Here is a 60,000-nt window from a genome sequence, read left to right on the forward strand (position 1 = left end):
GGAGGAATCTACCACTATCCATTCTGGGCAGAATAGCAATAATCAAAATGAAAATAATTCCCAAAATAAATTACCTCTTTTCAGTGATTCCAATCCAACCCAACAGCACCTGGTTCAGCTCCCTCGACTCAATAATCACCAAGTTCTACTGGAAAAATAAGCCACCAAGGATCAAACTGACAACACTTCAAAAACCCAAAGCAACAGGCGGATTACATGCACCACACTTCTATCATTACTTTCTGTCAAATCAGTTACAGTACATATACAAGTGGACACACCCCAGTCACTCAGATTACACCTGGCTAGACATAGAAGAAACACTCTGTAAGGACATTCAGATTTCAGATATCCCTTTTCTCAGCCAATCAATCAAACGACATCCATGTTTCAAAGTAACAACCATAGCATCCACTCTGACAGCCTGGTGGAGATTCCACAAAATCACATGTTCAACTATCTCACTATCTAACTTCACCCCCATCTGGAATAACCCTGATTTTCTTAGCAAAAAAAAAAACACTTAATTTTCACTCCTGGGTGCAAAAGGGCATCACACATTTAAAACACATCTTCCATAATAACACCCTGGTATCATTCCCATACCTGGTCCAGGAGTTTGGCATCACGAGTAATCAGTTTCTGGAATATTCACAACTCAAATCCTCGATACAGTCAAAAATTAATTCTAGTACAGCAAATCTATGCCTTTCCCCTGCAATCTCAGAATTAATCAATATCCCCAACCCCAAAAAACTCCTTTCAAAGATTTATAAAATAATATCTCACTCCGACCAAACTATATCATTACCGTCAATAAAATGGGAACAAGATCTCTCCCTCACTCGTGATGCCAACTTCTGGACCCAGATCTGTAAAAACATTTATCTCATGACAAAAAATGCAAATCTACAACTCATACAATATAAGGTACTCCACAGAACTCACTACACTGGTCAAAAAATGCTGAAAACCTCCCCGACACTTATATTCACGCCTTCTGGCATTGCACACCCATCAGGCACTTCTGGGAAGGAATCACGGACTCACTATCCCACTTCATGGGTTGTCGCATCCCCATGTCCCCCTCACTCTGTCTTCTAGGAGACCTTTCAATAATCTCAATAGATAATAAAAACCATAAACCTCTCCTTGTGGCCCTAACTATCGCCAAGAAAACTATCCTCATGAACTGGAAATCAAGACACAACATACATCTGACACACTGGAAAAACCTACTCATTGACCATATCTCTCTGGAATACACATCTACTACCCCCGTCAGCACAACAGCACCACACTCACCCTGGTCCACCTTCCTCCATTTTCTACAAATGTAATTTCATATTTGATTACTCTTCTCCTCCTCGTTCCTTAACACTTTTCTTTGTCTGGTAGCCTATCACCTTTTGCTTGACATTAAAATAGATGAAGTCCTGAGAGTACATACACATGCACACATGCACACACACATAACACACCCATACACACTCACACACACCTGTACAAACACACGCAATGCCATACACACCGCTTAATTTTATAAAGAAACAGGGATGGGATAGACAGGCTATATAAAACAGAACTTTAACAGACTTAGGAACACAGCACAAAGTTGTCTGCCTCAGGTCCCTAGCGGGCTGGGCCCTCTCTGCTGTCGCCTGGGTGTTGGGTGTGGGGGTCCACCTACGGGTGCCCGGTTGCGTGCTCTCCCGTCCCCTCAGGGTCTCCCCTCTGTGCTGGCTTCACTCTCTGGTCGACCCCCAAGCTCCTTACCTCCCTGATACTTTTAATGCATCACACCCAACTTTTTTTTTTTAATGCATCACAAGTCAACCAGGGATGAATGTGGGTTCATGTGTGTGAATTGTGTGAGTATGTGTGTAGGCTTGTGTGTATGTGGATGTGCGTGCACATTCCTGTGCAGGCAGGTGTGTGCATGCATGTGTGCGTGTGAATGTATGCACATGTACATATATATCAGGGAGGGGGAGCATTCAGACCGGGAGGTGGTTCATTGGGGGGTGGGCCGGCCTGGTCGAAGGGCGACCACGTGCGGAGCCCTGGGGGTGGCCCCCGCACCCGCCTTGGTGGGCATGAGTGTGGCTTGGCCTGCTCCCACTTCAGTGGGGATCTGAGGCAAAATGCCAACACACACTTAACAAATTTTCAATACTCAAATTAAATAACAATAATACAGGTCAACATTAAATCATCCGCATAGCCTGTCTATCCCCCCCCCCGGCACACATACATACACACGCGTATGCACACACATACACACACACATACACACACACACGCACGCATATACACACACACACACACACACACACACACACAGACACGCACACACACACACACACGCACATAAGGTTCACACTGTCACCAACCCCTGTCATCTTTGTTCCTATTTGTATGTAATGTTCAGTCGTAATGTCTGTCTTGTATCTTGTATGTCGTTTGGTTCCTATTTGTTGTAATCTATGTAGTTTGCAAATAAAAATTATTATTTAAAAAAAATAAAAAATTTTTACATAAATTGATTGTGATGTTTTCTGAAACCATCATTTCTTCGAATGGCGAAAAGTCCTCAAAATGTCACCTATGGATCTCAAAAAGCACTTTTAAAACACAAGATTCAGTGAAATGCTTTAATAACTTAGTGGTTTATAAAGTTTCAGAAACAGATTTGAAATATAATTAATTAACTACATTATGCAATTATTAATTATAATTGCAAACAGTGCCGTGTGATGACGTCATCGAGCCGTGATCCGGTTCGGTTCTGCAGGTGTGAGTGTGGAATACAGAACCCTACGCAGTTGTGCTCTGAGAAGTCTCTGAATATGTCTTTGTCAAAGGAGAGCTCTGATTGGTCAATAGTTTCTGTCTGAGAGACAGATGAAGCAAGTCATGGTGAAGGAAACAGAAACCAATAAGAAACAGATTTTAACATGTTCCTAGCAGATGCTGCGTATGAGGCACAACCCATTCAAGTCGAATCCAAACAAAGTCTCCTCCATGTCTTCAAATCTGGCACAAAAGTCCTATTCTACATTAAAATGCATGAGTGTATTTCCTCACTGAGTTTTGCTCAGATGATGAGAGCTTGGGTCCTGCACAGACTCTTTCTCTGGGTTTGTCTTCCAGTGATGAGACAGAGGGCGACAGTGGGTCTCTTTGTGTCCTTGAGGTTCGCCGAGGGTGTTTTAAAGCAGAACATGTCTGCTTCAGTCTCACCTGAGCGTGAGAAGAATCTGGACTCATCTGAGAAGACTCTGGACTCGCCTGAGAAGACTCTGGACTCGCCTGAGAAGACTCTGGACTCATCTGAGAAGACTCTGGACTCATCTGAGAAGACTCTGGACTCTGGACCTGAGAAGACTCTGGACTCGCCTGAGAAGACTCTGGACTCATCTGAGAAGACTCTGGACTCATCTGAGAAGACTCTGGACTCATCTGAGAAGACTCTGGACTCATCTGAGAAGACTCTGGACTCATCTGAGAAGACTCTGGACTCATCTGAGAAGACTCTGGACTCGCCTGAGAAGACTCTGGACTCATCTGAGAAGACTCTGGACTCATCTGAGAAGACTCTGGACTCATCTGAGAAGACTCTGGACTCATCTGAGACTCTGGACTCGCTGACAAGACTCTCTGAGAAGACTCTGCTCATCTGAGAAGACTCTGGACTCGCCTGACAAGACGCTGGACTCATCTGAGAAGACTCTGGACTCGCCTGACAAGACGCTGGACTCATCTGAGAAGACTCTGGACTGACTTGGCGTCCCTTTTTGGAAGCATTGGATCTTCTGCAATAGAGTCTGGACCTGCTCAGTGCCCCAGGCTTTGTTGTTGAACACATGATGTCTCTGTCCTAACAGGATGCTGAGGACTCTCATTGTCCATAGAGATGAAGCCCTCCAGACTCCTCCCCTTTAAAAGACTCTCTTTTAAAACACAGATGGAAGTATATGAGGAATGTGTTTAAACCCCTGGCAACGAGGGCTGTTTTTATCTAAAACACTAATATGACCTCAGTTCAGACTGACTGTGTCTGAAGCCTTTGGAGAAAAAAGGCTGGGCTCTTTCTGAAGCTGAGGGGCTGTAGTTTTGGTCTCCTCCCATTATGAGAGTCTAATCTACTCCCATTATAAATAGGAAGAAACTAGATTATTTCCACTCTGTAGATTAGGATGTGTTGACGAAGAGCAAAGCAGGCACGTAGCCATCTAAGATGTTTTTGAGGGTAGGGTTAAAGCCCCACTGCGGAACATTTAATCACACTAGAACAGGGTTAAAGTTAGAGATAGGCCAATATATTGGTTGACCGATACATCTGGCCAATATTTGGACATTTTAGTGTTAGCCGGTTATCTACCTTAAATCTCCAGTTGTTTTCTTATGGGTTTGTGGTGAAAAAAGGATTGTGCATCTGGACGTCACGATCCATCCAGTGAGGATGGGCTGAGGACGTCACACATGTCACAGAGCAACAGGATGTTTCAACTTTTCTTTATTGTCATATATAATAGCAATACAATAACTGAGTTTCAGAGGACAACGCAGCTTTCAGTGGCTACAGAAGAAGTTCAAAAGCAGATCTCTGTTGTAATACTGCAAGCTGAACGCCGTGGGTCATGTCACTTAGGCCACCGTTTTATTCAGACTTTGTAAAGTGAGTTTGGTCTGGTCACTTCGGTCTAGTCACTAATGATCTGGTTCAACATTTGCCTTTTGGATGTTTCATGGTAAAGAATGATAATCAGTAATGAACTTTGTCTCCTGCTCCTGAATCTGAAAACTAACAATGTCCCACAATCCACCTGGTCTTGGAGCTGTGGAGGATCAAACATAAATGTCCTCCTCTATGTCACCAGGGTCAGATGGAGATTGGCTCTCGGACTTGGTTTCGGGGCTATTCAGGGTCCGAGTATGGTCCTGGGTCTGCCTGTCCAGATTTTTGCCTCTGAATACCGAGGCATACAGGTTTTCCTCCAAACATCGAGGACCTGCAACAACAACAAAGTCAAATGAAAACCTTAGAAAGCTGTGGGTGATCAAATATAAATGTTCTTCTCTGAGTCACCAGGGTCAGATGGAGATTGACTCTCGGACTTGGTTCTGGGGCTATTCTGGGTCTGGTCCTGGTTCTGGCTCTCCGGGTCTTTGGCTCTGAACATTGGGACATACAGATTTTCCTCCAAACATTGAGGATCTGCAAAGACGCCAATCTCAAATTAAAACTTCAGAAAACTAAACAAAAATAAAAGCATGTTTTTTTTTCATTATGGATGTTTTATTGCACTGAAAAACCTGCTTCCTTACTGTGAGCGAGCTATAATATTCTAGAGTCTAGCAAAAAATGTACCTTTATCTCTGCTCTGATTTTCTGTTTTATCTGTATCTTTGCTCTGATTGGCTTGTTCACCTTTATCTCTGCTCTGATTAGTCGCTGATGAAGCCCTCTTCCTCCTGATGAAGATGACGATGAGGAGGAGGATCAGGATCAGACTCACACCGAGTGGAGTCCAGCCTCGAGACCAAACCTGCTGTTTTTAAGGCATAAGATTAATATGGCAAGTTTGTGGAGACAGTTCTAAACAAATGATAAGGTTCAACATTTGTGGATCAGAAGTTTGAAGATTTCTTTAAAAACAGTGAATCTCCCGTAGAGTTGACGGCACCATCATCCTGGGAAAACTTTTCAATAAATGAATTTTATTCTTTAACATCCTTAAAAAGATGAAATGCTCTACTGCTACCTAATTTTACCACTGTAACATTATGTCTGCTTGATCATTCACTTAGGAGATTAGGAGACCCATTCTGCAAAATGTACTTTTCAGAGCTTTTAACCATGTTATAGTTGTTTCCTTCTCATTGACCCTCTGAAGTTGCATTTAGACTGCACGTTTGAGTAACCTTTATTTTCCTGTATTCAAGATGTCACTGTTCCGCCCTTTTCACCGCCATCGGTACACGCCCACTGTGACACACCCTGCGTTCAATTATCTTCCGACTCCCACTTGGACCTCGGATTTGACGTCACGTCCGAGCTTGAAGCATTCCGTGACACGGACGTGGTAAAGTTCAGCAGTGATACGAGCGACTGAAACTATCATTTAAACCACCAAAGTGTCCAAACATGAAAAAAAGTTCATATTTATACATCACAACCATTCAGAATCCTTGCTCGGTCTACTTTTTCCGCCACCGAGGTCTGAGTTACTAATTCAGAAGGATAATCGAACGCTGGGTGACGCATTTTGTTCTACACAGGTTTATTTTCTTAATCAATGACACACGTATGATTCAGCAGCGTCACGTTGTCATTTTGGTGCAAATGAAATGCTCGCTGTGTGATGTGCAGTTATCTGTTTTGTTGTGATGACGTTTACGCCGATGTCAGCTCCAGTTGGGCAATTCAGTTTTTAACACATAAGTCATCAGAATTCAGGAAGACGTTTGGAAACATGCGATGACAACTTCTGGTGTAGTTCCCAACACTGGACTCACGAACGACTGTGATAAAACCCATTGAAATAAATGTGATCAGCAGTAAAATGAAGACTGCATACGTATGGGTTGTTTGGAATCATCTTGAATTAGATGATTATGATAATCTTGATTAGCCGAACATAACAGAGTGACACAATGACATGGAGATGAAGAAAACTGGGCTTGGGAAGTTGTCATTGCATCTCTCCAAACATCTTCCTGGTTTGATCTTATTGTGATTTCATATTTGAAAATGATAATGATTCACGGGTGTTGTAGATTATTATTATAGAGCAGACACAAGCGCGTCTGCTTCAAAAAAAAAAGAGTTTACCTGTGACCCCTCCCCTCCTGTGTATATCCTCCCTCGGGGCTTGTGCCCATATACGGTCAGTCTGATGCTCTTCTTGCTGAGGCACTTGCCGGCGTAGAACACTTCCTGTTCGTACACTCCGCTGTCACTGATACGAACGTCTTTGAGTCGCAGAGTTCCGTCCTCCAGCAGATCACAGTGCATCTTGCACTCCCCTTTACGCTTCCGTGTCACCACAAAACCAGTCTTGTCCTTCTTCTTTAAAAAAACAAAACAAAAAACTAGTATTAACAGAAACAACAATGAGACAAAACAACAAGGGTATATACTGTATAATGTGCAGACGGGATTGTTGTCCAGTTCACAGTAACGGCAGGAGTGGAGAGTGGAGAGGTATAAATGTACATACATACACATAAACACAACACATAAACACATACACACACACACACACACACACACACACCCCACACACATACACACACACACCTACACATAAACACACACAAACACACACACACACACACATATATCCATACATACACACAGACATACACACATACATACACACACACACACAAACACACACACACACCTACACATAAACACATACACACACACACACACACACACAAACACACACAAACACACACACACCCCCACACACATACACACACACACCTACACATAAACACACACAAACACACACACACACATAGATCCATACATACACACAGACATACACACACACAAACACACACACACACCTACACATAAACACATAGACACATACATACACACAAACACACACACACACACCTACACATAAACACATACATATACCCAAACACACACACACACACACATACACACAGACATACACACATACATACACCCCCCCACACACATACACACACCTACACATAAACACATACACACACACACAGACAGATATATACATACATACACACACACAGACATACACACATACATACATACAGTATATACAAACATACATACACACATACACACATACATACACACATACATACAGTCCCTGACAAAAGTCTTGTCGCTTATTCATTTTGTAGAAACAAAAACTTATAATCTGACTTTAATTTAATCGATTGGTTTTAGAAATGTCTCATATGAAAGCTAAAACCCTCCCAAATTATGCTCAATATACTAAAATAAATTTGCTTCACTGAAGAAAGATTGATCATTTAATGAACACAGAAAGGTCAGATTTTGGCAAGACAAAAGTTTTGTCGCCTTGTCATATGATGCACCCAATCCTAGATTACAGCCTCACTTGTGATCAGTTACTGATCAATCAATTAGTGGGTGTGTATAAAAAGAAGCCCAGCACACCAGACCTTCACATCAACTGCAACTTGACCTCTGACAACATGCCTAAGATCCACCCTGAGACCAAAGCCTTAATTATCAAGAGGCTGAAGACCAGATCCACTGCTGAGGTGGTGACACCTTCAATGTGTCTCAGTGTCAAGTACAAAGAATAAGAAAAAGATCTGAAATGACTGGAGATGTTTTTGACAAGCCCAGGTCCAGCAGACCCCGCAAGACAACTGCTCGGGAGGACCGTTTGTTGATTCAAAAATCCAAGGCCAGCCCCTTTTCCACTGCAGCAGACTCCACCAGGCCTGGTCACCTCAAGTCCCTGTGTCAACCACAACAGTTTGTAGAATTCTGTCTCGAAATGGCCTCCATGGTCGAATCAGTGCACAGAAACCAGCACTAAACAAAAGGCAATTAAAAAAACCGTGTGGCATTTGCCAAGGCCCACAGCCTGTTAAAAGGATGGACACTGGAAAAGTGGCAGAAGGTGGATTTCTCAGATGAATCCTCGGTTGAATTACATCACAGCCGCCGCAAATATTGCAGGAGACCTACTGGAGCCACATGGATCCAAGATTCACCCAGAAAACAGTTAAGTTTGGTGGCGGAAAAATCATGGTCTGGGGTTCCATCCAGTCTGGGGGTGTGTGAGACATTTACAGGGTGGAAGGCAAATATCAATAACCTAAAATATCAAGAAGTATTAGTTCCTCTTACATTCCCAACCATAAAAGGGTCAAATTTTGCAGCAGGATGGTGCTTCATCACATACTTCTATCTCTACATCAAAGTTTCTCAAGGTGAAGAAGATCAAGGTGGTCCAGGACTGACCAGCCCAGTCACCAGACATGAACATCATTGAGCATGTCTGGGGTAGAATGAAAGAGGAAGCATGGAAGGAAAACCAAAGAATCTTGATGAACTCTGGGAGGCTGTAAGACGCTTTCTTTGCTATTCCTGATGACTTCATCAACAAATTGTATGAATCATTGTCAAACCGCATGGATGCAGTCCTTCAAGCTCATGGAAGTCAGACAAGATATTAAATATAGATCTCACAGCACCACTACTTCATTCAATGACGTTATGCAACATATTTTTGTATTTGAAGTCAATTATTTGTTCAATTTTCTGTAGGCGACAAAACGTTTGTCTTGCCAAAATCTGACCTTTCTGTGTTCATTAAATGATCAATCTTTCTTCAGTGAAGCAAATTTATTTTAGTTTATTGAGCATAATTTGGGAGGGTTTTAGCTTCATATGAGACATTTCTAAAACCAATCCATTAAATTAAAGTCAGATTATAAGCTTTTGTTTCTACAAAATGAATAAGAGACAAGACTTTTGTCAGGGACTATACATACATACACACACATACATACACATACATACACACACATACATACACACACACATACATACACACACACACATACATACATACATACATACACATACATACATACATACATACATACACACACATACATACATACACACACATACATACACACACATACATACATACATACACGCATACACACATACATACATACATACATACATACACACATACATATATACATAATACATAATTTTAATTGTTTTAATAGATTTTATGTTAGAAATAGCTTTCAGCGTTTGAAGATAATTTTTGATATCTAGTATAATGATTTTGAAAAGGTGTCTGGAACTGGAGAATTTGGATCTATATGATAAATAGGTTTTCTAAATATTCAATTTGATATTGTTTATGATGGAAATGGGTTATTATGCTTGAGCAGAACAAATGAATTCTGACAGATGTTTTTCTGGGATGTTTCTAAATTTGACCCGAGTTCCTTTGAGTATTACAGTACAGTAACAAAAGAGATGGGGGATGGTTTCTTACCTTAAAATCAGTCTCATTCATCCAGGTCCAACGCACGTCAGGAAGCTCCGCCCCCAGAACATCAGGCCCCACCCCCAGTACACCAAGCTCCGCCCCTGTCAGCTCCACCGTCCCGCCCACAGACACCGACACCTCTGATTGGAGCAGACAGAGGCGTGGTTAAAGTCACGAGTTTAGTGGGATTGTACCTAAATATTTATCATAGTCTCACATCAGCTTAAAGGGTCTGATTTTTTTCCATTTATCTGAGCAAAATGTGCCCCAGTACAGATATATTGTATAACTAGGGGTCAAAATAAGTCCACTGTGTAAGAAAACATTTCAGACATGATGTAAAGATAAATAAATTAAAAAAAGATAAATACATTAAAAAAACTGAAACCAGTGAATACCGTCTTCTGTTTTCAGGCAGTAACCAGTCCCAGCAGTCGATGCCCGAACAGACGCCCTGCTCCTCGGCCTTGGGGTTCTCTTAGGGGAGGTCCTAGATTCAAGTCCTAATCCAAGATTAGTCCTGATTTAAACCTGGTTTAAACCTGGTTCATTTCTGGTTTAAACCTGGTTTAGTCCTGGTTTAGTCTTGGTTTAATTCTAGTTCAGTCCACAGTTTAGTCCTGGTTTAGTCCCTGGTTTAGTCTGTGATTCAGTCCTGGTTTAGTCCTGGTTTAGACCTGGTTTAGTCCTGGTTCAGTCCTGGTTTAGTCCTGGTTTAATCCTGGTTCAGTCCTAGTTTAGTCCTCTTTTAGTCCTGGCTTAGTCCCCCTGGTTTAATCCTGGTTCAGTCCTGGTTTAGTCCTGGTTCAGTCCTGGTTCAGTCCTGGTTTAGACCTGGTTTAGTCCTGGTTTAATCCTGGTTTAAGCCTGGTTTAGTCCTGGTTCAGTCCTGGTTCAGTCCTAGTTTAGTCCTGGTTTAGTCCTGGTTCAGTCCTGGTTTAGTCCTGGTTCAGTCCTGGTTTAGACCTGGTTTAATCCTGGTTCAGTCCTAGTTTAGTCCTGGTTCAGTCCTGGTTTAATCCTGGTTTAAGCCTGGTTTAAGCCTGGTTTAGTCCTGGTTCAGTCCTAGTTTAGTCCTGGTTCAGTCCTGGTTCAGTCCTGGTTCAGACCTGGTTTAGTCCTGGTTCAGTCCTGGTTCAGTCCTGGTTCAGACCTGGTTTAGTCCTGGTTCAGTCCTGGTTCAGTCTGTATACGTTGTAAAAATTCGGCATCTTTGCTCTGTGTTTGTTTTTTGACGATCAGAAAGTTATTTTGTTAAAGTGCTGAAATTGTCGTGTCATGTTTTACTTTTTAAACACAGTAATATTATGATGTAACAAATGACTCTGAAATGACAGAAACAAGTCATAAATAAATAACACATTACAGTTTTGAAGCCACTCGCCCGACAGTGGTCTTTAGTAACTGCACATTCTCCGTACGGTGGTTTTAAGTGTGAACAAAGGTTCACAAAGTAAAATACAGACTGACAGGAAGCAGCGCTGAATTCTAAAAGAGTTCATTTGCAGAGAGTAAAACCACATTTCAGTCTGAAGCCACAATGGACAAAGGTGAGAAACATTCACGACGAATGTAGAAACATGTCTCAGATAAAACCACAAGGACATAACAGCACATTATGAAAACATTATAAGTATAAAAGAAGGTCAGTGTCATGTTTTAACGTTTTAATATGTATATTATTCGTTCATTCGTTTTTCAAAATAAAACCAAAAATAAAAAAATGAAAAAACAACTATCTTCTTCATTATTTGTCTCCAAAACCAAAATGAAAAAACTGTTTTCGATTTTGTGTTTAAATGAAAAATGGAAAGAACGGATAACGACCGTTTCCGTGATTTAAACTGTGATGCCGGACTAAACCAGGACTGAACCAGGACTAAACCAGGACTGAACCAGGACTAAACCAGGACTGAACCAGGACTGAGACAAGGACTGAGACAAGGACCAAACTGGGTCCAGACGGGTATCAAACAGAGCCCTGACCAGAACTGATACTGGGACTGAGACCGGGACCGAGACCAGGAAGGAGACCAGTTTAGTCATGTTTCAGTGCTGGTTTAGTCCTGGTTTAAACCTATTTTAGACCTGGTTCAGTCCTGGTTCAATCCCCCTGGTTCAGTCCTGGTTTATTCCTGGTTTGGTCCTCGTTCAGTCGTGGTTTAGATCTATTTTAGACCTGGTTCAGTCCTGGTTTACTCCTGGTTTAATCCTGGTTTAGTCCTGGTTTAATCCTGGTTCAGTCCTGGTTTAGTCCTAGTTCAGTCCTGGTCTAGTCCTGGTTTAGTCCTGGTTTAGTCCTGGTTCAGTCCTGGCTTAGTCCTGGTTCAGTCCTGGTTTAGTCCTGGTTTAGTCCTGGTTTAGTCCTGGTTCAGTCCTGGCTTAGTCCTGGTTCAGTCCTGGTTTAGTCCTGGTTCAGTCCTGGTCCTGGTTTAGTCCTGGTTCAGTCCTGGTTTAGTCCTGGTAGTCCTGGTTTAGTCCTGGTTCAGTCCTGGTTTAGTCCTGGTTTAGTCCTGGTTCAGTTCGGCATCACAGTTTAAGTTACATATCCGTTTTTTTCCGTTTTCATTTAAACACAAAATCGAAAAATGAAAAAAACAAATAATTATCTGTTTTTTTCCATTTTGGTTTTGGAGAGAAATAATGAAGAAAACTGTGTTGTTGTTTTTTTTGTTTTCTTACTTTTGGTTTTATGTTGAAAAGCGAACGATACACGGATTTGTTTTGTTTCATTCTCACATGTTTAACACACAAACCCTTCACATTTAGGCATAATTCTTCTCTCAAACACTCCACCTTCTGATGTCATGTGGTTATACAGGACAGGCTCCACTGTGTTTTTAAACTCCACACACTTTCTCTAGAATCATTTGGACTATTTCAGCCCTGGAATTACCGATCTCTACTGAACTAAAGGTAAAAGCAAAATAAAAGACCTTTAAGGACATTTTTCTGTCAGTTTAATAAAATAAAGGTGCTGTTGTGGATCTGACACTCAACCAGTGATTAGTCCTGGTTTAGTTCTGGTTAAGACCTGGTTTAGTTCTAGTTTAGACCTGGTTTAGTTCTGGTTTATTTCTGGTTAAGACCTGGTTTAGTTCTGGTTTAGACCTGGTTTAGTTCTGGTTTATTTCTGGTTAAGACCTGGTTTAGTTCTGGTTTAGACCTGGTTTAGTTCTGGTTTATTTCTGGTTAAGACCTGGTTTAGTTCTGGTTTAGACCTGGTTTAGTTCTGGTTTATTTCTGGTTAAGACCTGGTTTAGTTCTGGTTTAGACCTGGTTTAGTTCTGGTTTATTTCTGGTTAAGACCTGGTTTAGTTCTGGTTTAGACCTGGTTTAGTTCTGGTTTATTTCTGGTTAAGACCTGGTTTAGTTCTGGTTTAGACCTGGTTTAGTTCTGGTTTATTTCTGGTTAAGACCTGGTTTAGTTCTGGTTTAGATTTGGTTTAGTTCTGGTTCAGTCCTGGTTCACACCTGGTTTAGACCTGGTTTAGTTCTGGTTTAGTCCTGGTTTAGACCTGGTTCAGTTCTGGTTTAGACCTCATTCAATTCTTGTATACCCCTGGTTTAGACCTGCTTTAGTCCTGGTTCACAACTGGTTTAGACCTGTTTTAGGATAAGCAACTAGTCTTAGGTCGTGTATAACTAGAATTCACTCTACAATGACCCAGAACACAGGGACCAGATTACAGCTGATGGATGCAGAGATAGGTTCAGTTCATGTACAAAATATTCTATTTCTATCTATATGTCTAATCAATTAACTAAACAGGGCAAGGACTTATTGATCGGGATATGCTGACTCACGACTCATCACCCTGATCAGACCAGCGAGACGCTTTCGTAAGGGGAGTGAGATGAATCCGGGGGATCCTTGTCACAATCAGATAAGATTGTGCAGCGTGCCAAGAGGCCTGGCTGGACCGAGCACCAACAAAGAGGCACTAAGTCTAAACCACGGTCGCCTCCCACTATAGTTTGAGTATAAAAATCATTGTATAGGCGTAAATATTCAGTCTCTGCATGGAAATGTCAGCACAGACTCCTTGTACAAGGATGACTTTTCTAATATTGGAATAAGTAAATTATCTGGACTGTATTTCTGTTTCAAGTGTAATTTTCTGTCTAAGCAGAAACTAGTGAACACGCGAGGAAAAGGTTATTTTCCTCAACACCTGTTTTAGTCCTGGTTTAGTCCTAGTTCAGTCCTGGTTCAGTCCTAGTTTAGTTCTGATTGAACTGTGTGAATTTTTGTGAGACAAACACTGAGCTACTGTTGCCCATTAGTACGATTACTGCTACTACTACAATTACTACAACTAGTATTACAGAATACTACTACCACTTCTATGACTACTGCGAGAACTACAGTTGGGTCCGGTCAAGCAGAAGTAAACAGCAAGGCCAAAAATTCAAGTTAATGCATCTGATATAAAAATGTATTGAACAGATACATATGTACTCTAGTTTATGAAACTGTTGACCTTTTTTCTGTACCATTTTTGGTTCTAAAGTTCCATATGTTTTAAACAGACCATGTATGAAACATGAACAACAATTATTTCCCAAATTTCAAAGACCCAAAATCATGTAAATAAATGGATGTATTTCATCATATCTTGTGTTATTCCATCTTTGAACTGTTGATGAAGGTACATGATTTAAAAAAAAAAAAAAAAAAAGTATTTAAAATGATAAAAATTTGCTTGGAAGGACTGACATATTTTATAGAAATAGTTTCCTTTCATTTTGAAGTAATATTAAAGTATTCGGAAGAAAAAAGCTGACAAATTATACAAAACCATGCACCTCAAATAAGAAATAATAATAATAATAATAATGATAATAATACAAATATATATATATATATATATATATATATATATATATATATATATATATATATATATATATATATATATATATATATAATATATAATTATTATTATTATTTATTTTTTATTTTTTTCTTTCTGTATGCGTGTTTAGTTAAGTCTGTCTTATTGTGGATGTGCTGGGTATCCAATCCCTTAAATTTGACAAATTATAAAAAAAATAAATAAAAAAAAAAAAAATCCTGCACCTTCTGCTTGTTTGTACAATTTTCCCTCCGTTACTTTTCCCTCCGTTACCATGACTTTTCTTAATAAAAAATCTCATGAGTCAAAAAGTAAGAGGTTTTTCAACCTAATCTTGTACCATATGGTAGAAAACTATATGAAGCAAATATTCAAACCAGTTTGTTAAGGATATGGAAGTGAGAACCACTAGTTATCACTGTTTGGATTTACTGCCCAAAAAGTGCTGCATATTTCATTCCCTCCATTACCGACATGAGTTTTTTAATTTTTTGTCTTGAACTTGAAAGAATATCACAGGTTTAACTTGACCCTGTTGGAGTGTAACTCTTTCCTACATTCTGATACTTTACTTATTTCAATAGTCCCTCTAGTTTCTGAATAAGAGACATTTGAATGTCAAAAATCTGCCCGTTTCCCTCCGTTACTGTTTGACCGGACCCAGTTACTACTACTACTACTACTACTACTACTACTACTACTACTACTACTACTACTACTACTACTACTACTACTACTACTACTGTTACTACTGCTACTACTACTGTTACTACTGCTACTACTATTACTGCTTTTGATCCACAGCTCAGACACAGTGTCTCACAGATTAATAACAGAGCAAATAAAAAACACTAAACATTTAATATAAAGTCAATACTGACCTTCAGCCGCCACAGCCGCCACCGTCAGAATCAACACAAGCATTTTCTCTGTTGCTGTAAACCTGGTCTGGACCTGGTTTAGACCTGGTTTAGACCTGGTTTAGTCCTGGTTTAGTCCTGGTTCAGACCTCATACTGAGCAGACAGAGGCCTGTGTGAATTTCTGTGAGACAGAACTGAAAATCAGATGGACCACAGTGTCTCAATTCTTGTGTGTGTGTGTGCGCGCGCGCCCGTGTGTGTGTGTGTGTGTGTGTGTGTGTGTGGGTTTTGTTTGTATGTAGAACAGGCAGTTGTGGGCATATTGTGGTTGGGTGCAAGAGCATGTGGAACAGTTTTCTGATGACTGTTAATCACTTTCTGTTGTTTTTTTTTTTGTATGAAAAGCTCTTTATAAAAAAGTTTGATTGATTGTGATTTTTTCTGAAACCAGCAAGTCCTCAAAATGTCACCTATGAATCTCAACAGTGACCAAAAACCACTTTTAATGCACAACATTCAGTGAAATGCTTTAATAACTTAGTGGTTTATAAAGTGTCAGAAACAGATTTGAAATATAATTATAGGTCTTACGATCATTAGGCACCACGCAGCTGATTAGCCCTGAGCAAACATTCAAGCTTTTAGGCTGCTTTTATATGATGACGGCCTGAACAGAAGACGCAAAAGTGGCGTAACGTCTTCTCTTTTTATTTCGCATTTGGATGAACATTTTCAGAAGGAAATTTGCGTGCATACGGTGATGCAAAAGTGTGTGGAATTTGATTGGGTATGGTTGTACTTAAAGCAACAAGGGAATCTTTGGACAAAAAGTTTTCAAGTCACACATTTTCATCAGCTGCTCCTTCCACAAAGTCGTCCCACCATCGACTGGTTCTCCAGGTCTCGTCCATATCCGTCTGACTCTCCTGCGACAAACTGATGCATCCAGAATTTGAGGTAATTGCAGATCCTTCTCTATTCACTAATAGCTCTGCAGATTTTGTACATTTGTTGAGATGAAAACATGTTTGTTTCTGTGTACTGTATGTATGTGACGTAAACGCGTATGCGACCTGAGCAGATCTGACCACAGTTTGTCGCTTAAGTCGCCTATTGGACATTAAATGTAGAATATTTATTTTTCTTTTCAACATTCAATTGAACCAACAATATTGGAACAAAATAGTTAATAAAATAATTACAAAAAGATTAGAAATTATATAAAACATTTGAACATTTTTAATGAGATAGGTGGGCCTGTCTGAGTTTTTGTAGTGCAGCAGAAGATCAGGCACAGTGTTCAGTCTATTTCTGTTTCTGTGCTTTGTCTTTATTTTTGTGAGCACAGAAAATACAAATTCACACAAATATGTAGAAGTGAAAGGAATAAGCAGAGAAACACTGGCTTTACTGAGGACAGGATATTCTCTCACCCTGTCATGTGTCAGAACTGTATATTACAGACCTACATGCAGATCGTGACAAGGCGACCCCCAAAAAATCTGCAGCATTTTCTAAGATTTATTCCGGGTCAAGCTGGTAAAAACCACAGGCCCAACCAGGTGCACTCTGATCTGGCTGTACAACCCACTTTTATCCCCTAGGTGCCCCATGGAACCAAAAACAGAAAAGGGTCTAAGGTAAATAAGGCAAATTATACTAAACAAATAGGTTATAGGTTATTTTTTCAGACCAAGAGTTTGTTTTCATACCTGACAGTTTCGGTTGTTCACTACGGTCTTCCTCAGAGTCACGTGATGTTGATTTAAACAGTTTTTGGCGCTGTCTTCCTACCGGTGGAGGCAGGATGACAGCGCCATCTGCAGTCCAACTTCCTCAGGACAGAATCCCAGGTGTGTGAGAGTAAAAAAGCCCCTCGTCCCGGTTTATCGTCCCGTGGGCATGTTTCCGTATTTCGATAGCCTCTATAATCCAGCGACGATGTTTGTTTTCAGTGACGTTTGCTCCGTCCCAGTCCAGAATGTCGTTCTCTGAATGAATGAATGAACGTTTATTCAGACAATAATACATAGAACATAAATAAAAAACGTAAATACATAGATATAACACAAAAAGAAAATATTTCCATTCTATAATAACAGGCAAAATAAATATTACACCGAATTTTCCTTGTGTCCGAAAAGGGAGTGGGAGGAAGTAAATACTTATTTAACCCCACCCTTTCTCTCTCTCTCTCTCTCTCTCTCTCTCTCTCTCTCTTACATTGCGCAGAAATGGTCGATTTGAGTTGTTTCTGTTCTGCTTTGTGTTTTGTTGCTCGTGTTTCGCCTTCGCTGTTTCCTTCTCGCATTCTGTTCTACATTCTTTTTTTCATGTACTGAACGCACTCCCTGTTTCCCTGATGTGTCTTTTTTTTGTCGTTTATGACATAAAATTTATGCTCTGGTCCAATTTATTTATTTATTTATTTATTTATTTATTGTGCGGTTTCACTGGTGCGTTGATATTTTCTCTTTTTTTTTTTGTTATGCCTCTTATGTACAGTAATGTTACCACGCCTGTGCTTTTTTTTCAGTTTTATTTTTTAAATTAGCAAAAATAATATTAACGCAGCAAAAATGTATTATAAAAATTAATAAAACTAAATTAATAAACTAAGTGACATAACAAAAATTATAAGTTAATTTCAGAATAAACAAAATAAACAAAAAGCTCCTACGTTTACGATAAGAAAATACGTTTTTTTGTTTTTGTTTTTATCGCGTAGGTTTGTGACGTCAGATCACGTGACCGGAAGCAGCAGTGAAGTGGCGTTTGTTTGTGGCTAACGCTAGCGGCTAACAGCAGCAGGTCAGACTTTCCTCCTGTTTTTTCCCTTTTCGCGGAGTTTTAATGTTTATAAACCGCTCGGACTTTCTCTGGACCCGCTTTAGAGACGGAACCAGGAGCTGACAGAAGATCTGACCCAAAGCTGTGACTTTAAAGAGCGGGTTTAGCTGTTAGCGTCGGGCTAGCCTCATGTGTCACTGTCAAGTCTGCGAGTTTGTGTTACCAAACCAAAACTAAAACCAGGACTAAAACCGGGTCTGAACCAGGTCTGAACCAGGTCTGAACCAGGACTAACACCGGGTCTGAACCAGGACTTAAACCGGGTCTAAACCAGGTCTGAACTAGGTCTAAAACAAGACTAAAGCCGGGTATACATCTGGACTAAAACTGGATCTGAACTTGGTCTAAATCATAACAAAACTAGATCTAAAGTGAGTCTAATGCGGGACTAAAGCAGGACGAAAACAGGACTAAAGCTGGGTCTAAATTTGGATTAAAACTGGGTCTGAACCAGGTCTAAATCAGGACGAAAGCCGGGTCTAAACCAGGAATGAACCAGGACTAAAAAAACGGGTCTAAATATGGACTAAAGCTGGGTCTGAATCAGGTCTAAAGTGTAACAAAACTAGATCTAAAGTGGGTCTAATCCATGACTAAAGCAGGACGAAACCAGGTCTACACCAGGTCTAAACCGGGAATGAACCAGGACTAAAACAGGACTAAAACTGGGTCTAAATCTGGACTGAAACTGGCTCTGAATCAGGTCTAAAGCGTAACAAATCTAGATCTAAAGTGGTTCTAATTCGGAATTAAAGCAGGATGAAACCAGGTCTAAACCAGGACTAAAACCGGGTCTGAACCAGGTCTAAACCAGAAATGTACCAGGACTAAACCAGGACTAAATCAGGACTAATGAAGAGTCTAAATTTGGACTAAAACTGGGCCTGAACCAGGTCTAAATAACAAAACTAGATCTAAAGTGGGTCTAATCCAGAACTAAAACTGGGCCTAAACCAGAAAAGAACCTGGACTAAAACAGGACTAAAGATGGGTCTAAATTTGGATTAAAACTGGGACTGAACCAGGCCTAAAGCAGGACTCAAACGGGGTCTAAACCAGGAATGAACCTGGACTGAACAAGGACTAAACCAGGATTAAAGCCGGGTCTAAATCTGGACTAAAACTGGATTTAAACCAGGTCTCAACTGTAACAAAACTAGATGTAAAATCGGTCTAATCCGGGACTAAAGCAGGACAAAACCAGGTCTAAACCAGGACTAAAACTTGATCTAAACTAGTAATACACAGAAATCTAGAAAAAAAAACAACAACTGTGAATTTGACTTTTGGGAATTTTGTTATAAAAATCCCAGAGAAGGAGACTCAACTTTAAATGTTTTCAATGTGAATTTTATTTTTTAGCGACGATGGAGGGACAAAAGACGGAAACACAGGACGAAGAGGAGAATTTTTACGACTGCGAGGAGAGTCTGGAGACCGCAGGAGCCTTACACAGACTGAGCCTCAACCCCAAGGAGGAGAGGACAGAGGAAACCAACGAGGAGGCGAGCGAGGAGACGAACGAGGAGGCAAAAAATGAAAAGACGAGCGAGAGACTGAGGGAGGACATGGGAGTCGAGACGAATCCCGAAAACCAAACCGATGAACATTTGAACGAAAGACTAAAACCGAGTGCTTCCGGATGAAAGAGACGAAGGAGATGTTTTAGGAGCTACCGGAGGAGATGAGGAAAGGACACAAGGATGCGCCGAGGAGGGGCGGGGGTGGCAGGTGAAGAGGAGGGGCGGGGCGGCAGGTGAAGAGGAGGGGGCGGGGGCGGCAGGTGAAGAGGAGGGGCGGGGGCGGCAGGTGAAGAGGAGGGGGTGGAGTTTCCCTCTGAGCAGGTGCAGACGGACGAAGAATACTTAATGGAGCTAGAGAAACAGCTGAGCGATGAAGAGAAGGAGGTGAGACTACATTACCCACAATGCACCTGTGTCAGATTTTATTTTGAAGGCCTGTTTCTGTCTCTGTTTCAGGTTCGGCGGCAGCAAAGTCTCAGCCTCAAAGACAAAGGAAACCAGCTCTTCAAAGACCAGGGTCAGTGTGAAACGATACGCTCACACTATCTGCCGATACCCAATAAAATGTGTGATGTAGCTTTTATTTATCTCTAAAGTAATGACAGAACTAGTTTGTATTAAAACATCAAACAAACTTTCTGAGCCAGCTACGACCAGTAAATTGTTTTATTACATCTATTTATATGTTCAAAAATGATATCAGCAGAACCGATATTTTGGAGCTGATCCAGCCAATTTTCTGTATTTGTGCATGTACCATTGACCATTGACCATTGACCATTTCGTAAAGTGAAAATGTATTCCACATATATTGTATATTTTATATTTATCTGCTGCTGTGTTTATTTTTGCAGACTGGTGTTCAGCAGAGAGAGTTTATTCTGAAGCTCTGAGTCTGTGTCCTCTGAGCTTCAACTCTGACAGAGCAGTTCTCTACTCCAACAGAGGGGCCGCCAGAGTGCACCTGGTAATACTGCAATACTACTACTACTACTATTACTGCTACTACTATTACTGCTACTACTACTACTACTACTGCTACTACTACTACTGCTACTACTACTACTGCTACTACTACTACTGCTACTACTACTACTACTGCTACTACTACTGCTACTACTACTACTACTGCTACTACTACTACTGCTACTACTACTACTACTACTGCTACTACTACTACTACTACTACTACTACTACTACTACTACTGCTACTACTGCTACTGCTACTACTGCTACTACTACTACTACTACTACTACTACTACTACTACTACTACTACTACTACTACTACTACTACTGCTACTACTACTAGCTACTACTACTGCTACTACTACTGCTACTACTACTGCTACTACTACTACTACTACTACTACTACTGCTACTACTACTACTACTACTACTACTACTACTACTACTACTACTACTACTACTACTGCTACTACTACTACTACTACTACTGCTACTACTGCTACTACTACTACTACTACTACTACTACTACTACTACTACTACTACTACTACTACTACTACTACTACTACTGCTACTACTACTACTACTACTACTACTACTACTACTACTACTACTACTACTACTACTACTACTACTACTACTACTACTACTACTACTACTACTACTACTGCTACTACTACTACTACTACTACTACTACTACTACTACTACTACTACTACTACTACTACTACTACTACTACTACTACTACTACTACTACTACTACTACTACTACTACTACTACTACTACTACTGCTACTACTACTACTACTACTACTACTACTACTACTACTACTACTACTACTACTACTACTACTACTACTACTGCTACTTCTACTATTACTACTACTACTACTACTTCTACTATTACTACTACTACTGCTACTACTGCTACTACTACTGCTACTACCAGTACTTCTACTACTACTGCTACTATTATTACTACTACTACTACTACTACTGCTACGACTACAATACTACTACTACTACTACTACTACTGCTATGACTACAATACTACTACTACTACTACTACTACTACTACTACTACTACTACTACTACTACTACTACTACTACTACTGCTACGACTACAATACTACTACTACTACTGCTACGACTACAATACTACTACTACTACTACTACTGCTACGACTACAATACTACTACTACTACTACTACTGCTACGACTACAATACTACTACTACTACTGCTACGACTACTACTACTACTACTACTACTACTACTACTACTACTCTTTCTGGACTCTGTTTTAAGTAATAAGACTCGACTTGGACTTGACTCGGTCCAGTCCCAAGTGACTTGGACTTCTCTAGAGCTGGTGCTGAGACGTCTCTTTTTTTAATTTCATTTTTAAAATAAATTAAAAGACATTGATGATTTCAAACTTCTCTAAACTGCACCTGTTTCATCTCCTCAGGGGGAGAAAGACAAAGCCATCGCCGACTGCACCAAAGGTACTGCGCCGATGTACTTTAAATATTTCTGATACTAAATACTACTCCTACACCGATGTACTTTAAATATTTCTGATACTAAATACTACTCCTACACCGATGTACTTTAAATATTTCTGCTTCTAAATACTACTCCTGCACCGATGTACTTTAAATATTTCTGCTTCTAAATACTACTCCTGCACCGATGTACTTTAAATATTTCTGCTTCTAAATACTACTCCTGCACTGATGTACTTTAAATATTTCTGCTTCTAAATACTACTCCTGCACTGATGTACTTTAAATATTTCTCCTAATAAATACTACTCCTGCACTGATGAACTTTAAATATTTCTGATACTAAATACTACTCCTGCACCGATGTACTTTAAATATTTCTGCTTCTAAATACTACTCCTGCACTGATGTACTTTAAATATTTCTGCTAATAAATACTACTCCTGCACCGATGAACTTTAAATATTTCTGATACTAAATACTACTCCTGCACCGATGTACTTTAAATATTTCTGCTTCTAAATACTACTCCTGCACCGATGTACTTTAAATATTTCTGCTTTTAAATACTACTCCTGCACCGATGTACTTTAAATATTTCTGCTTTTAAATACTACTCCTGCACCGATGTACTTTAAATATTTCTGCTTTTAAATACTACTCCTGCCTGAAACTACAGCATGTAAAAGTGGTGGTTTATTTTGTTATTTAGCACAAATAAGTATTTATTCTTCCAGTGACATATTTCCTCATTCTCTTGTGCTTTTGATAACCCGTCCTGTCCCCGGTGTCTGTGTAGCTCTGGAGCTGAAGCCGGATTATCTGAAAGCTCTTCTGCGTCGAGCTGAACTTTATGAACAAACCGACAAACTGGACGAAGCTCTGGACGACTACAAGAAAGTCCTGGAGAGAGACGCACACAACAGCACGGCCAGAGGGGGCGCTATGGTGAGTGCTATCGTGCTGGTATAGTCCTGGATCAGTCCTGGCTTCGTCTTGGTTTAGTTCTGGCTTAGTCTTGGCTTAGTCTTGGCTTAGTCTTCGTTTAGTCTTCGTTTTTAGTCCTGGTTTAGTCTTGGTTTAATCCTGGCTTAGTCTTCGTTTTTAGTCCTGGTTTAGTCTTGGTTTAGTCCTGGTTTAGTCTTGGTTTAGTCCTGACTTAGTCTTCGTTTTTAGTCCTGGTTTAGTCTTGGTTTAGTCCTGTTTTAGTCTTGGTTTAGTTGTGGCTTAATCCTGGTTTAGACCTGGTTTAGACCTGATTTAATCCTGATTTAGTCCTGGCTGAGTCTTGGTTTTTAGTCCTGGCTTTGTCTTGATTCAGTTGTGGTTTAGACCTGGTTCAGTCCTGGTTCAGACCTGGTTTAATCCTGTCTTAGTCTCGTTTTTTAGTCCTGGTTTTGTCTTGATTCAGTTGTGGTTTAGACCTGGTTCAGTCCTGGTTCAGACCTGGTTTAATCCTGTCTTAGTCTTGTTTTTTAGTCCTGGCTTTGTCTTGATTCAGTCGTGGTTTAGACCTGGTTCAGACCTGGTTTAGACCTAACTTAGTCTTGGTTTTTAGTCCTGGTTTTGTCTTGAGTCCTGGTTCAGTCCTGGTTCAGACCTGGTTTAATCCTGTCTTAGTCTTGTTTTTTAGTCCTGGCTTTGTCTTGATTCAGTCGTGGTTTAGACCTGGTTCAGACCTGGTTTAGACCTAACTTAGTCTTGGTTTTTAGCCCTGGTTTAGTCTTGATTTAGTCCTGGCTTTGTCTTGGTTTAGTCATGGTTTAATCCTGGTTTAGACCTGGTTCAGCCCTGGTTTAGTCCTGGTTTAGTCCTGTCTTAATCTTGGTTTTTAGTCCTGGCTTTGTCTTGGTTTATTCAGATAATTGTATTATTTTCCTGACTGTATTTCTGATTCTGTTGCAGAGACTTCCTCCTCTGATCCACGAGAGAAACGAGAAACTCAAAGAGGAAATGATGAGTAAGAACCACTTCAGTTTTATTTTAACATCTCTGCTCCTGCCCACATGAAACAAAAACTGTCACAGAATTCAACGTCGTCTGTGTGTCTGTGTAAACAAATAATGATAAGGTTTAACTTTTGTGGATCATAATTTTGGAGATTTTTTTCAAGAGGCGACCAGATTTTCAAAATTCTAAACTGGGACACTCCTGAGTTGGGATGTTTGGCATAAATAAAATTCTTAAAAGAGCGTCTAACATTGTGCATTAAAGCTGGGTATCATTAAGAAGTTGCAGATACGATACATACCTCGATACAGAGCACTTTCGATTCGATATATTTCAAAATGATTCAATACGGTTCAATAAAAATAAAGGCTAAATCATGTCTGTGATTCTAAAAGTCTTTGTTAAACCACTTCTAATGCAAAGATCATATGAAACACAAACATTTTAATCATCAAAACAGTGAAAATGTCAAATGTGTCGCAGTAGGGGTGTGCAAAAATATCAAAATATCGATATATCGTATCGTTTAATGTGATGGCACAGTATCGATATCGTGGGCTGTTGTATCGATTTATCGCCAACAGTATTTTTTTTGGCATATTTTACTAAATTATTTTGTTACAGCTACAGTTTTGTTGCTTGTTTTGAGGAAGGAAACTTGTTTATTTGCCATTTTCACTATTTTTATTATTAAAATGTTTGTGTTTCATATGAACTTTGCACAAGTGGTTTAACAAAGACTTTTAGTATCACAGCCAAGATTTAGGCTTTATTTTTATTGAACTGCATCAAATCGATTTGAAACATATCGTATCAAATCAAAAGTTGACTGTATCGTATCGTGGCCTGTGTATCAAGGAATGTATCGTATCAGCAACTTCTTATTGATACCCAGCCCTATAATAATTTAGTAAAATACACCAAAAAATACTCTTGGCAATACTGTATCATCACATTAAGCGATACGACATTTAGATATTTTGCACACATAATCTAAGGGACTTCTGTTGCTGCATTTTTTTTTTTTGCTTTATTGTCATTCACAAACACAATTTTCTATATTCTGGTGAAAACAAATGATAATTTATGCTCCTTTTTACTGTTGGCAGGGATCACATTAGTCAAACATTGTGATAGACCTGGTTTAGACCTGGTTTAGTTTTAGTTTAGACCTGGTTTAGATCAGATTGGTCAAAAATAGGGACATCTGGGACATTTCTTGTATAAAACTGGGACAAATCAGTGGTTTTGGGTAAATCTGCTGGGACAGGGGTCAGAGGGCTCAAAACTGAGACTGTCCCGGGTAAATAGGGACATCTGGACACCCCAGGGGGTATTTTAGTTCTATGGAGTATTAATTGCTAACATATTTAGATCATCATGTTACCTTTTATTGTTTGGAAAATACTATATTCATCCAAAAACAACATATTAACATGAGTATACGTTTTTTTGTTTTTGTTGCTCTGACTCCCCGCTCCCTTTTATATTATTAGATATTGCTAAATACTGGAACATGTATGGAAGAAATCTAAAAAAATCTTCAGGCATGTTTTTGATGAGGGAACAAAGGAAGAAAGCTTAAAAAAAAAAAAAAGATTTTGCATTTCAACAACAGTGAATCTTCCATAGAGTTATATAAACCCCTGCACTCCTTCTGAGAGTAAAATGTGAAGGTGTATGGGTTTTGTTGATGGTTTTACACATGTTTTATACTGTATTTAATGATATTTTATTCCTCCTCAGGTAAACTAAAGGATCTTGGGAACATGATTCTTCGTCCTTTCGGTCTCTCCACGAATAATTTCCAGCTGAACCAGGATCAGAGCACAGGAGCCTACAACATCAACTTTGTACAGAATCCAAACAACAACAACAGATGATCAGAGGTTAACCAGGACTCGACCAGGACTCGACCAGGACTCGACCAGGACTCGAGGACTCGACCAGGACTAAAGCAGGACTAAAGCAGGACTAAAGCAGGACTAAAGCAGGACTAAAGCAGGACTAAAGCAGGACTAAAGCAGGACTAAAGCAGGACTAAAGCAAGGCTAAACCAGGACTGGCACAGGACTGACCCAAAGCACAGGAGCCTACAACATCTACTTTTTACCAAACCACAACAACAGACGATCAGGACTAGATCAGGACTAGATCAGGACTAGATCAGGACTAGATCAGGACTAGATCAGGACTAGATCAGGACTAGATCAGGACTGGACTAGACCAGGACTTGACAACTGTCATTTGTCAAAGTGCGTCTGCATTGAAGAAATGTTCTGTCCAAAGTTTACGTCAAATAAACGTTGATTTATTTAAATATATTTGTTTTTTCACTCCAGATTTATTTGTCTCCAGTGCCCACATCACCCACATATTATAAGGATTATAAAGAGTTTGAACTCTTTTTAATCGGAGCAAAGGATCATGGTCTATGTAGTTCCTCGGGTTTCTTAACCTGCCAGCAAGATGAATTCTCACGATATCTGTGAATCAACAAACTCCAGAGAATTCATTTGGTGTGAGCATAGACCAGGGGTGGGCATATTTTTTTATTTAATTTAATTTTTTTTTTATATTGTGGAGGGTCAGGCCAAAGTGTTTTAACTCAATTCTGCATAATATTAATTGTATTTCTTTATAAAAAGCAGTAAATATCATTGTTTTGACACGCTGGTAAGACTGGTGAGAGTTTATGTTATAACAAAACAATGAAAAAGTGAGGATGCCTTAGAAAAAAAATTTAAAAACAGCTTTAGTTCATGCATGAGGTAAAATGATCAGAGTCAAACAAAGGGTCATATGTGACGCGGGAGCTGCACAATGCCCAGGTTTGGCATAGACTCTGTGTATCAGGGGTGTGGCCCTTTAATCTTTTTAATCCGGACCGCCGAACTTGAATAATAATATAATTTTCAGTGTTTTAAAAGTCATTTCAATAAATAGTAAATACTGTGAGACTTGAAAGACAGATATTTTGCTGTAATGCTTTGTAATGATTTTCAGTTATGGGACTATTTCAATAACATGGGATATATTTTCTTTTATGAGGTGGATTACCAAAAAACTCCTAGTGCGGCGATTCGGTCAAATTTTAGAACCCTTTGTGGCACACGAGTCAAAAAGTGTGCCCACCCCTGGTATATAAAAATGGATATAGCTCACACACTAGCCACCTTGTTCCATATAGGAAGTTCAAATGCGGCTCTTCTGGCTCCTTCCATTTACACTGGAATATTGTCACTCCTCTCTCGTAATTGCTGATGTGAGCCTCGTCATTGGGGTCTTAAAACATTTGTATTAACCCACTCTACATGATCCTGGGTTTTTCTTTTGCCATTTTGTACATCAAAAAAGTCCTACTCATAATGGCTCCAAATTCGCTCCTGTAACCGTTTGTTCATCATTGTGAGCTTCATTTGACTGGAGCTGAACACTGTACGTGACACTCGCTTAGTCCGCTTTTTTGTTCAGTCTGTGGGTGTGAGACAGGTTACTAGTTCCTATCAGCAACAAGTTTTAGCCCACAACAAACCTGCATTTAGACCACAGACCGTATGATTCAGACAGAGGAGCTGTGAGTTCAGATAATTAAGGGCTTTTAATGTTACAGTTTTTATTACATCCCAAAAGACAAAAGTGAGAACGAAAATTTTTAATTCACAAACATCAGTCAAAAACAGTTTAAATAAAAGGTCTTTCTGATTGGCTGCCTCTACAGGAAGTGAGTTTTTTTGTTTGTTTGTTTTTTTAAGTAAAAGTCTTTCTTGTTTTATTGAGCTCTTCGGGACATGAGCATCTCCCGGATGTTGTCCTCTGCCTCCTTCACGCTGCGCTCCAGGTACTGCTTCTTTTGCTAAAAACAGAAAAAGATTCATATTTGACAAACTGTGGTAATCAGCGCATCAGCAACACCTTTCTACAGTTTCATATTTCTATTAACTCATTTTAAAGTATTTGTTAAATATGACATTAAAGTAATGATCTGATTGAGGCTCTTAATTGTATTTCTTCTATTAATTCATTCTGTTTATTTTAGAGAATTGATTAAGATATACACATAATCTGCACCAAAACTCTTTCAATCTGCCAACATTTCATTTGTGGTGATCAATAATAATTTAAAGAGACGGTATTTTACTTTGGTGAGAGACTAACTGAACACATAACATATTTACCAGTTACACTGGAACCAAAGTGCTCATCGGTGAACGAGACACATTCGAACAATTTAAGTGAACCCATGACGCGTCATCGACAGAGGGAGTGGATTTGCCACCAAATAAAAACAAGGCCATATGAAAGTGGATGTCACAGTGAGGAAAATAATCATGAATCGCATCATCGACACCAGCGAGTATTTGTATTCATACAATTGATTATTTATCTACGTCAAGCTCTGCTACAACATCGATCTGCTGTGGAGAAACATCTGCTGTGGAGAAAGCGGCAGCAACGCCCTATCCAAAGATGCGACCTCACCAAGCGAACACTTATATAACAAATACTTGGTCCCTTCCGCTGACCTTCTTGTCACTTGATTTCTCCACCATATTACACACACACGTTTTACTTGTTTCCTGTCGGGAACCAACTTTTCGGTTCCCGAACGCTCTGATTTTCGGCATGAACATGTCAGATGGTTTGCAATTAGGTGCGGGAACTGGCACGGTTTTCTGTCGGTTTGAAAACGCTGCCCGTGTGTCAGATGCCCTCCCTCCCCGTGTGTCAGATCATTGTACCTCCAGTTCCTTGATCTTCTCGTCTGCCGTCCTCTGTTTGTCCATCAGCTGGTTGTTGATCTCCTCTTTGGATTGGAGGATGAACCTGGACACATTGCCACGGTAACTGTTACTACACACGTCGCCACGGTTACAGTGAACACACACCTGTCGCTACGGTTACAGCTGCTGCTGCTTCTAAACATGACAGATTCTGGACCCTTGTCGGGACTGAACCAGAACTAAATCAGGACCAAAACCAGGTCTAAACCCGTATTTAGCTAAGTTTGCAGAGTTTAGAACACAGGTGACAATCATAAGGCCCGGGGGCCAGATCCGGCCCTCCAAGACCTTTAATCTGGCCCTTGGCTGATTTTCAACTTAAATATTTTAATAAAAATATTGGTAATTTTCTGCGGTGCTTAGCATAGCAGCGTCTCTGTACATGGCCCCTCCCACCAGAGCAGCACAAATGAAGACTTGTATCTTTCCAAATGCTCTTAAAGGACGATCGTTTTGACTGTTGACCGTGACACTGTCATCAGAAAAATGTCAAAAATGAGAAAAGTGGAGCCGAGTGCAGGATTTTCCAAGAAAAATTTACTTATTCCTATTTGCAGACAAGTTCATGTTAAAATATTGTGTTGAAATTACATTTTTCTTAAAGTTTCAGGTTGTTCATAATATTATAATATTTTGTAGAAGAAAGAGTTCATCAATTTAAAAAGATTTCTGTAGTAGATTTACGTTTCTCTGCACAAATATTTGAACTTATTGTTATTTTTGAGGTATATATTCCATGAGTTTTCTGATCCGGCCCCTTTGCGATCAAAGTAGGTTGGATATGGCCCCTGGACCAAAATGAGTTTGACACCCCTGGTTTAGAAAATATTTTGAAATTGACTGGCTGATTTTGATCTGAGCCAAACAGCAGAATGTTCAAATCAGGACAGTTGGGGCAAATCTAATCATCGTAAAACTCGTTCTCACGTGACACTGAAGAAGAAGGCGACAGACACCAGCCCAAACTGTCAAACTATGAAACAATCAGTGGTCTGAATCTAAAGTATAATCAATCCAGAAGAAGTGTTGGCTCTCACATTCGTCCCACGCCCTCGTACAGGCGCGTGTTGTCCGGCAGAGCGCTGATCTCCAGGTGCGTGAGCTGAGCGTGTTTCTGGACTTTACTCAGCTGCTCGATCTGGAGGTCGGCCATTTTGGCTTTCTGCTGCGTGTCCAGAACCTTCACCTGCAGCTCTGAGAACGCCTGGAAAACACAAACGAACAAACACACGTGAGGAGAGGGTCTGAGGATTCTAACTGATACTGATCCTGGTTTAGATCCTGGTGTAGACCTTGTGTAAACCTGGTTGTTGCCCAGGATCATCTAGAGCACAGGTGTCAAACATGCGGCCTGGGGGCCAGATCCGGCCCTCCAAGACCTTTAATCTGGCCCTCGTCTGATTTTCTACTAAAATATTTTAATTATTTTTTATTAAAATCTTGTTTATCACAGCAGCGTCTCCAGCGTCTCTGTACGTGGCCCCTCCCACCAGAGCAGCTCTTAAAGGACGATCGTTTTGACTGTTGACCGTGACACCCTCATCAGAAAAATGTCCAACATGAGAAAAGTGGAGCCGAGTGCAGGATTTTCCAAGAAAAATTTACTTATTCTTATTAAGTTAATGTTAAACAAGTTCATGTTAAAACATTGTGTTGAAATAGTATTTTTCTTCAAGTTCCAGGTTGTTCATAATATTATAATATTTTGTAAAAGAAAGAGTTCATCTATAAAAAAAATAATAGATTTGTGTTTCTCTGCACAAATATTTGAACGTATTGTTATTTTTGGGGTTTATATGACATAAGTTTTCTGATCCGGCCCCTTTGGGATCAAAGTCGGTTGGATATGGCCCCCGGACCAAAATGAGTTTGACACCCCTGATCTAGAGGGTCTCTGGGGGTTTTTGAATCCTGATTTAAACTTGATTTGGATCTGGTTTAGATCCTGATTTGGACCTAGTTTAGATTCTGATTTGGACCTAGTTTAGATCTGGATTGGATTCTGATTTGGACCTGGTTTAGATCCTGATTTGGACCCAATTTAGATTCTGAGTTGGACCTAGTTTAGATCTGGTTTAGATCCTGATTTGGACCTGGTTTAGATCCTGATTTGAACCTAGTTTAGATGTGGTTTGGATCCTGATTTAGACCTAGTTTAGGTCCTGGTTTAGACTTGGTTTAGAGCTGGTTTTGGTCCTGATTTATGACCTGATATAGAGCTGGTCTGGACATGGCTCAGGCTAATCCTGGTTTTGGTCCTGATCCATGGTCCTCACAGAGGGTAATATACATTCATACAGAGCTGGATGTGCTTTGCCAAAGGACACAAAGGCAGAACTACAAACCAGGTTTAACAACAAATAATCCACCACAAGCTGAGAAATAGCTGTAGAGTTCAGTCCTGGTTCAGTCCCGGTTCAGTCCCATTTCAGTCCCGGTTCAGTCCCGGTTTAGTCCCGGTTTAGTCTCTGGTTAGTCTCTGATTCAGTCCTGGTTTAGACCCGGTTTAGTCCTGATTCAGTCCTGGTTTAGTCCCGGTTTAGACCCGGTTTAGTCCTGGTTTAGTCCCGGTTCAGTCCTGGTTCAGCCCTGGTTTAGTCCTGGTTCAGGGCTGTGGGCAGGGCTGTCCGCATGGGGGTTTGCGCCTGTCATATTTGCGCTTCTTTTGTCACTTTTCCAATCGAATCTTCAGAGTTTTATTTTCTCTTTCGGTCCGGTGAAAATCCGCACTGTCTTCGCGTCATGTCTGTCTCGGTCTGACTCACTAAAACAGGTTTAAAATCACAAAAAACGAACAAAACTTTACCTTTTTCAGCTCTAGATCCACAGGCGCCGCCATCTTACTGCGGAGAGGAGGTACTGCGCATGCGCTCATCAATTTCTACGTTATTTAATTTATTTTATTTGTTCAGTTTTATTTATGCTAATTTAACCAGTTTACTAAGCACCGAAATACAAATGAAATACATATAATTAAACTATAATACTTAAAAATAAATAAATAAATACAATACAATACAATACAATACAACACAATTAAATCAAATTAAATTAAATTAAAAGAAAGCTAAAAGGCTAATAATAGCTGTATTACAAATAAATAAATAAATAAATAAATGAATAATAATAATAATAATAATAATAATAATAATAATAATAATAAAATACACTCACTGATTAAATTAAATTAGAAAATAGTCCCTGGTTCAGTTCTGGTTTAGACCTGAATAATAATAATAATAATAATAATAATAATAATAATAATAATAATAATAATAATAATAATAATAATAATAATAATAAAACGACACTCACTGATAAAATAAAATTTGAAATAAACTAATAAGAAATAAATATTTGGAATGTATTTGACTGTAGTGATCACATACACACAGCAGAGGGCACTCCAAACCAGGACTAAACCAAGACTAAACCAGGACTAAACCAGGAATAAACCAGGACATCCTCAGTTTGTGGTGGTTGGTAATAATAAAATTGTGAAACGAGTGCATTGTTACGCACTTGTGAGTCAGTATAGTCCCATTTTCTTTATGTTTTGTTCATTTTTAAGCAGCTTTTCTGTAATTTACCTCAACAAATGACAGTGTATGTCTCTCTTTACTGTTGGCAGGGATCAGATTGGTCAAAAATAGAGACACTTGGGACATTTCTTGTATAAAACAGAGACAAATCACTGGTTTTGGATGAATAAAAAGGGACGTGTGGTCACCCTGCTCACATCTCCTCCTCTTGTCTCCTTGGTTTCCTCGGTCACATCTCATTTCTCTTTCCTCGTTTCCTTCTCCTTGATTTCTCTCCTCGATTGTGTAGGAAATGGGCGAGGAAGTCCCACCCACAGAGGAGAGAGAAGCAAAGGAGAGAGGAGAAGAAGAGAGAGAGGAGGGGAGAGGAGAGGGGGAGAGGACAAGAAGAGAGAGAAGGAGTAAAGGAGAAGAGGAGAAAAGGAGAGAGGACAGGAAGAGAGAGGAGAAGAGGAGAGGACGAGAGAGGAGAAGAGGAGAGAGGAGGAGAAGAGAGAGGAGAAGAAGAGAAAGGTGGAGAGGAGAGGAGAAGAAGAGAGAGGAGAAGAGAAGAGAGGAATAGAGGAGAAGAGAGAGGAGAAGAGGAGAAAAGGGAGAGAGGATGAGAAGAGAGAGGAGAAGAGGAGAGAGGAGAAGAAAAGAGGAGGAGAGAGGAGAGGGGGAGAAAAGAGACACAGAGGAGAGAGAAGAAGAGGAGAGACGGAGAGAGGAGACAGAGAGTAGCAGAAGAGAAGAGGAGCAGAGGAGAGGAGATGAGGAGGAGAAGAGGAGAGAAGAGTAGAGGAGAGGGGAAAAGAAAAGAAAGGAGAAGCAGAAGAGAGAGGAGAACAGAACAGAAAAGAGTAGAAGAGAGAGGAGAAGAGGAGAAGAGCACTTGTTTGGTGAAGTTTTTCCAGATTTTACATTGAAGCTGCACAGTCTTGGGTGACCGTGTGTCTGAAGGAAAAAGACACAAAATGACTTTTCTTTGGGAGTGAACGGCTCAACCTGAAAACAAAACAAAAATAAAACATTAAATATAAAATCTTGTAACCTGTTCTGTTCATTGTTTTTATGGACAAAATTTCTAGGTGCAGTCAGAGGTCGGAGGGTCCGGTTTGGAGACCACAGGATCATCTCTGCTGTTCACAGATGATGTTGTCCTGTTGGCTTCATCAGGACAGGACCTGCAGCACTGGGGCAGTTTGCAGTCGAGTGTGAAGCGGCTGGGATGAAGATCAGCTCCTCCAAGTCCGAGGTCGTGGTTCTCGATCAGAAAAAGGAAAGGTGACTTGTCCTCTCCGTGTGGGTGGAGAGTCCCTGTCTCAAGTGGAGGAGTTCAAGTATCTCAGGGTCGGGAAGGATGGAGCGTGAGATTGACAGGTGGATCGGTGCAGCGTCGGCAGTGATGCGGTCGCTGTATCGGACCTTTGTGGTGAAAAGGGAGCTGAGTCGAAAGGCGAAGCTCTCGATTTATTTGGTCAGTCTACGTTCCTCCCCTCACCTCTGGTCCTGAGCTCTGGGTAGTGACCGAAAGGACAAGATCGCCGATACAAGCGGCTGAAATGAATTTCCTCCGCAGGGTGTCTGGGCGCTCCCTTAGAGATAGGGTGAGGAGCTCAGTCACACGGGAGGCGCTCGGAGTAGAGCCGCTGCTCCTCCACGTCAAGAGGAGCCAGTTGAGGCTCGGGCATCTGTGCTGATGCCTCCTGGGCGCCTCCCTCAGGAGGTGTTCTGGGCATGTCCCACCAGGAGGAGGCCCCAGTGAAGACCCAGGATATGCTGGAGGGACTATGTCTCTGGGCTGACCTGGGAACACCTCGGGGTCCCGCCAGAGAACCTGAAGTGTCTGGGGTGAAGGAAGTCTGGGAGTCCCTGCTCAGACCCAACCCCAGATAAGTGAAGAAAATGGATGGATGAAAGAATATAAAATCTTGATCTGTTTCTTTACATTCTGTGAACATTTGAGGTGATTTCAACCAGAATTGCCAAAATTATCAACCTGTGAAATTATGTCAAATTTTTTTTTATTGATACTTCCTGCTTCCTGCTCCTTTCACCTGAATCCTCGCTCATGTTTCCTCTGTGGTTTCCTTCCCTCGCCTCCTCTGAGCTTCAGGACTTCACTAAATATGGCTCATTTGATTGACAGCTGGAGAAAAAAACAGAGGATTGAGGAGAAAAGTCAAGGAGAAGGAAGCGAGGAAAGGGAACTGAGACGTGGCCTTTGTCTCGTCTCCTCGTCTCCTCCTCTCCTCTCTCCTCTCTCCTCGTCTCCTCCTCTCCTCGTTTCCTCATCTCCTCTTTCCTCATCTCCTTGTCTGTTCTCTCCTCATCTCCTCATCTCCTCGTCTCCTCTCTCCTCTTCCCCTCTCTCCTCCTCTCCACTCTCCTCTCTCCTCATCTCCTTGTCTCCTCTTTCCTTGTCTCCTCTCTCTTCATCTCCTCGTCTCCTCTCTCCTCATCTCCTTGTCTCCTCTCTCCTTGTCTCCTCTCTCTTCATCTTCTCGTCTCCTCTCTCCTCATCTCCTTGTCTCCTCGTGTCCTCGCCTCCTTGCCTCCTCATCTCCTCATCTCCTCGTCTCCTCTTCTCCTCTTTCCTCGTCTCCTCGTCTCCTCTCTCCTCGCCTCCTCGCCTCCTCGTCTCCTCATCTCCTCGTCTCCTTGTTTCCTCGGTCCATAGTCCTGGTGTGAATATGTGTCTCCTTTACTCTCCCTGTCCTCCTCCTTTCCTCTCTCCTTGCCTCCTTGTCTCCTCTCTTCGTCTCCTCGTCTCCTCGTCTCCTCGCCTCCTCACCTCCTCGTCTCCTCGTATCCTCAGTCCATAGTCCTGGTGTGAATATGTGTCTCCTTTACTCTCCCTGTCCTCCTCCTTTCCTCTCTCCTTGCCTCCTTGTCTCCTCTCTCCTCGTCTCCTCGTCTCCTCTCTCCTCGTCTCCTCGTCTCCTCACCTCCTCACCTCCTCGTCTCCTCGTATCCTCAGTCCATAGTCCTGGTGTGAATATGTGTCTCCTTTACTCTCCCTCTCCTCCTCCTTTCCTCTCTTCTCGCCTCCTCGCCTCCTCGCCTCCTCGCCTCCTCGTCTCCTCGTCTTCTCTCTCCTAACCTCCTCGCCTCCTCGTCTCCTAGGTCCATAGTCCTGTTGTGAGTGATTTGTGTCAAGGCCAACCTCATAAACTCATTTTAAAACAGCACCAATAAAATCTTTTACGACCCGCCCGGTTAATGTTTACCCCGTCGCTCCATCTCTCTCTCCTCTCCTCCACCTGTCCCCTCTTTCTCTTCGTCACCCCCTCTCACCCTCCGTCCGTCTATCTCTCTATCCTCCTCCTTTCTTTCAGGTCAAACTGTTGTGTCACGTCGCTCTCTTTTTTTTTCTTTCTCCTTCACTCTCTGTTCAAAATTTTAAACTGTGGGCTTAAAAATAACTCCAAAAACATTTAAAGAGTTCATTTATTACTTATTTTCTGATCTATTTTATCTTATAATCTTGTTTTCTCATCATAAACAAACCCAGAGTTGAGAATTTCAGCACGTTTTTTCTGTTTAGTTTGATTATTTGATTCAAACATTTGTCCAGACACTGATCGAATCTTTTCAAATCAAATCCCAGGGGCAGGTTTATGAAATTAAACACATTTTAAAAGTGAAATCAGCTTAAGTATTTTTAATGGAGAGAAAATACAAAAGAAATGTGATTATTATGTGAGTGTGTGTGAAAATATTAAGATACACTGCAAAAAACAATATCCAGCCAAGTTAAAATGACTTAAATTAAGAATATTTTACTTTATTTTGAGGTGATTCAACTTGACTTGACTTGAAATTATCTAACAATGGAAGAAGTGTGTTTTTTTCTAAATTCAAGCAACATTTGATTTTGTTTCTTACTTTAAGTGCAAAAAGATGTTTTTCTGATTTTAAGTGTAAAAAGTTGTTGTTTTTTTTTCTTATTTTACACACAAAAAGTTGTTTTTTTTTCTTATTTTAAGTGCAGCAAGATGTATTTTCCTAGTTTAAGTACAAAAAGCCTTACTCCATTGGCAGATCATTTGACTTGTCAAGTGAAATTGACTCAAATCATGATAAAACTTTCTTAATTCAAGTCAGTCATCTTAACTTGGCTAAATTTTTATTTTTGCAGTGTAAAAAAATCTTGTTTCAGGATTAAATATTATTTATAAATGTTTTTATTACATACAGGGTGTCCCAAAAAATTTGATCAGGCTAAAAACTTTGGAAATTCTTCTTTAAATCACCTCAAATTTTCACAGAATTTATAGAAACAGATCAAAATTTTATGTTTAATGTTTTATTTTTGTTCTGTTTTCAGGTCAAGTTGTTCAGTCCCAAACAGAAGTCATTTTGTGTCTTGGAATCTGCTCACACACATATGTAATACTTTCCTCTTTAAATTTTTGTTACCAAGTCCAAATTTGTGTGCAAACTGGTGACGTTTTTCCAAATTTTGCACTGAAGTCATGCTGCTCTCAACCTAAAAACAGAACAAAAATAAAACATTAAATAAAAAATCTTGATCTGTTTCTTTACATTCTGTGAAAATTTTAGGTGATTTCAACAAGAACTGCTAAAATCGTCACATTTTTAGGACACCATGTTTGTATCATAATATATTTATTTATTACATACTTTATCGACTGAATTTTACATTTGCAAAACAGCGCACACAGAATTTTGATGTTCTTAAACTAAATTTTATCTCAGAAAAATGCAGTTTTTCATTCAAAACTGATTGATCGTCTCCCAAAAGAAAAAAACATGAAAACTCTCAGGTGATGTCACATTTTTTTGGGACACTCTGTAAACACGACTTTTTATTGTAATGTTTTCACACACAGACACACACACACACACACACACACACACACACACACACACACACACACACACAGACACACACACACACACACACACACACACACAGACACACACACACACAGACACACAGACACACACACACACAGACACACACACACACAGACACACACACACACACACACACACACACACACAGACACACACACACACACACACACACACAGACACACACACACACACACACACACACACACACAGACACACACACACACACACACACACACACAGACACACACACACACACAGACACACACACACACACAGACACACACACACACACACACACACACACAGACACACACACACACACAGACACACACACACACACACACACACACACACACAGACACACACACACACACACAGACACACACACACACACACACACAGACACACACACACACAGACACACACACACACAGACACACACACACACACACAGACACACACACACACACAGACACACACACACAGACACACACACACACACACACACACAGACACACACACACACACACAGACACACACAGACACACACACACACACACACACAGACACACACACAGACACACACACACACAGACACACACACACACAGACACACACACAGACACACACACACACAGACACACACACACACACACACACACAGACACACACACAGACACACACACACACACACACAGACACACACACACAGACACACACACACACAGACACACACACACAGACACACACACAGACACACACACACACACACAGACACACACACACACACAGACACACACACACACACAGACACACACAGACACACACACACACAGACACACACACACACACACAGACACACACAGACACACACACACACACAGACACACACACACACACACACACACACACACGTCACATTTCTTTTGTATTTTTCCGACAGAGGATTAAAATGAGCTGATTTAAATTTTAAACTTTAAAATGTGATTTTCATAAACCTGTCATGCAAATTATACAAATAAACACAAACTAACTCTAAAAGTGTTAAATTCTGCTGTTTATTTGGTGCAGCTCCTGTTTTTTACTCATTAAATTTAAAATAATTTAGAATAATCCTGTTTTATGAATGAATTAATTTAAATTTGATCGTTTATCGTTGACATTTTCCGTTTAGTTTTGTGGACGGAGCTCAGTTTTTCTGCCGTTTCAGAAACAAAGTGAAATGGATCTGAACTCCGACAAACCGCACCTGCCGCGCCTCTGCACCTGCCGCGTCCCTGCACCTGTCGGCTCCTGTCAGAAAGTGATATTTTTATAGATTTATGTATTTATGATAAACTTTATGTATTTATGATTTGACACTGATCACTGTTTAGTCTGGCCTCTCAGACAGGAGCATAAACCCACCGTAATAAGCACAATTTCCCGCTGTATCCAGAGCCCTAAACGCCTCACGACCTACACTTATGGCACAGTAAAGTCATTAAACGCACCACACACACAAACAGCTCCACACCGTAAAACACAACCACTTTATCTCACATTTTACTCCTTTATGGTTAATAACTCTGTCATTACTGAGTCCAACCAGAGTGAAACGAAAACTGGAGCAAATTTCAGCTTCTTCTCTGATGAAAACGAAATTATTTTTTTGATTTTTCTTTTCACGGTAGAGTCAGAAACTGGTGGCGTTATTCAACCCCAAAGAGACGTGAAGGTTTAAATCATGAGATTAATCTGAAAGTTTATGGAGCTGATTAAAAACAGAGATTGTAGAGCAGCCAAAAAAGTAACGTTACTTCAAAAAATATTACACAAGAAAAAGTACAAAGTAGGGTCCAAGAAATGACTCAAATAAGATTTAAAGTATATATATATTTTTTTTTCTTTAAAGAGATTTTTAAAAATCCTTTTCAGATTAAACACGTTGCTTCTTGAAAATAAAAATGCTCTAAATCACAAGGGTGTCAAACTCAAATTCACAGAGGGACAAAATTAAAAACTCATGGGCCAAACTAAATATTTATTAAAGAAATTCAACAGCATCGTCATGTTTTCTCTTCTTTTTAGATATGTAAAGTTAAACCTTTTCTTATTAAAATAAATGTTGAATAATAGTTTTACTTAAACATTGAATCCAGAACAAACAGAATATAAAATAATAACAACATTTTAAATCCGGGGTTGCCGACCTTTTTCCTCCAGTGAGCTACCAAAACAAAACAAAAATGACAGAGAGCTACTCATTTTAGTGGGACGAGAAATCGGGCATAAAATTGGACATAATGTTTATACCACGACGCGTCTTATGAGGTGCAGTAAAACAAACCATTATCCATTCAAAGTTCAGCATCATAATGATACATGTACAATGCATTTAATTAATAAAATTTAACTTAATAAGGACAGTACGTCTTATTATTTATTTATTTATTTATTTATTTATAGGGACAGTGCACAGTTTTTATATTAACATTAACAGGAGAGATGCATGCACCAGTGTTAATTTCCACCTGTCGTCCCTGGGCAGGTTCATTGATTGATTGTATTTAATTGACTTCAGCCATCAACTGTTCTTCCTGGAGACATGTAGCATGTTTTGGGTTGAGTTGTTGCCATGTAATTCAGAAATTCTTTGGTGAGCTGCTTGGAAGAGGGTGGAGAGATACTGGTAACTCCCGAGCTACAGGTTGGAGACCCCTGTTTTAAATAAATAATGTTTCTATAGTCTGTCTGTGTGCGGTGGGCAGCTCTAATACAGATTTGATGATCTCACGGGCCAAATATAATTATAACGTGGGCAAAATTTGGCCCCCAGGCCTGAGTTTGACATGTCTGCTCGACTAATTAAAAATGAATTTCTTCTCCAAAAGAAAAATCAAGTTTATTACAATATTCCTGTACTTCTTTAGTTTTGACTTATTTCATTTTTATCTTTTAAACTTTTTGAACAAGTCGTGCATGTTTTTATTTCATCACAACAAACACAACACAATTTCACAACAAACGCAAATGCTGCAACAAACACAAATGCAACAATGCAACAAAAAGCCACAACAAACCAAAAAAAAGCCACAACGGAAATGACCGCGGGATTTTAATGCAAACGCCGCAACAAATACGAACGCCACAACACAAACGCAAATGCCACAACACATTAAAAAGCCACAACACATCAAAAAGTCACAGCACATTAAAAAGCCACAACACATCAAAAAACCACAACACATTAAAAAGCCACAACGGAAGTTACAGTGGAACTATTTTCCGACGGACCGATCAAGCGGCAAGTGAAGAAGAAGAACTACAACGTGAAACGAATAATGATAAAACAATAAATTACTTTTACTTACGTTTCCAACTTCTCCGTTCCTTTACTTTTCACATTGTAGTTCCCGCTGTCACTTCTGTTGTGGCTTTTTTATGTGTTGCAGCATTTGTATTTGTTGCGGCGTTTGCGTTTGTTGTGACCCCTCTCAGCTTCCGTACATCCTTCCTCACTACATCTGATATATTTCCCAGATACATGACCAGGCATGTGTTTTGAATTCCATATCCCAGAATACGAGTTAAGGTTGTGTTTAATTGTTCCCAATACACCCTAATTTTCAGGCAACTCCAAAACACAAGATGAGTATGGTTTATTTTATCATTATATTATTATTATTGTTGTTCTCACTGTGTTTTTGTGCAGCGCTTTGGAAACTGTTTATGACGTGCCGTATAAATAAAGTAGCTTCGTTTCGTTGTCGACTAAATGATTCCCTTTCCTGATCCTCCATTTTGCGTCGTGCTCTTCCCTCCGCCTTCCGTCACACTCACAAAATGTCCGCCGCCCTCCTCCTCCTCCTCCTGCTCGCTCTGCGTCTAGTTCAAAGGTCATTTACTGTACTCTGCTTTATCTTTCGCCGCGGCATTACCTAGAGGGAGTGTCCTGCTCACCGACACGACAGCGGCGCTCAGGCGAGATTCCAACCAGCGACCGTTTCATTCTGACCAGGATCAGAAAGAAAGAAAACGTTACTAAAATATCATCGTCTTTATCAGCTTTGAAAGACTTTGTAACTCAAAATGTCCACCTTAAAGCAGAGCGACTGTGTTTGTGTTTGCTCTATAAACGGTTCCCAAGGTCATGGAAATCCTGGAAAAGTCATGAGAATTTGTAAATGCAATGAAAGTTTTGCCAATGTCATGGAATTTTAGTATCTCTTTCACGCAACTACAGTTCTGTTAAGTTCTCATGAGACTATTCTGATTATTTCCAAACGTCTGCGCCTTTTGTGTTTAAAAGAGACGACAATAAATGCACCGACAGGATTTTAAATGTTCAAAAACTATAAAACCAAACCATAAGGTGAGTGGAAAGAGTTAACATTTCACATATTTAGCCCTAAAAGTCTGATCAGTTCTACACATGTAGGTGCCGTAAAGTCATGGAAAATTCACTTTAGGTCATGGAAAAGTCATGGAAAAGTTTTGAAATTTTGTCAGTGAAAAAGAGTGGTAACCCGGTCTGTTTACACGAGAACGCTTGCGGGTAAAAATGACAAAATATTTTATCGTAAGTGCCTTTAGTTTAGACAGTGACGGTTTTTTGGAGCTTAAAAACGCAAAAATCTGAAACCCCCCTCCAGAGTGGAAAAGTTGAATACACTCCACTGTAGTGTTTCCGTCGACACTGCCCAAGACGCAAAACTCTGGTCAGATCTGCTCACGTCGTACATGTTTACGTCACATACATCACTCCCTAGCGTGCTGCTTGGCAATACTAAGTTAAATAAAATATTCTCAAATAAGCAACAAATGTATGAAATACTATAAAAAATAAATTCCTTGTAAACTAGGGTGACCAAGCGTTTGTATTTCCCCGGACATGTCGGTTTTCCACGTCCTGTCCTGGCCGTCTGGGTTTTTTTTTTTTTTAAGTGATGCAAATGTCCAGGTTTTCATTAATGTTCATTGGGACATTAAACTGAGCGTCTCTTGTAGCGTCTGTGACTCAGAAGGAGCGAGACACAAACAGTCGGTCAGTCTGCAACATGCCGAAGCACAAATGCCCATTTAACAATAACTTGTATGAGAAATTCCTTGTTTTCCGTGCCGGTCGGGACAAGTGGGAGACCATGTGCACAGATTGCGAGGTGAGAGTAGCTCAATGTGGAGGCCCAACCCCCCACCCCCGGTGAGGTGTCCGGGTTTTCACAAACAGAAATATGGTCATCCTATTGTAAACAGTAAACAAAAAGTAAAAAGCAGCACAACAGTTCCAGCATGAAGTTTTACTCATGTCTTCATATTTTTGGCCAGAATAAACAACTGAGGCGCAACGATCGTAGTGTTGCGAGGATTCACATGGTTTGGAGGGACATAGTCGAGTCGGAGGGCAGCTGTTGTCAAGGCGGCCGCTCTAACTATAAAGCGCTGAGGGAAACAGTGTCACCTCAATCACGGACGAGTTTCATCGTGAATATTAAAGAGCCGAGCCTCTGTGTAGCTGCACATGTAGTGGCACAATATAAACACAGACTAATTGCGCGAATTCATTCATGCACAGCTCTGCAACCAACCAAAGGTCCCGTACTGAAACAGCAGAAATACATGTACCATTACAGTCCTAATAAACATTCTTCCATCACTGCAAATTTCTCTGATCTGGCCAAGATTTTAAAAGTTATATCAGATTATTCATCGTGTTTTCAGATTTATTATCGCTTAATTCTAGTCAAAAGGTCATTTGTTTTAAGAGAATTTGTCAAGTAAAATGATCTTGCTGCATGGGCGGATAATTTCACAACTTTTAAGTCATTTTCTGATAGATTTAAGTGTTTATATCTTAAATTTTGGCTAAGATTTTGCAGAACTATCGAGGTAAAAAAGACGAAAACGTAAAGACGAAGCTCAAGTAGTTCACTAATGCTCGTCGTTGTTCGCCTGCTTTCGTCTTTCTTACGTTGATAATTGTGGATAAATTCTTCATGTTTGTTGGTTGAAAAGTTGGAGATTTTTTTTTTGGGTGATTCAGATTTATGAAGCTGCTGGAGAACACACCAGACATTTCCACAGACTTTTTGCCATAGAAAACCATTAACTGGAAGTGCCGCGCTGTAGGTTTGCCATTGTGAAAAAGGTCAATAAAGGAAATAAAAGTGGAGAAGGAAGTAAGTTCGTGTACCACTGAAAACGGTTTTAGATCAGTACAATGATGTTTTGAGTACAGGACAATAAAAATATACTCAAACATTTACTCAATCACTCTAAAACATCAAGAAAACAACTGTAATTTTGGAGAATAATTTGCTTTACGTCTTGATTTGTGTTCTCCTCAAATGTTCTCGGTGTCGTTCTTCTGCTCCAAACCCTTGATCCTGCTACAGTGATATATTTTTTCTTGAAGTGCAGCGCTCAGAGGCAGTGACCTACACACGCTTTATGTTTTTATTGTTTTACTCTGATCACTGTTTAGAGAGTCAAACAGAAGCAGCGGCTTTACGGCAGGATCCAGGGCCCTAAAAGCATCGGCACCTTCACTATCGCACGAAGAGGTCATTAAACGCACCAATAACAACACGTACGCCTCCAACGCACAACAAGACCTCCACGGGTCATATCCACAGTTCATTTTTGTAGCAAAACTTTCATTCAAGAGGGTAACATGTCTCTACACATGATCATTTAGATTTCAAAGATCCTGTTTTGTTCCTGAATGGAGTGATGTCATAATACTAAAAATTGTATTCTTAATACTGGTAATACTTCTTAATATTAGTACTTGTATTAACAAATCAAATTAATTTCTTTCTTTCTTGTAAAAAATTATATTTCAAACAAAGATTAAATTAAATGAAACATTGCCGTTTTACCTGTGTCCTGCTGACAAATGTCAGTTTCCTATTCTATTAAAGGTGCACTATGTAACTTTTCTGTTGGGGGCTGACTGATTTGCATGTGAATGTTCTATTTTTTGTCAGTAAACCTGCCCCCTACAGTTAGGAATAATTTTATTGCTAAACAACTTGAAAAACATGCATTTGCACAAGAGTAGGGCCGCCTCTCCACAGATCTGACTGTAACTAGGCCTATGTCTCCTGTTTCTATGGGGATAGATGCAGGTGTAAAGATACTCTGGAACATATTGGCAAAACAATAATATCTCAGTAGAGACAAGCATGTGGCAAACCCTCGACGCTCCACATACAAAATGTTCACTGCAAACTCGGGATGATTTAGACAAAGGTTTCCTTTTTGGTTCTTCTGTGGATCAATCCTGCCCATCACCTTCACCTTTCACTATTTTTCAATTTCGTTGGGAAGAGAAACAGTTTGAACAGAGGTTTGAGTCACACACATCTGATTCCCTTTTGTGTCCATACTGGCTTGTAAAAACCTGATCCCGTCAGATCTCAGAAGCTCAGCAGGGCTGGGCCTGGTCAGTGCTTGGATGGAGACACTGAAATATCAGGAGCCACAGGAGGCGCCAGTTGGAATTACTGTGTCATTGTGTCCTTCGGCAAGACACTTCACCCACATTGTCTGGTATGAAAGTGGTGTGTGTGTGAGTGATGGTGCAGATTGGCATGGCAGCCGCGCTTCCGTCAATCTGCCCCAGGGCAGCGTGGCTACAACAGTAGTTTACCATCAGCAGGTATAGAGTGAATGAATAATGCTGAATAATGCTCTGTAAATCGTCTTTGTGACAAAATGTTTGTGAAAAGCACTATAGAACTAAAGACTTACTTACTTACCCTTTTGCATTTATGGAGTTCGCAAACTTCTGAAGCCCATTTTCCTCTGTTAGGATCCAACAACCACACAATTACGATGTCCGAATCCCAAAACTAAAATATGACAATATTAGAACCAGAAACAAAAGTGATATGGTTCAAAAGACTTGAAAAGATCGACTTTGACAATAGACACATCCCACTGGGAAAACAAACATGGAGGTTTGACGCTCACTTTTTTGGAGGATCCTTCCCAGTATGGATTGCGCAATAACTGGAAGTCCAAAATTTGGGATGCATGTATTAGTGTCTTGTTTCGATACTAATTTAGTATCAATTAGTATCTGATTTTATGCACTTTTCATGACCCATACCCGCCCGGTCCAATCCTTTTTTGAGGTTTCTCAAAGTCCATTTCCCTTTAATTTTTCCATTAACAAGACAGAGGCTTAACAACTGTGTTAATATGTGAAACACAAAAAACAAAACCCTAAATTTCGGCTTAAATTTGAATTGTATTATTTTTTATTTTTTATATATATTGATCCTTTTTGAAGCTCAATGTTTAAAAGGCCTATATAATTTCCTCATCACAAACAGACCTGGAGCTGTGTTTTGTTTCATTCACACATGTTTAACACACAAACTCTGTTCTCTCTCTGATCCACCTTGTGATGTCACGTGGTGATACAGGAAGTGCTCCACTGTATTTTTCCAAATCCAAATCCACTATTTTACAAACAAAACCATTGCTGCACAAAGATCAATAAAAGAATGAAAAATAAAAACAATAAAAATGCAAATTTGATCATACCAGTCCTAAAACAATAAAACCAGTAAATCTAAATCATAAAATAGCACTAAATTAAAGTATAATAAATAAAAACCACAGAGACAGTTTTATAATTTCATCCTTTTACTGAACTAAAGGTAAAAGGAGCTAAGCATTTTGAGGTTTAGAGTTGTAAACAAACTAATAATAAAGCGATACTCAAAACAACTTCAGGTCTGTTTTTGAGGTAACAACATATAAAACTTGCAGAGAGAGAAAAACTTGCAACTTTATGTAATACAGAACCTGTAAACCTAACTGTATAAATACATTTGAAAAGAGTAAAGTGTTTGTCCCTCCTCCTCTTCCTCCTCGTCTTCCTCCTCCTCTCTTGTGTTTACAGGAGTCTGCGAGGAGACGGCTGACCTACGACCCCTCCCTGACCCCGCAGTGTCCCCGCAGTGTCCCCGCGCTGACCCCTGCACTTCCTGTCCCCGACCACGTCCAACACAATCCCAGTGTGGAGGTTATATCAGAGCTAACGTTAACCTCACTGTTTGACTCATTCACCTCTGAAATGTTTTCTTTATCACTCACTCATCTGCATATAATTACGTTTGTGTTATACTGTCCCTATTTACTAGTCTCGTAGTACTTAAGTCCAGTCTTGGTCGCAATTCCGGCCTTGAAACCTCTTTTTTACTTACGGTCTTGCTCTTGTCTCGGACTCGAGGTCTGATGCTCAACAAGTTTGATCATATTTCATTACGACCGGTAAAGGTGCAGAGGCTAAATATCAACTATAACTGTAAATGTTATGAACTTAAAAAAAAACACTAAACACTAATTTGTTTTCTGTAAAGTGGGATTAAACAAGAGGTTCTCAAACTGTGGGTGAAAGTCCAAAAGGGAGCACAGAGTGTTTCAGTGCAATTCAGTTTGGTTGGCGTATGTTAAGCCTAAAGAACATTAACCAGATAAAATGGAGATAGAGTTATCAAAACATTGATATATATGTGCCAAAATAAATACAAATAAATATAGGAAATGACAAAGATGGTCTTGATTTGGTCTGGATGGGCAGTGGTCAACTCGACCTTTAAAAGTCTTGGTCTTGTCTTGGTCTCGGGAGCCTTTGGTCTCGGACTGGTCTTGGTTTTAGTGTGGTCTTGACTACAACACGACTATTTACCTGTGACAGTCCCAGTTTTGAGCCTTATGTCTCCTATCCCTGCAGATTTATCCAAAACCCCCAGTTTTATGCAAAAAATGTCCCAAGTGTCTCTATTTTTGACCAATCTGATCCCTGCCAACAGTAAGAGACATACATTGTCATTTGTTGAGGTAAAATACAGAAAAGCTGCTTAAAAACGACAAAACACAAAGAAAATGTGACTAAACTCACTCACATTAGTGCCAATTGCAGAACAATTTTCCTTCATTACACACTCGTTTCACAATTTTATTATTACCGACCTCCACAAACCGGGGCTGTCCCAGTTTTTGATTTTGAAAATCTGGTCTCCCTGTGTTAAAAGGCAGAGGTGAGGACCTGCAAGTTATGAGTCAGACTTGAGTCACTATTTTTAGGACTTGAGAATTGACTTGATAAAATGGACTAAGACTTGGGACTCGACTTGGACTTGAAGGCCAGTGACTTGAGAAGACTCGAGAAGCACTTTAAAATATGAATTTTCTTTTCTGACCGTAATGATTCACACTAAGATCTTGTCAAGACATTTAAAAGGAAAAAAAGTAACTAAATTAATTTCTACAACTCTTATAAACTCTGTAAATACTCATGTATAAATATACTATGATTTTATTTAAGTACAATTTATCTTAAAATTCATATAAAGACTGGAAATGACTTGAAGCTCAAAGCAGACGACTTGGACTTGATTTGGACTTATGGACCAGTGACTTGACTTGGACTTGACTTGGACTCATGGGCCAGTGATTCGAGACTCAACTTGGACTTGTCTGTATTTGACTTGAGACTTGATTCAGACTTGAGGTCAAAGACTTGAGACTTGCAAAACATCAACCTGGTCCCACCTCTGTTAGAAGCTGATGAAATGTTCCACAGTGGAGCTTTAACCCTGTTCTAATGTTGTTCCCCTCAAAAAGAAACCTGGAGTTGTGTTTTGTTTCATTCACATGTGTTTTTTTTTTTTTTCAGTAATCCTGCATATTTTTTCAGTCTCCCTTTGCACAACACTCTGTTACACCTGGTGATGTCATCAGGTGGAGCTGCTTAAAGCTCCTCTGGGTTTTTAAAGTCCGCTCTCGTCTCGTATCTTTACAGTAGCAGCAGTAGCAGCACTAGCGTTGTCCTGGGTCTGGGGTTAGATTCCTGCGCACACTTTTATGTATTTATGATTTAACACTGATGACTGCCCAGGAGCATAAACTCGCTGTAATAACCGCGTTTCCCGCTGTATACGGGGCCCTAAATGCCTCGCAATGTAAACTGTGCCACGTGGGGTCAGTGAACGCACCACGGGACATAAACACGGATCATATAACCATCTACACGCCATCGACACGCCATAATGTCATTACAGCATCATAACACGCGGTAATGAGACTATTATTATCTGAAGAGCAGTCAACCCATAAAAGACGCGAATATATCATAAACTATGGCCCTAAAATGAGTTACACTCACTGACTGGAGGCGCGGGGTCAATCTCTGCTACTGCTGCTGTGTCCCTGGGCAAGACACCTCCACAGCTCAGAGTCTGACTGGGCTGTTATTGGTCAGCGACTGTAACTATGGCGACGTTCAGACTGTAGGGCCTAACGCTCAATTCGGATTTTTTTGTGAAATCTGATTTTTTTTTTGCAAGGTCGTTCACATTTCCAACTACCGTATTTTTCAGACTATAAGTCGCTCCAGAGTATAAGTTGCACCAGAGAAGAAATGCAGAATGAAGAAGAAAAAAACATATATAAGTCACATTTTATAGAGAAATGTATTTGATAAAATCAGAGACCAGGAACAGACATTTCATCTTCAGAGTCAACTTACAGTAATAACAACAGAATAGAGAACAACAGACTGATTAGGCATTAATATAATACTAATACTAATACTACTACTACTACTAATTATAATAATAATAGTTAACATTACATATTAACAGTTATTCAGATAATTATAGCATAAACAACATAACATAAGTTTACCAATCTCACAATCTCACTCCAAATCACTAAATCCATTCAATTCTTCATCCTCGGTGTCACTTCTGCACGACCTCTGGAGATAAACCATAGATCCATGATGTAAACAGAGCACCACTTCCTCTTCTGTGTCGCTGTCATCAGACTCAGCATCAGTTCCAGTTAGAATTATTTGGGTCTTTCTGAATCCCGACAGGATGGTTTCAGTGTCACTGAAGTCCAGACTTTGTCCATCCATCCAGTGACTTCAGGAAAGTTTCATGGTGCATCCTCCCGGTTGCCGTGAAGCTGTGTTCTCCATCCTCACTTTCCTCCAGTCCCTCATAAGTTTCTCTCTCGCTCCAAACTTTCTTTCTGCTGCTCCATTACCGTTTTCAGCTGAATATTTCACCATTTGCAGGAGGACAGCGCCTTTTTCTACAGGAGACATGTGCAGTAGAGAGTGAAGTGACAGTGGTACAGGAGTAATAGTTGTACTAGATACTGACACACAAGACTAGAGCCTCTTGCGGCTGTCAGTCTGAAAATTATAATATATAAGTCACAGCGGAGTATAAGTCACAGGAAACATCCAAACCATGAAAAAAGTGCGATTTATAATCCGAAAAATACAGTAAAAGCGACTTGTATGTGATCTCCAGTGTGAACTTTAAACGCCCCCAAAGTGTCCCGCGTGCGCACTGGAGGACACGACGACGTCAACCGCAGCAAGCGTGCTCTGTGTTTACGGAAGAAGACTAAACATGGATGCAGCATTGAGCACCTTAAAATTGGTCTCGTACCGGAGCCAGAACACGTACAGCTTATTTGTTTTTAAGAAGGAGATTGAGAAGGAGAAGGACGAGGTTTTTGGCCGTGGCATTTTGTGGGGCAGCGGCAGCGACGTCCGTAGAAAGGACGGAGGTCGAAGTCGCAGCCAAAAGAGGTGGGACTGAGATGTGCGTCGCTGCTTCATTCACACAATTTCTGTTTGATGAGAAGAATGTTTGTGTACATTTGTGAGGGCCTACTTGTTCTACTCTCACGGGAGGAAACACATCTTCAGCGACCTATTTCAGTGAGGAAATGTGTCGGCGTTGGTCTGTGTTGGCTCGCGACAGGTGGTTGTTGCTGTGTTGTTATGACGTGTAGGTGGGATGAATGTGGCCTGACTGTTCAGACTAAAGTCACATGTCAAAAGATCAGATATGTATCAGTTTCAGGAGCACATATCCAAGTGGCCTGGGTCACATTTGAAAAAACTGGATCTGTGTCGTTCAGACTGTCATTAAAAGATCAGATACAGGTCACAAAGAGGCGAAAAAATCTGATTTGGGTCACTTCAGGCTGCAGTCTGAATGTCGACAATCCACAGTGTTCAAATCTAAACGAAGCTCATTGAGGGCGGCAGTTATCTCGCATTCTATTATTCGGTAGTTGATAAATCCGAGTCCGTTCTCCCGACATCCGTTGCAGTTTGACAATTACATGATCAGAAAAAACTCTACTGTCAGATGAAGTGAAAGAAAGTCTAAAAGTCACTACAAAGGTTTTAGAAGACATTTTCTCTACACAAAAAAAGTTGTGACGTAAATCCAGTCGAACGAGCCCGAGTTTGATCCTGATTCGATTGGCCATTCCGTTGCACTTTCTCGAGGTGGAGGTCGTTTTTTTCCCTGAATCCCAAGCGCAAGAGAACACAGCTTTAGTGCGGCTAATCTGGAGTCAAGTTCCATATTTGTATTTATGAGCGCGGGTGTCATAGCAACCAAAGAGCCAATCAGGAGTGAGGCTGTTGAAGGTAACGCCCCTTCCCACGCACTAGGATACGTTGGCAGGCAGTGGGTGCTTCAGGGTGAGCAGACGTCCCTGTTTACCCGGGACAGACCCAGTTTTGAGCCTTTTGTTTTGACGTGAACGGAGTCTGCGTCTCTCCGATTGGTTAATCCTCCTGTCAATCACGCTCTTTGGGATTGAGGAGGCGGGACACAGTTCCACATCCACTTGTCTTTGTAAAGTTTTTTCAAAGCCTGTATTTTTGGACAAACAAGTAAGCGGATTATATATATGTATAATTCTTTTTACTTTTTCAGGACCCCAACACAATATTTTCTTTGCAGCTGATGTGAGCGTCGTACACCGGGCGTCTGTCTGCGGTCAAGTCGCCTTCATCTGAGAGTTCACAGTGTGATTGGTTTGACTGATGTCCTGTCGATTTGAGCTCCCTGGCACTACTGCATATGCGCACGACGCCTTTACAGTTTAAATGCCGTCGAGCTCCTGATGCAGAAGTGAAGTAACAAGTCACATTTCAAAGTGTATTGGTATTGGTTGGTGTTGGTTTTATTGTATGTTTTGACCAGTTAAGCATCGACATGTGTGTGTTGGATTTGTGGCAGAATATCTACGTTAGATAATTGAATAGTTTGGATTTAATATTTGATTTTATCTTTATCATTTTCATTACATTGTATTTTATTTTGTTTCCATGTGTAGAAAGTCCATGTCCACTCCATGTCCAGAGATCCAGTCGTCGAGGATCCACCTTCGACTGCTGCACAGATCTTTGCACCTGGCTTCAGGGTGGGGTCTTGGTGACGGCAATCTGGGCGACGTAACTGGCCTCTGTGTCGAACTCATCATACGGGGCTTCGGAAGCCCCTCCTCCTCAGAGGAGGCCCCAGGGAGACCCAGGACACGCTGGAGGGACTATGTCTCTGGGCTGGCCTGGGAACGCCTTGGGGTGAAGGAAGTCTGGGAGTCGCTGCTTAGACTGACGCCCCCGCGACCTGGCTCTGGATAAGCAGAAGAAAATGGAGGGATGGATGTGTAGAAAATGTTTTTACTTTGTTTAGAAAGGCACTGTATAAATCAAATATCACTCTATTATAATATTAATATTAACACTATATTCATGTTTTAGCCTGTGATATTTATTTAATATATTTGAGTGTTTCCAGTCATTTCTTTCTCTTATATAGTGGGAGCCTTATTTGATAGAAGATATCACCCTGTCGAAATTAGCTACCTCTACACAAATTCATGTAAATGAGTGAATAATGGTGATTCTACAGTAGAAGCATTATTCGATGGTTAAATTGTCCTGTCGATATGTGCTACCTTTAGTCGGAGCCTATTTGAGCAGAATACGACTGTCAAAATGAATTACACATATTCATATAAATGAATAGAAATTTGACATAACTAAAGTCTGATCATCGTGTGCAAACAGCATCAAACCTGCATCTCTAATCCACAAACAAATATGTTGTAAAATTTGAGGCCAGGGTTCGGCTTTATTGGATCTATACAACTGTACATGGAAAAACATAAAATCACTTATCACAGAACTCCGGCTCTACATGATCCTGGAATTTGAGCTTTCTTTTCTCCCCAAGGTTTCTCCCGCCAGCGTCAGCAACAGGTCAACAGTGACTGAACTGCGACGCCCCCAACATCACGACACAGCAGGAAGACACGTTACCTTTAACTCTCTCGCTGCTCAAATTTGCCTCTATAACTGATGGCCTTAATGAGATTCATTTGGCTGGAGCTATTCGTGACATCACAATTACATAATTAGTTTACTTCTTTTTTTTGGTTGATGCATTTCGCCCAAAGTTCGGTCGATGTATTTTGCCCAAATATTCGGCCGACGCATTTCACCCATAATTCAGTCATTGCTTTTCGCCCAGAATTCGATCGATATATTTCGCCCAGAATTCAGTCGATGCATTTCACCCAAAATTTGGTCAATGCTTTTCGCTCAGAATTCGGTCGGTGCATTTCGTCCAGAAGGAGAGGAGCCAGTTGAGGTGGCTCGGGCATCTGTTCTGGATGCCTCCTGGACGCCTCCCTCGGGAGGTGTTCCGGGCATGTCCCACCGGGAGGAGGCCCCGGGGAAGACCCAGGACACGCTGGAGGGACTATGTCTCTCGACTGGCCTGGGAACGCCTCCGGGTTTCCCCGGAGGAGCTGGAGGACGTGTCTGGGGTGAAGGAAGTCTGGGAGTCCCTGCTTAGGCTGCTGCCCCCGCGACCCGGCCCCGGATAAGCGGACGAAAATGGATGGATGGATTTCGCCCAGAATTTGGACGATGCATTTCGCCCCGATCCCAATCAAAACCTTCGCCCCCTGGTCACGTCTCTGTCCAAACGTTCGTCATCAGTCCCGCGCCTTTTCTGTTTCCTTTACAACACTTAGGCCGAGATCTCGCGTATTCTCGTGCCTTCTCGCGGCGTTTGCTCGCTCAGTTCCGTTCCCACGCTCGCGCTTCTGTCACGTGACGATGTGAGCTGTTTGAACTCGCCGCTCTTTTGTCTCGCGCTCGTTTGTCGGCTCGTTGGCGCTGCCTTTGATGAGGCCTTTGATATGCGGCGCGCGAGTGTTATGCAAATGAGGCCGAGCCGCACGCGCGCATCTCACTGACGCCCGACAAACGTGACAGCGTCATGACGGCGGCACGTGACCCCCAAGTATAAACACCCGTGTGTCAGATGCCCTCCCAGACTCTGAGTAAAAATATAGAATAAAGCACTGAGAGAAACTAAACCAGGACTAAACCAGAACTAAACCAGGACTAAACCAGGACCAAACCAGGACTAAACCAAGACTAAACCAGGACCAAACCAGGACTAAACCAGAACTAAACCAGGACTAAACCAGGACCAAACCAGGTCTAAACCAGGACCAAACCAGGACTAAACCAGGACTAAACCAGAACTAAACCAGGACCAAACCAGGACTAAACCAGGACTAAACCAGGACTAAACCAGGACCAAACCAGGTCTAAACCAGGTCTAAACCAGAACCAAACCAGGACCAAACCAGGTCTAAACCAGGACTAAACCAGGACTAAACCAGAACTAAACCAGGACTAAACCAGGACTAAACCAGGACTAAAACCAGGACTAAACCAGAACTAAACCAGGACTAAACCAGGACTAAACCAGAACTAAACCAGGACTAAAACCAGGACTAAACCAGAACTAAACCAGGACTAAACCAGGACCAAACCAGGTCTAAACCAGGTCTAAACCAGAACCAAACCAGGACCAAACCAGGTCTAAACCAGGACTAAACCAGGACTAAACCAGGACCAAACCAGGACTAAACCAGAACTAAACCAGGACTAAACCAGGACCAAACCAGGACTAAACCAGGACTAAACCAGGACCAAACCAGGTCTAAACCAGGACTAAACCAGAACTAAACCAGGACTAAACCAGGACTAAACCAGGACCAAACCAGGTCTAAACCAGGACTAAACCAGAACTAAACCAGGACTAAACCAGGACCAAACCAGGACTAAACCAGGACTAAACCAGAACTAAACCAGGACTAAACCAGGACCAAACCAGGTCTAAACCAGCACTAAACCAGGACTAAACCAGGACCAAACCAGGTCTAAACCAGGACTAAACCTGAACTAAACCAGGACTAAACCAGAACTAAACCAGGACTAAACTAGAACCAAACCAGGACTAAACCAGGAACAAACCAGGTCTAAACCAGGTCTAAACCAGAACCAAACCAGGACCAAACCAGGTCTAAACCAGGACTAAATCAGGACGCACAGAGTCTGGAGCAGGGCAGATCTGCCTCCGGCTCATCTGAGTCCGGGTCTAAGTCCAGACCTGGTCCTGGTCCACGCCCTCGCGGTCTGTGCGCGTGAGGAGCAGGGTCCTAAAAGTCACGTGACCGCAGCTTTAAGTGATGACGCTGCGGCGCGAGGACAGGTGTCCGCGCGCACAGGTGAGAGCACAGTCCTGCTCCAGACTCGGACTCAGACAAAGCTGGGACCTAAACCAGGATCTAGACCAGGATCTAAACCAGACTACAGTTGGACTTGACCTGTTTTTTCTTTCGGTCTGTTATGTGTTGTTTTCTTTGAGCGGGTCCTGACCCCTGGAGCTCCTCTGGACCTGGACCAGACTCACAGACCGAGCTCAGGTCAAACCTCCCGGCTCTTCTCTCCTCCACCCGAGCATCCTCCCTCCTCTCCCGGCCCCCGAGTCCTTCCCTCCGGTCACAGCACCCCGGGAATCCGCCCTCGTCTCCCCGGCTCTCCTCTCTTCTCTCCGGGTCACTCTCCTCCTCTCCCCGACTCTCCTCCTCCTCTCCCCGGACCCCCGTGAGTCCTGGACTCGCTCTGGTCCGGCCCTCGCTCCAGGCTGGACCCCTCAGGCCACGGGACCATGTACTACCTGCAGCTGGACAAAGAGCCGCTGTACCCGGCTCAGAGTCGCTTCGTGGCTCCTCCTCAGTACCAGGACTTCGCCGCATATCATCACCACGCGCACCCCGGGCTCAGCGAGGCTCCCCCGGCCCCGCAGCCCGGGCCGGGTGCCTGGAGCCCGGCTTACCCTGCGCCCCCGCCCCGGGACGACTGGTCCTCGCACTACGGACACGCCGCTCCGAACGCAGGTACCGCGCACCCGCACAAAACAACATCTAAAAATATGAAAATACATCGTGCAACACTTAAAATAAGAAAAACAACAACTTTTTACGCTTAAAATAAGAAATAATAATAATAAAAAAAAAAACTTTTTGTGTTTAAAATGAGAAAAGACAACTTTTTTGACTTAAAATATAAGAAAATCATACAATTTTTTGCACTTAAAATAAGACAAAACAAAACTTTTTTGTGTTTAAAATAAGAAAATCAGCAATTCTTTGTACTTAAAATAAGAAAACAACAACAATTTGTTGTGTTTAAAATAAGAAAATCATAAATGTTTTGTGCTTAAAATAATAATTTAAAAAAACAAAACAATTTTTTTTGTTTAAAATAAACAAAATTAAGTGTTGCTTGAATAAAAAAAACACTTATTCCATTGTTACATAATTTTATTTGTCAAATTGAATCGACTCAAATAAAGTCAAATATTCTTAATTATTATTAATTATTATTCTTAAAGTCTTTTAACTCACCTAGATATTGTTTTTTTTCCAGCGCAGTCTCATTTTCACTTAAATCATTGAGTTTTTTAAATCATTTAGGCTTAATTAATTTAGAACGTTGCTTTAATTGAATCTTTAACCAGTTTTTTATGACCAGTATAAATACTTTTATGTTTATGACAATGATAACGCGCTAAAAGTGATTTTGTGATGCCAGAGTCACGCTACGGGAGGGAAGTATATAAAAAAAAAAAACTAAATGTAGGTGAGTTAAAATGACAAATTAAGAACATTTTACTTTATTTTGAATCGATTCAACTTGACAAATAAAATGATCTGCCAATGGAATAAAGTGTGTTTTTCTAAACTTGTTTTCTGTTTTTTTGTATTTTAAGCACAAAAAGTTCTTGTTTTTCTTATTTTAAGTGAAGCACAAAGTACAAAATTTTACATACAAAGTGAAATTTACTCAAACTTTTTAAATTCAAGTCATCTTAACTTAACTAGATTAAAGTTTTTTTGGTCTGTTTGGAGTCTATTTTATTTGACTTTTTAGCTGGTGTAACATCGTCCAAATTAACTTTTATTTTTATTGTGGCCTACGCAGTTTTTAAAATAAATGCTCACAAAGTTAATTTCATTTATACACTGAAAAAAACAACAACAATATGTAGGTGAGTTAAAATGACTTAAATGAACAACATTTGACTTTATTTGAGTCGATTCAACTCATTCAACTCGACAAGTAAAATGATCGACCAATGGAATAAGTGTGTTTTTCTTAATTCAAGCAACAGTCGATTTTGTTTCTTATTTTAAGCTCAAAAAGTTGTGTTTTTTTTTTTTTTTGTTTGTTTTTTATTTAAGTTAAAAAAGTTGTGTTATTGTCTTATTTTAAGTGCAGCAAGATGTATTTTCATATTTTAAGTACAAAAGGTTTTATTCCACTGGCAGATCATTTTACTTGTCAAGTGAAATTTACTCAAATCATGATAAAACTTTCTTAATTCAAGTCATCTTAACTTGACTAGATTTAGTTTTTCTGGTCTGTTTGGATTAAAATTTATTTTATTTTTTAGCTGGTGTTACATTGTCAAAATTAACGATTATTTTTATTGTGACTTATGCAGTTTTAAAATAAAATTCTATCAAAAAATATAGAAAAATTAGGCAAATTCATTTCATTTATTGTATATTTTGGGGTGAATATAAATAGAATTCAAGTCAATATTCAATCAATCAATCAGACTTTATTTATAAAATGTTTTTTATACAAAAAATGTTAAACAAAGTGCTTTACAGTGATTAAAAACAATCCCACATTTCCCACATTCCCTCTCTGGTCCTCGTCAGGACTCGCGCTGTAGAATTTTGTAATAACTGCAAACCTGAGATCCTCTTTTTGGGAAGAGCAGAGAGCAGCAGGGCGTTACACTCGTCTGTTGGACTGGTGATAAAAGCATCAGTGTCTCTGTGTTGGTCCGAGAGGGAACAGGCCGGACTCTGGCTGTGTTTTTTAAGTGATAAAAAACTATTTTTGTGATGTTCTTAATGTGTGAGATAAAAGTCAGCTCAGAGTCAAAAATAACGCCCAGGTTTTTTACTTAAGGAGAAGGGTTAAAAGACTGTGGGCCTCAGGACCAACGACTAAAACCTCAGTTTTGTCCTGGTTAAGCTGGAGGAAGTTTTCTGCCATCCAGGATTTGATTTGTAGAAACAGTTAAAAAGAACATCCACTGGTCTGGTGTCGCCAGGAGACATGGAGATGTAAAGCTGTGCATCGTCTGCGGACATGTGGAAGTTGATTCCACGCACACCACAACACCACAACACCACAACACCACAACACCACAACACCACAAAACCACAACATCACAACATCACAACACCACAACACCACAACACCACAAAACCACAACACCACAACACACACTCACAACACCACAACACCACCACAACATCACAACACCACAACACATCACAACACCACAACACCACAACACCACAACACCACAACACCACAACATCACAACACCACAACATCACAACACTCACAACACCACAACACCACAACACACACACAACACCACAACAACACACAACACACACACCACAACATCACACCACACAACAACACAACACCACAACACAACAACACAACAACACAACAACACAAACAACAACACAACAACACACAACATCACAACACAACAACACAACAACACAACAACACCACAACATCACAACACAACAACACCACAACACCACAACATCACAACTGTATGTAGTGCAGTTTTTATTATTATTATTATTTAATTTTTTTTTGTAAATGTCTGTTGCTCACTGGCTTTTATTTTGAAAAAGTCCACTGTGAGTGTTTCTTTAAGTTTGACGTCTTTTCTTTACACTTTTTTCACTTTTTTCTGACCACGTGAGCTGCAATGTGTCGAGCCTCCGCGGGCTGCCGGGCCAGATGAGCCGTGGGTTCTGAGCTTCTACGGGCTCCTAGAACCAACCGGGCCGTGGACGCCGGTTCACGGGTCTTTGTCTTCTCCTTCTTCCAGACGCCCGTAAGGCGTCCAAACAGAGGTGTCCAGTGTGTTTTTTGTCGCTGAGGTCTCGTTTACATAATGCTCTCACAGTGTATTCACGAAGGTCCGGGAGATTTGGTGGTATGATCCCACCCATAACTCTATGAAATATGATTAACTCAAACAACTGTCAATCTCAAACTTTCTTCCAGCCACAGAACGTCCTGCAGGTGTTTGTTTAGTTCAGTGCTGCAGAGGGAGTCACTGATTTATCCAGATACCACTGGAAGAAAAATTGTGATTGGTCCATTTCCATTCCATTATATTAACCCTTTGTTTCCCAAGAAATATCAGTCCAAGTTTATGACACTGATCTAGAAATTATTACTAGTGTCGTGTTTATTACTCACTGAATAAAAAATATTGAAAAAATATATTAGTAGTACAAAAATTCATTCAATATTTTTTCTTGAGCCTTCAGAAAATGAAGACTCTGAAGGTTCAACTCTGAAAGAAATGCTGTTTGCACAACAAATGTTTGGCTCTTTCATTTACATTTACAATAAAAGTGCAGCTATACACTACTTTTTAATTCATTCATTGGTTTTGCGTATAACTCATGTGATTAATCACAATTACTATTTTTTATTTTTGCCCAGCTCTAGTATTAATATTACAGTGTGTGTGTTTATGTTTGATTGAGTGACTGTAAAAAGCATAAATCAGATGGAATAATGGGATCATCTCCGTCGTAATAGGCCTATTTTCAGATTTTTTATGTGTTTTCTGAAGAAATTAAATGTAAAGTGGATTGAAGTAATAATTTATTGTAGTAATATATATTTGGCTTTTGAAAACATTTAAAACTGCAGATCTCGAGTCACTTTTAAAAATTGTAATTATTTGCAATTTACTCTAAAATTCTCTGCATTAATTGTCTCTGTGTCCCTCTTGTCCCTTGTTTCCCTCTTCTCCCTCTTGTCCCTCTCTTTCCTCGTGTCCGTCTTGTCCCTTGTTTCCCTCTTCACCCTTGTGTTCCTCTTGTCCCTCTTGTCCCTCTTGCCCCTCGTGTTCTTCTTGTCCCCCGTGTCACTCTTGTCCCTCATATCCCACGTGTCCCTCTTG

General features: G+C 40.6%; 4 protein-coding genes across 5 annotated transcripts in view; 2 read left to right on the top strand and 2 right to left on the bottom strand.

The window, feature by feature from the left end:
• Positions 1-4,612: 4,612 nt before the first annotated feature.
• On the bottom strand, positions 4,613-15,958 carry LOC110159877 (uncharacterized). 2 transcript variants are annotated; one of them, XM_020924481.2, is made up of 7 exons: positions 15,802-15,958; positions 10,460-10,564; positions 10,068-10,201; positions 6,839-7,075; positions 5,435-5,552; positions 5,093-5,221; positions 4,613-5,015 (listed from the first exon to the last, which is right to left on the bottom strand). In XM_020924481.2, the coding sequence occupies exons 1-7, from the start codon at positions 15,842-15,844 to the stop codon at positions 4,852-4,854; spliced, it is 930 nt and encodes a 309-aa protein (XP_020780140.1). In that variant the 5' UTR covers positions 15,845-15,958; the 3' UTR covers positions 4,613-4,851. The 2 variants fall into 2 exon arrangements, with proteins under 2 accessions (XP_020780140.1, XP_020780139.1); XM_020924480.2 differs by having other exon boundaries at positions 5,435-5,555.
• Positions 15,959-20,419: 4,461 nt separating this feature from the next.
• Positions 20,420-26,909, top strand: ttc1 (tetratricopeptide repeat domain 1; the record flags this gene model as incomplete). The annotated part of the gene is made up of 7 exons (XM_020924478.2): positions 20,420-20,539; positions 20,612-20,672; positions 21,010-21,122; positions 22,599-22,635; positions 23,435-23,583; positions 24,541-24,595; positions 26,332-26,909. Coding segments are annotated over 7 exons (672 nt in total), but the record flags the coding sequence as incomplete, so codon positions are not given.
• A 1,258-nt stretch (positions 26,910-28,167) lies between these two features.
• On the bottom strand, positions 28,168-32,225 carry pfdn1 (prefoldin subunit 1). Its single transcript, XM_020924479.2, has 4 exons — positions 32,176-32,225; positions 30,407-30,573; positions 29,328-29,412; positions 28,168-28,441 (listed from the first exon to the last, which is right to left on the bottom strand). Exons 1-4 carry the CDS (start codon positions 32,206-32,208, stop codon positions 28,358-28,360), a joined length of 369 nt encoding a protein of 122 aa, XP_020780138.1. The 5' UTR covers positions 32,209-32,225; the 3' UTR covers positions 28,168-28,357.
• A 23,410-nt stretch (positions 32,226-55,635) lies between these two features.
• Positions 55,636-60,000, top strand: part of LOC129407488 (homeobox protein CDX-1-like) — a 14,112-nt gene continuing 9,747 nt past the window's right edge. Inside the window, exon 1 of the mRNA XM_055148702.1 lies at positions 55,636-55,864. Within this exon, the coding sequence (XP_055004677.1) occupies positions 55,636-55,864 (229 nt within the window). The remainder of the gene's footprint in view (positions 55,865-60,000) is intronic.

Source organism: Boleophthalmus pectinirostris, unplaced genomic scaffold (assembly GCF_026225935.1).
Source record: "Boleophthalmus pectinirostris isolate CB_2022bp ecotype Guang Dong unplaced genomic scaffold, ASM2622593v1 HiC_scaffold_12, whole genome shotgun sequence".
In the NCBI taxonomy this organism is placed as follows: domain Eukaryota; kingdom Metazoa; phylum Chordata; class Actinopteri; order Gobiiformes; family Gobiidae; genus Boleophthalmus; species Boleophthalmus pectinirostris.

Coding starts and splice junctions, on each gene's coding strand:
- pfdn1 (XM_020924479.2), bottom strand. CDS start 32,208: ATGGCGGCGCCTGTGGATCTAGAGCTGAAAAAG. Junction 30,574..32,175: donor TGGATCTAGAGCTGAAAAAG/GTAAAGTTTTGT, acceptor TGTGTTTTCCAG/GCGTTCTCAGAGCTGCAGGT. Junction 29,413..30,406: donor TACGAGGGCGTGGGACGAAT/GTGAGAGCCAAC, acceptor CAATGTGTCCAG/GTTCATCCTCCAATCCAAAG.
- LOC110159877 (XM_020924480.2), bottom strand. CDS start 15,844: ATGCTTGTGTTGATTCTGACGGTGGCGGCTGTGGCGGCTGAAG. Junction 7,076..10,067: donor TGAATGAGACTGATTTTAAG/GTAAGAAACCAT, acceptor GTTTTTTTAAAG/AAGAAGGACAAGACTGGTTT. Junction 5,222..5,434: donor TAATCAGAGCAGAGATAAAG/GTGAACAAGCCA, acceptor GCGTCTTTGCAG/ATCCTCAATGTTTGGAGGAA.